This window comes from Impatiens glandulifera, chromosome 2 (assembly GCF_907164915.1).
Source record: "Impatiens glandulifera chromosome 2, dImpGla2.1, whole genome shotgun sequence".
NCBI classification, from domain to species: domain Eukaryota; kingdom Viridiplantae; phylum Streptophyta; class Magnoliopsida; order Ericales; family Balsaminaceae; genus Impatiens; species Impatiens glandulifera.
This window is the reverse complement of record NC_061863.1, coordinates 3,592,159-3,664,247: the sequence shown is the minus strand read 5'-3', so window position 1 is coordinate 3,664,247 and position 72,089 is coordinate 3,592,159. Positions and strand designations below refer to the sequence as shown.

Here is a 72,089-nt window from a genome sequence, read left to right as displayed (position 1 = left end):
AAAATAATAAAATATATTTTTTTTTTAAATATAAACAAATATTTTAATAATTTATTTTAAATAATTTATATTTATTTTTATACCATAAAAATTCTAAAAACAAGATTTTGGAGTACTGTCTCATTCAATTACTTTTTGTAGTGAAAGGGGATGACTTCTGATCTGACGCCTCCTAAGTTTGTTAGGTTAGGAATAATAACTCCTAAATAAAAAATAAATAAAGTTGCTTAGATCAGCTATATATGCCCCAAGAAGATATGAAATCTATATTGTAGTGTTGAACCTAGAAAATCTAATCCATTATGGAATAAAAAGGCTAGATTATATGCTTACTTTCACTCCTAAAAGATTAAATTAACATGCCTAAGTCTTCGGTTGATAACTTAATTTTATCACAAATACAGTCAAAAGTAAAACTTACCTCTTTTTCTGTGAGAAGTTGCTGCTACCTTCATCCTGATTAGTGGAGTTAGCTAGGTCCACAAAGATTTTTATGTGCTCCAATCATATGAATGGAGAACCATATATGATGATAATGATCCCAAGTGGTGAAGATAATTATCACATTCCCTGAGAATGAGATATGGAGTGGACCAGATATATAAAAATTAGAAGTGGACCAGTTAAAAAAACAAACTTGCATTTGGATCTATTTTAGTACTGGGGCAACTGCTACTTATTAGGGCACTAGGATATAATTGTAAATAAAAGTATAGATGACATACAAATTCATGATCCCTACTTCCATTTAAAGGTACCTTTTGAGAATCAAACCGTACCACTTGAGGGTTAAATTTTAAACTACATAAGTACACAATTGCATATGCATATAAGGGAAAATTAGTTCAAGGATTTCAAGGGGGAAAAGGAAAAAAGGCAAAGGCTGCTAGCCTAGTGAAAATGATACTTGAAAACCAAAAATGACAACACTACAGGAAAAGAGAATGTAGAGTTTTTAGATAGATATTGGCCAGAACCATTGAACAATTTGAATCTGATGTAAAGATAAAAAAAAAGGGGGGGACAAAAAAAAGGTCAAGTTCAAGGCATCCAATTGGATCAGGGATATGAAGACAGTATTTATAATTTATATGTCAAGTTGATGGAATAAGGAGGAAATTAACACACACACATACACACCTGCAAATATGGTAGAATATCATCTTCATATAATAATATTTTGTGAGTGTATATGAATTCATTTTGTTGGTCTTGGGGTTGGCGATTTAGGGATCTAATCCCCCACTAGCTGGGGGAGAATTCTTTAGAAAATCCACTTGCTGATGATATTATAAAAGACAACAAAGGGACTTTATGACAGATTAACCCAGATTCTTCTTTCAGATCTAGTAGCAAAATTTACTTCGAACAAAGTGAATCACATCTTAAGTAACTCTACTTAATGACCAACTTCCTCTACTCCAATTAGGTACATTTTTTATCATTTAAATAATTAAGTCCTTTGATAATTGTTATCTAAGATTACTTATTTAATTAAATATATCTCAATTTAAGGTATAAAATCTAAGCTTAATTCAGTAAACTATGATTACCTAACTCTATAATGAGAAAGAGCATACAAAAACAGCTTATAATTCCCCTTAAATTAATCAAATTAAGTTACTATAAAGGGTAAAATAATCTTTGTGAATAGTTTATAGACACTACATTTTAACTACATTCAATAGACTAAAGTTCAAAAAATGAAATTGGTTAGTTTATTCAACATTTTTTTCACACTTCAAATTCAATATTATCAAACAAATCCTTATCTATCATCTTAACTCAATAATCATGTAAAAACAACTATAATCCTTTAAATTATCTTCAATTTAGAAAATTATACTCTAACCATGAGCTACACTACACTAATTAAAGTTCGTAATTTTTTATTTAATTTATTCAACTGTAATTTTTAGCGAAAATTCAGGATTTTTCATTTGATTTATTCAACAATTATTTGTAAGACACATTTAAAATTGGGTATTATCAAACACATCCTTATATCCTTGTCTCTGATCTATAAAAGGCTTGCAAGGATAGCCAGATCACATACCAAGCCAGAACTCTTCCCTCTCTCTATACTACCCAACAACAGCTACTACATTCACTACAGAAAAAGAAGTCCATTTAATTGATTTTAATGGCATCAAGCTCTATCACATCTTCTTCCCGTTTTTCAAACTCTATTTGGACACAGAAACAAAACAAGCAATTTGAAGATGCTTTAGCTTTCTATGATGAAGATTCCCCTAACCGATGGAAAAACATAGCAAAGGCAGTAAGTGGGAAATCTGTGGAAGAAGTAAAGACACATTATGATATCCTTGTAAAGGATATCACACAAATAGAAGCTGACCAAGTTCCTCTACCCATCTACCGGCCATCTACATCTATGACTAACAATAAGCCTTATGCTAGAGAACAAAGGTACTTTTGATTCATATAATGTAATGCTAATTATTCTTATATAACTCCCATTCCATCCTAGTTAAACCAAGGTGAAAAGCAGTTACCTGTTCTGGATAAATATCAGAACAAATGCACATGAAATCTAATCTTGTATAGAGGATCAGAGTCACATGGTCATCTTCTTTAAGCTATTACTAACCTATAATAAATAAATAAATAAATTATCTTGTACTTATTGTCTTTAATCACATAGTTTAATGGGCTTAAGACTGTTCCTTGTCTCCTCATAATTGTGGCTATTGAACTTAGTTAATTTCTAAGCAGCATTACCATCATTTAATATATTAAATTGGGGAACACGAGAAACTTCTTATCCTCTGGTAAAGTTACAGTCATCCCTCAAGTAAAGCTGGTTTCTTATATACTGTATGAATGATGGGTTTAAAAAATTGGTCATTATCACATCTGCCTTTTAAAATCCACAGGCTTCTGAAGAATCTGAGACTCCATTGAAGAGAAAGATGTTTTATATATACATAACCAAATCATGTGTACACAACTACTGGAGGTCAAACAGGATCATTACCTAAGAAAAGTTTATTTCCACTTCTAATTGCAGCTCATTCTGTAATATTTTCTCAATATCCACTTATTGTGTAATAATTTCTATAGTTTATATCTATGCATCGAGATTTATGTGTTTCTGTTGCCAATTTACAGATAGCATTGTAGCAAATACAAAATAGACAATATATGCATATCAAAATCAATCTATACGTATCCCTTCACGTCAAAAATAGCTCATCTAGGTCTAGCTAGTCTGATTAGTAATTGTAGTTTTTAGCTCGTCCTAGTAATGTTTCAACTGCTACAGAAATCAGAAATCATAGTTGATGATCGTCTTCCAACTCCAAGTAATAGAAAATCATAAATATCAATATAATAGATTCAGGCTGTGAAAATTAACAAAATAGAGAGGCTCTTAAGAATCAGTAGTAATTTGCATGAGTAACCTGATAATTGGTGAGGAAATAAGGAGATGCATGTTACCTGAGGAAGAATACGTTGCTCGTACTTTAATTAGCTCGTTCTAGCGATGTTCAACTGCTATGGAAATCAGAAATCATAGTTGATAATCGTCCAAGTAATACAAAATCAAAAATCTCAATAAAATAGATTCAGGTGGTGAAAATTAACAATTTGCATGAGTAATTAACTTGATAATTGGCGAGGAAATAAGGATGCGATAGCGACGCCTGATACCTGATCTAGAATATGTTGCTCGTTCTATTGATATTCAACTGCTATGGAAATCAGAAATGATAGTTGATGATCTCAAAAGTGATAGAAAATCATAAATCTCAATATAATAGATTCAGGTGATGGAAATTAACAATGTTCTTAAGAATCCGTGGTAATTTGCATGAGTAACCTGATAATTGGTGAGGAAATTAGGATGCGATAGAGACGCCTGATACCTACTTTAGCTCGTTCTAGTGATGATCAACTGCTTTGGAAATCAGAGATGATAGTTGATGATCGTCAAAGTGATAGAAAATCATAAATCTGATCAATATAATAATAGATTCAGATGGTGAAAATTAACAAACTAAGGACGATCGAAGAGACGCCTGATACCTGATGATGAATACGTTGCTCGTTCTAGTGATGTTCAACTGCTGCGGCAATCAGAAATCATAAATCTCAATATATTAGATTCAGATCATTACTTTTTACTTATTACATTCGGATAAGGAAAAGGCGGGAAAATATTCATTTATTAATTGTTCTTTTAGAACACAATTTAAAAATATAAAAAGAAAACATTTGATGGAGATGCGGGGTATCGATCCCCGTACCTCTCGCATGCTAAGCGAGCGCTCTACCATCTGAGCTACATCCCCTTACTATTCTAATTTACTGATTTTGTTTTCACTTCTTTAGTTTTGATTAAATTATTTAAATTTATGTAAACAAAATATGTAAAAATAAACAAAACTTTGTATCAAAACAAAAATGTTACCTTTCTTTATTGTTTATCTGATTTGCACAAAAATGACATAATATGAAAATTTAACCCTTATTCAAACTCCATCAACAAAATAAACGTCATTCAAACCTTTGTTTTCAAATGCTATAAGAAAATCATGATTCATGATTTAAATGAAAATCAAACCGTATTATGCACCATTTGAGACCAAGTTACATTACCTATAGAAGAACAAGTTACATTACCCATAGAAGAAGAAGGTATAAAAGGTTGTTAATATATATATATATATATATATATGAGGAGTGATAGAGTAAGGGAATTTGGTGAGGGAATTTGGTGAGGGAATGACTTGGCATCACCTTCATTGGTTGGAAAATGTAGAAGTGGGAGGAAAGAGAAATTATTTGATTATGCCAAGTCATTCTCTCACCAAATTCCCTCACCAAATTCCCTCACCAAATTCTCTCACCTAATCATTTCTCTCTCTATATATATATATATATATACCTTTTTTTTCATACACACCAAATTATATATGTCAATCAATAGATATCTTGAACTTGTTCATCGGCTAATTATTATTGTCCCCAAGCACATGCCCTAAAATCAAAAACAGAAATTTCAGACTAATATCAGTTAAAGACAAAGAAAGGAATATAACATGTTAAGTTATTTGAATCTATTTTAAGTTTGGTTTCACGAAGGACAAAAAGATTTAAGTTTCATTAACCACTACATCAAATACTAAAATATATTTTAATCATTTAATCTAAATAATCCACATTTTCAAAATAATGATTTTTAACTAAAAGAAATACATCAAACAAACTATTGGTGTTCTAGGGACCCTTTTGTACTGATGTTGAAGACTTGTAGTCTAGAATTGGTTCGCGGCTATGTAACACAGATAAGGGGGAAAATTGGAATATTCGATACGGATACAATACACCAAAATACGTATCTTACGTATCGGATACGGATACGACAAAATATATATTTTGACTTTATGTAGGTTTGACCAGTCGAATACGGGAAATAGATATCAGATACAACAAATTAGGTATGTTGGTTTGACCAATAAGATATGGATTGGACACAACATGGATATGGCTTGGACACATTTGGGATACGTTTTAGAGCAATTGCAAAAAGAAAAAGTTTTAAAGGTCAAACTGAAAACAAATAGAATTTTGGGGATTAGTTAATAAATTGCTGAAAACTAAAAACTAAGGGCTTATTTGATATTTGATTATTGGGATACAACAATTCTCACACAAGCGAAGGCCGATTGAGGCAGTAGTTCATCAATACCATAAAGAAGTTGAACTCCTTTCCTGATTCCTAAATCATTAACATGCAAGGAGAAGATCATGAACATATGGACTGACCAAGACCCAATTCCATTAAATATTTTAATTATCAATATATATATATATATGGTTAAATATATTGATTTTTATTTTAAATATGTACATTTTTTATCATAAAATATCTTTATCATATTAAAAAATAATAATAATTAATATTTGTTAAATAAATAATTAAATTATTATTTGAAAATTATATATAATATAAAAAAATAATAATAATTTGACATTTTTTAAATAGTTTATAAATATTTATTATTTTATTTAATAATATTATTATGTAAAAAAGTTTATATTATTTTTTAAATATTGAAAAAAAAAATGTTCAATAAATATTTATTTAGAGCCATGAAAAATATTGAACAGACCAAAACAAATCCATAACTAAAATAACACTATTTAAAAAAATATATATTTATATATATTAAAAACTTAAAACTAAAATATAACACTATTTTCAAAAATATATGTAATTAATTAAACTGTGCTAATTTAAAATATATATAGCTGAAATTTTAGTCAAACTTAAGAAAAAGAATATATATCAATTATCTTATCTTTAAGAATAAATAAATCATAATAATATAGATTTTAATATAATAATTTATATATAAGATATCAAATATAATTTTATAATATAATATAAAGTGGTAATAGGTAAAAAAAATTCAAATATATATATTATTTTATTTTTTTTATAATTATTTTTGTTTGAAATTATTTTTTCTATATTTATTTTTATTTAAAATAGTTAAGTTATTTAAATATAAACCACTATTATTATATGTAGATTTAACTAAAATATCACGTTACGAATTTTATATTACCATATCATTTACATCTTTATTTTCTTCACTTTTAATATAAATTGAACGGAACAGTTGATAAAGATAAAGACGTCCCAGCAGTAAAACTTAAAAAAAAAAATACACTGCGTATACAAAGAATTTGTATTTATTTTCAACACAAATTAACAATTTTATAATATTTTATAAATTCTAATATAGATAAATGTACCATTAACAATTTCATGTACCCTAATGAGCGTTATAGTAGTAAAAAATATCTCTAATAAAACCTAACAATAAAGAAAAGTAAAAGTTATAAATAAATTTCCTGTCTCATTACCACCCCTATTATGGTTTCTCCTGATTGTATTTTTCCCTTTATATGTGAAACAATGAAATTTATGGAGCATAAGTTAACTCAATAGTAATATACAAAAGAAAAAATGTAAAAGCTTTTAAAACTAGTTCCAAAAAACATTCACAAGCTTACAAGTCCAAAGATATGCAGTAAGAAAAAAACAAAACACACAAAACATCTTAGAAGACTAGTTATTACTTATTAGTGGGCATTATTTTTATTTACTTTGTATGTAACTGTGACCAATATCCTTTTCACTTATCACAGACCGAGTATGTCGAATTCATGGGGCATAAAATCTTCACTTGGTCGATAGTACTTGTCAGGGGAGTATAAGCTCAGATTTGTCACCTGGCTTGTATAAAGACAAGCAAACCTCTCCACCTAAAACAATCAATTCTATTTTCATGATATGTATCATTCAATTTATTGAACTTTTGGGAAACCAAACATCGAATTCTCACCTGGTGTGCGAAACGAGAGTTCTGATATCCAGTCTTCATCAGTTGTCCCCAGACCTTATGAAACTGTGTAAGATAGACTTGGTCAAGATTCAACACAAAGCATAAAACAGAAACAATCGAGATCAAACAAGGTTGAAAACCGAAGCAAATATTACCTTCTGATGAAGTTCTCTTTGTCCTTGTTGATGACTGAGACGCACATCATCCTTTTGATACTGAAATATCAATAAATTATAAAAAAATATCTATTTGTGATTTAACTGGTTTAGTAAGCAAGTATTTTGTTCATTTTGAGATAATGGCGCTAACTGATAAAAATAAAAATAAAAACTTAAGAGGATTTGATTATACTAGGAAATTTCTTTTGTAACATCAAGATTTAAACAAGAAGATGGGGAGAAGTTGATACATATTACGGGGCTATTTGGCGAGTTCCTTAGAGATAAGAGGTTTAGGAACTATGTTATTTTGATTGCAGTTCCTCAAAATGGTGTTTTCAAATGAAGCAACTAGCATAATCATTAAATTAAAGAAAGTTAAGATTCAAGGTTATTTAGTAACAGGACAAACCTCCATTTCATCAAGATCTGACTCCTGCTGCTTATTTTCATCATGCCCAGCATTAAACCTGAACCAAGAAGCGAATTTTCATTTACATATCATTATATTTATTTCAACTATATAAGGTTGATTGATGGTCGAATTTACAACTGAAACACATACTTGAGAGACCATCTGCGATGATGTATTTCATCTTCAACAGTGTCACGCTCACTCCTCAATGACCGAAGTTGCTGCAAGATCAGTTCCGGTAGTTGAGTTAATTTTTAGCTAGAAAAAAATTCCATCTTTTTATCCTAATTGTTTTTTACCCAAACAAAAATAAATATGTTGGAGAAAACAGAATGAAAAATTCTTATTGGCATCGAGCTACAACTAAAGCAACAAACTATGCAACTTTTGTCTATTACCTTACGCAATTCTCTTGATTCCCAGAGGAGCTCAACCTCTCGTTCAAGTTCTGGAACAACTAGCATTGTTCTCCACCCTGTATAAAAGAGAATCTTTGCAAACAATGACAATAGATAACATGTTATCTCAAAGAACACCCAACACATTTTTGACCATTGGCGTCATGTTTTCATAACTCGACCTAAAAAGATTACATTTCCAACTCTACGGTTATGTGCATTGAAAAATCAGCCAAAGATGTGAAACCAATTAGAACAAGTATAATTTGTCTAAAAAATGATAAGAACAGAAACTGGATTTATACCTAAAACCTTTTTGCTTTGTAAAATATCTCCATATATGTGATCTCCAACATAAAGAACCTGTTATAGAAGAAAACACGCAGCACAAAAGAACCTATTTCTTTTTTACACAAGAAAAGAGAGAAGGGTTCAAGAATAACACAAAGTTATCATCAAAAATATCCAACATATTACAAACCTGTGGACTTGACTCTACAGAAAGTAGTTTATGCAGATGACCCACATTTCCTCCCTGCAAAGAATTCCTCATTATATAATAATTATCAAAACTAAATTTTTTTATTGAAATCAGAAGAAATATAATCCCCGTGGATCTCCCTGTATCCATTTTTTATTTTAAAGAGTTCCATTTTATTATATGAAGAAAAAAAAGCACCATGAAGGAGACAAAGAGACAGTACAAGCAAAGAAAAAGAAACAAAAAGAACAGAAACAACAGCACAACAAAACCATGCCCTGTATCCTACTCTCTTATATATCATAGTAACTGGGCGATTACAATCCGCCTCAAAAGGGAAACTCAGAGTAATTATCCTTATACCCGACATCCCTTACATATAGCCAAGAGGATTACTATTTGTATCCCACCCTCATTTATCTATGAAGTTGGCTGAGGCTACAAGGGTAAAGCATACCAATTGAATGATCAAACAAAGATTTCAATGTGGGATGGGATTGTGCCACATTATGAGATGAATATATGACTTGTGTATTACCTGGAAAACTCTACAACCACCATCTTCAGAGATTTCCACGGGAAAACTTTCCGAACTTCCAACCTAGTTACATTAAGTATATAATATGGGTTAAATACAAATTATAAAAATGCAAAAAAGCTAACAATGATTCTCTACATGCAAAGATCACAATGGAACAGAAACCTGAACCATAGGAGTTCCATTATCTGTATTACAAAGCATCCCAGATTCTGGTTTAACCTCAAAAAGGTTAGCACGGTTCTCATCATGGAAAAAACCTGGTTTTGAGCTGCAAAATTGAATAGATACATTTCCACAGATTATCAATTGTAACCATTTAACCTTAGTGACAATTCAAATAATTCCCACTTTTATGTTCAGATGTAACACACATACTAACGAGTCTGGAAATTTGTTAAATAATTCAGCAAGCCTTATTATGTTCAGTCTTGTTGATTGAAAAATTAAAAAAAAACAATAAAAGCTCCCGTAGGGATTATAACACCATTTAAAAGCAAAAAGGCGTAAACGTTCAATAGCAAAAGGGTGTAAACCTTCCCGTGATGACAACATCAAAGTATTTGAGCCAATCAAAATTCAGCTCTGAACTGCCAACTGATGTTTGAGTCCGGCAGAGAAAATTCATCACAACATTTGTGTAATCCCAAAGACTGAAACATGCATAACAAAATTGCAACTACATTAGTTTGAGAAAATTGCAACTAAAATATTTAAAGAATATGTGCCTTTAATCAAGATAATAACCATGTTCTATTCATGGATGAACATATGTTGATGAGCTTTGCATTTTAAATGCCACCTAGAAACATTTTTTGGATCTAGGTCGGAATGAGAAACTGTCAATAAATTAATTTTTTTAAATTCTTTTTGTGACAGATATCTCATCTGGATATGGATCCATACGAAATCACATTTGGAAATAGAACTTAGACAGACAAACTAAAATTGACGTTTTTTATATAGATCCGAATCCAGAAAAGTGTTTCCAGATTGACCCCTTGTGTCTAGAAAACCAGAATTACGATTAGAGGCTGAACTGAGAATGGATAAGAACTATGACATACCTGTTTGTCACTAAGAAAATAGCTCGGCCAGAATCCCTTAGCATTTTGAACATTGGTACAATAGAGGCATCATCATTAATATACCTGTAGTAGTTTAGGAAAAATGCTACTATTTTATGAAAAAATACAGAGTAAGAGAAAGAAGGAAATAAGATAAGATATAATAGAGTGAATATCATACCTTGCTGGATCCTTCGCAACCATCTGCTTCAGAGTTCCATCACGATGGCACAAATCTACTGCTGCTCGAACATGTTTGTACATATGAGCATAGCTGCAAGAGAGTTCATTTACAACATTAACAAGTTGAGTGAAAAAAATAAGAATAAAAACAAAAGAAAATAAAAGACTATGCAACCTTCACATTTTCTGAAGTTTTTATTGAATTTCCCTTTTCAAAACTGTTATGCAGACCTTTATTTTCACTTATATTATGGGGGGGGGGGGGGGGGGGGGGGAGGGAATTATGTATAGATGTGATATTTGTGAAAATATATATAAATAAAACACAATGGTTACTCTCTTACTCTGCACCTCCAGGAACTTGTCCAGGGTTATTGTCCTTGAAATCAACCAGTTGAGCAAACAAGTAAGCTTCAGCCAGTGAGAAAAGAGTATCAATGACTGCATATTCAGGTTCATCAAATGAATCTCGTATCAAAGTATATCCATAAGTTGACATTTTATCTTCCTTTGACAACTCCTTAAATCCATGATAGGCTACTTTGACATATTTATGTCGATCCATCTGGAAATCACAAAAGAAAAAATCTCTCAAAATCACAAGAATTAACAAGTGATAAAGACACGATAAAGAAGCGCAGAATGCACCTTTAATATGTTTCCCCTCTTCTTATCCAAAACTAAACCTCTGACCATGTACTTCCAGTCAAATGTCCAATTCAACAACTAGAAAATAACCAATGACAATAACAATAGTGAAATCAATATTTTAAGTCTGCACAAAAAAAAATATGGAAAGCCACATGATTCATTAATACTACTAACCTCCAAGGGGTATCCCAAATCATAGACCAGCTTTCTAACTGTGCCTTCATATGCAAGAGATTCGAAAGTTTCTGGTTTATATTGCGCTAACGTATAATCCATGTCAAACCCAACAGCAACTATGCTTTTCATATTTAAAGATCTATTGCAAAATATCTGTCTCCCTATGTTAATGTCTTTTCCTCCATCAGGAGATGACCAAATATGTGGAGAAGCTCCATAATTGTCATTCAAACTCTTAGCATTTTTCATTGTCTCATCTACTCCAGTCCCATTCATTATGTAGCGGTTTCCTGTAAAAGAAGATGACTGAAAAGCATTAAGAGAAGATGATATGTCAACAAAAGCCATGCATGAATAGTTAGAAAACTAAAGGAACCCATCAATATTTTATGCGTTATTTTATCTCGTGCGACCCTGTTTCATCCATGAGTACCAATTGTAACAATTCGTAGAAGAACCATACATTAAAAGCTAATAGTTGTTAACCATTTGGAAACACTCTTTTTTCTATCAGATATCATCTGGATGTAGAATCAATCCATAATAATGAATTAAAAAACGCAAAAGTTGAATTTTGGAGTTGAAGGAGTTTCTCATGCTTGTAGCTAACAGTAGTCTCTAATAACAATAATGACTATACATATGCACATCTATTTACATGCTGATTTTGTATTCATCAAAAGATGAACATCTATTTATTTTCCAGAACTCAACTCTGGGATGACCACTAGCTGCATCCAAAGTAAAGAAGTAGCATTCAAAAAAAAAGTATGTAATAATAAAGTTGTCATGAATGCAACATCTTTCAATACAAGCAAGGAAAGTAAAAGGCTTGATATCAGCCCTCACAATCCCCTAAGATAGAGTCTATTTTCAATAAGCAAAACAACTACAGAATTACAAAACATTCCCAAACCAAATTAATCAACCATCATCATCCGCGTAAACTAAGTCACCATCTGTCACAAACTTTGAAACAACTTGAGAATTCTCATCACACGGCACGTGTCTCCATGTCCTTCTCCTCCTACCAGACTTAGGTTTATCAATCATATCGAATTCAAATCTCTAGGTTTATTAGCCAATTATCAAATGATTTGTTTGTTTCTTGTAAACCCAACCTCCATAAAACACTTAACCCATGATTACAAAGAAAGAATATGAATGTTTTAATGAAAATTTTCAAAGTTTTGATTACAATTGATTTCTCAATAATCAGCAAACATGAACATTTCCAAGAAGACATACAAATGCACATTCAACCAATTAACAATATAATAAACAAGAAAGATGCTCACCTTGGCCAAATTGGACACAAACAAAAACTCAGAGGGTTTGAGCCTTAAGTACTACACAGTCCAAGGTTTGCTCCAAGGAACACCTAAAATACCAGTTATCGAAATGAACAAAAGTCTTGTGCTCACAAAGAGCCTACAAACTGAAGTTATACGCAGACCCATCTTATCAAAACCTAGTAATTGATTTCGACCGACTCATCAAATTGGGAAAGCGACCCACATATAAAGAACAGCACTTTTTAACAAAAATCATAATAAGAAAAGTTTGTAGCAGGAAACGAACCTAATTCGGGAATCCTTCTTCTTCGTTGGTCCGAATGAAAACAAGGGCACAGAAGTTTGTAGCGAGAATCAATAAGTCTAGGAGAGAAGAAATGAGTTGGATTGAACTTGGGCGCGGGAGAGATGATAAAGAGGCAAAAGGAGAATGTCGGTCTCTTTGGAATCCGCATTTTGTAGTTAAAAAAGGATTGGAGTGATGAGGGCATCAAATACTTAAGCAGAATTGGAATTTGGGAATAATTGAAGGAATTGTTGCTGCTGTTGCTATGCTGCTGGAAATAGATGCATTTAAAGTAAAGAAGCTTGGGCAATTGTCATTCTTCTTCCAATATATATTGGAAAAACAAACAATTAGTGGGAATCTGATTGTGGATTACCGATTTGGAGATCGAATCCAATTCTTAATACTTTTCTTTTTTTTTATATACATAATCGTGAGGAACTCGATCTGTTAATGGCGGGAGGTTAATTCTTTTGTGCGTTTTTTTGACAGTCTTGAAGAGAAAGAGGCGCATTTTAGCGATTTCGATAAAAGTGGATAAAGCGGGTAGGATAGTAGGGTATAGATTTCCATTATAAGAATTCTCTACCACGTATATAAGGAAAACAATGATAATGTTTGAAAAAATATATCATATTAATATTAAATGTTTTTTAAAATAAACAATTATCATATTATATTTTTTTTTTCATAATTAAGTTATTGTATTACTAGTTTATATTTTATAAACAAATAAATTTTAAATATAAAAATTTAATATATATTTAAAATTATATATTATAAAAAATAAATAACAATAACTCACAAACTAATATGAATGTTTTTTAAATGTAGAAAATTATTTAAGATATTAAATAATAATTATTAAAGAAATATAGAAATATTTTGATAAACAATGATAAATGAGAAATATTAAAAAAAAATTACATATTAAATATTAACTTCAATAACATTGTATTTAAAATAAAATAAGTTATAACAAAATTATTAATATTTATTTAAATATTATTTTTAAAATAATATTTTAAATTTTAGTTTTTATTAATATATCATTTTTCTAAACACAATATATATATATATATATAATTATTATTATAATTAAAATAACACTTAAAATTCAACAAAATTACAACTTTCAAAATGTTATTTAACTATTTTTTACTAAATAATAATAAATAATTATTTTTTATAAAATAATTAATATTTATGATAAACTAATAGTTAATATTAAGAATTGTAAAATATATTATTAAATAAATTATTGTTTATTTTATTTTAAAATTTAAATAAATAAATATATATAACTATTTATAAATACAATAAATTTTATATATTAATATTATATATATATATAATAAACATATTATAATTATAATAATTAAATATTTTTGTATCAATTTAAAATGTTATTATATTTGTTTATTAATATTATATATATATATATAATAAACATATTATAATTATAATAATTAAATATTTTTGTATCAATTTAAAATGTTATTATATTTGTTGTATTTATTTTATATTATAAAATATTATATTATAAACAAAAATATTAATTAATAATTATTAAATAAAATAAATGATTAGATTATTATTTTAAAATAAAATTTTATTTAATATAAAATTTTAAATAAATAATGAAGTAAGAATTTTAAATGATATAATAATTAAATAAAAAATACAAAAATATTTAAAATTTATATGATAATTTTAAACTGTTATATATTTTAAATTTTTTTATATATATTAAAATATTTATATGGAAATAAATAATTTAAAATATAAATTATTATACTTAAATTTATATAAATCATATATTTTATCATAAAATTTAAAATATTATAAATTTAAAAATATGTAATTATTATTTATCTTTCTTCCTCTCTTACAGTATACCACTAACAATTAATATTTAAAATAAAAATAAATTAATAATTAAACTAAAATAAAATAATATTTCAAAAAAAACTATATTTTAAATAAAACATTTAATTATTTAAAAATAAATTAATATAAAAACATTTTTTTTTTTAATATTAATATATTTTGAAATTAAAAAATATATATATATATATAATAAAGATATTATGTTTTATATATATTATAATTATAATAATTATTTAATATTTATTATATTAATTAAAATGATATTATATTTGGTATAATTATTTTATATCATAAAATATTATATTATAAACAAACTATTAATTAATAATGATTAAATAAAATAAATGAATAAATTTTAAAATAAATTTTAATTTAATATAAAATTTTAAATAAATAATGAAAAATAATTTTAAACTATATAAATAATTAAATAAAATACATAAATATTTAAAATTTATGTGATAACTTTTTAAAGTGTTATATATTTTGTTTTGTATATATACTAAATGAATTAAATACTATATATTTATTTGGAAATAAATAATTTAAAATTTAAAAAATAATTATTATACTTAAATTTCTATAAATCATAATATTAAAATGATATATCAGAATAAGAATAATAATAATAATAAAATATTATAAATTAAAAATATGTAATTATTAAAATATAATATTAAATAATAATAACAGTAATAAACTTAATTAATTATATATATATATATATTTTTAATTATTTAGTTAAGAATAATTGCTTAGCAAAAAATAATTTTTTATCTATATTATTTATTTTGATTTTATGAATGTTATTTTTTTACTATTTATTAACTTCCTTTTTAAATTAATAAATAATTATAAAAATAGATTGATTAAGTTAATATATATTATTTGTATCATTTTTAATATTATTAAATATTTATAATTTATATTTAATATATCAATTATTATCAACTTAATATTTAAATAAAATATAATAATGTAACTTAATTAATTATATACAAGTTTAATTATTATATTTTATTAATTATTTTATTATAGATAATATATATAATAACCAAATTTCTTAAATACAATTTTTTCATTATAAAGTTTATAAATAATATATATTTATATACTAGAATAAATTTTTAATTATTTGTAACAATAATAATTACATAAATATATTTTCTTTATCCATACATATTAATAATATATAATTGAAAATAATCATTTTATTTTATTTGTGAATATTGAAACTTCATAAATTGGAATATATATATATATATATATATATATATATATATATAAGTTTTTATTCATGTTTTTGTTTATAATATGACATAATCTTTAGATAGCTTGATATATTTTATTATATATTAAAAAAATTATAATATCTTTTTTAGTAGATATAATATGATATTTTTATAATGGAAACTGTGAAAATGAATAATAATTTAGATAAAATAAAAAATATATATTTTTTTTATGTTATAAAATTTAAGCTTTATCTCAAACTAAAATTAGTATATAATAAAAGAAATCTCCTTATCAAATTCTATATCTTATGTTATCTTATAAATACAAAATTTACACTGTCATATTTTTTTTTATTTCAACTAAAGTGTGCTACAAAATTATATTAAACAACCATGGATCTTTATTCTATTCAAAATAACTTATTTTAAACAAAATTTTAATATGAATTTGTATAACAGTGAAATTGATAAAAAGAAAAATATTTGATTTCAAATAAGCTTATATAGGAATGGCTAAACCTAGATTCCAATTGTAGAAGACCGATAACCTTCTTCAAGAAGATGATCGATTTGGTGAACCATAACGCGCTTCCACCAAGTACAAACGGCAACACGGCGTTCCATCGTCGGGATGATTCTGCAGCGATCTCGGCAGATTGAGTAGTTTGTTGAACAGATTCAATGGATCAGGCAATAAACCGAAATGCGCATCCTGATCACCGATTTGCGATAGATTCACATCTGAAAACCCTAGGGACGGAAGAAGTTCTTCCGGCCAATCACAGTAGAAATGGAAAACAGAGCTGGAGAGCATAGTTGATGGCTTGTTCATGAAATCAGCTAAGAGAACTGTCTCGCCTATGGCGGAATTATCTGCTATAATCTTCAATACTTCCATCGCTTTCGCATCTGTGAGGTAATACAGTATTCCTTCTAGAATCCATACAGTTTTCTTCTCCGGCGAGAATCCACGTAGAAGAAGCTCTTTTAACCAGTTATCATCACTGATATCAGCTTCGATTCTACTCAATGATTTGGATATAATCGCCGCGCGTTTACAACCGTTTGTCTGTTCTATCGCTTCATCTAGAATGCCGTTTTTCATTTGCAGAACGTCAGGGAAATCGATCTCAAAAACGTCAGTCTCTTTCAAGCAAGTTAACCGGTATGCTCTTGTATCCATCCCTGCATCAATCATCATCATCATAACGAATCGTAACAACATTCAAATCAAAGTATTGAATCAAGTCATCAACCAAGTCAAATCTAACGCACCTGCGCCGAGAAGAACAACCTGAGAAGCATCGCCATTGAAAGAACGGATGGCGATCTCGAGTTTCGAATCGATCCAGAGAGTTCGAACCGCGAGAATCACTCCGGAGATTTCCTTAGCATTGTTGAGTCGATCCTTCTTCATCTTCTCATAGAGATTTCTCAGGTAAGTCTCTCCGGCCAGTAACTCAGCTAGTGGATCGCGGATCACGTGCCTCCACATAGCTCGAACGGCGGCCATCTGACAAGCCGATCGGCGAATTGTATCCCATTCCTTCTCTATAACAGCATGTAGATCCCTGATTTTGCCAGTGAGTAACAATTCCGATAAGTTGAGCTCCGGCCAGGACGGATCCTCTAGGTTAGCCTCGTGCTCCGCCGACATTGTTCAATTTGGGCCGGGGAGATAATGGAATAGAAGATATATAAGAGAGAAAGGGAATTGAATGAAGAAGATAAGGGAAATAAGTGAACCACATATCATATGAAATGAAACCAACGTCTGGTAGAGCAGCTAAGATGAATCGTATCTTGCATTGAAAAGGAAGGTGATGAAGTGTCCACGAGTGCAGAAAAAGTTCTAAAGGTTAGTTTTTGCTCTCTCTCTCTCTCTCTCTCTCTCTTTCTTTCTTCGTCTTTTTTGAAATGGGGAAAAGGTAATAAAGGACGGATGATGGATCCCACCACTGGTGTGGGACTACTGGGATCATCTTCTTCTCTATCTCAAGTTTGTGTGGTTTCAAACTTCTTTTCTTCTTCTTCATCTTCTTCATTTTTCCTGCATCTGAAAGCAACCATTGATGGCCGGGGACGTGCCCACGTAGAGACCAGCTGCTCCGATCGTATTCAATTTCTGGCTAGACTGTGATTGATGAAGTTATAGTTTACGAATGTTTTTGATATTTTTTTTTATTCGAAAATAAACTACGATTATAAATTATTTTTAAAATTAATAGTTCAAAGTTAGAATAATTTTATTTATATCTAATTTAATTATTTTGTTTTGATAAATTCTTACATATAACTTTTAAAGAAACAAAAATAAATATTATGCTAAAAGTAATTTTAGTTAAAATATTTTATAATATAAATAATTTGAATAATCTTTTATATAATTATTTTAACATATAAAATTATAAATATTGGTTAAATAATATTTTATAATATAGATATCGACATTTACAATTCTAATTCAATGAAAACTAATTTGAACTAGACTAATTATTTTCTCTATCAAATTCTCTTCCAATTATTTGATTGAGTAATTCAGATAACAAAAATTAACTTACACTTGATTTGTTATTTGTAATTGAAAACTCGAATCAAACATGACTTAACCTTATATTATTAATATAACATCTTTATTTCATATTAAGATCAAACCAACACAAAATAACAATAAAAATAATTTACAATTTTTTCTACATAAAACTCTATAAAAGAAAATGAGTTAGTGAGTAAGAAAAAAATGGCAACACAAAACATTATAAAAGCAAATTTTAAACGGGTTGATGAGTCTACTTTAAGTCACGTCAGATTAACTCAATTCTAACAATATTATATATATATATATATAATGATACTTAATTTTCAAAATGTCTGGATTGCTGGGTCGAGAGTTGTGCTTAATTTTAGGAGTGAGAAAAAATACCGATATTAAAGGTATATCGAAAATACCGTACCGTAATATATCGAAAATATCGATTTTTAAGGTATACAGAAAAAAAGTAAGATATGATACCGATACCGAAATTATTATTACGGTAAAGGTATGAGATTTTTAAAATTTTGGTATATCGAGATATACCGAAATAGTATTTATAAGTTAATATATATATATATATAATATTTATAAGGAAATAATTAAATAAATTTGATATTAAATATAATTTTTGAATAATATCAAAATATAATTATACTGAAATATTAATTTACCGATGAAATTGATTTTTTTTAAGTTAATATGTTCTTTAGGTATCAAATGTATAATACCGATACCGTACCGAAATTAAGGTGTACCGAAATCAAGGTAAGGTAAATGTATGAATTTTTTGTATACCGAAATTAAGATATATCGAAATCAAGGTAATGTAAAAGTATGCATTTTTTGCATTCCGAAATTTTAGGTAAGGTACATGGTATGGATAAAACATGAAGGTATACCGTACCGACCCACCCTTAGTTAATTTAGATATATATATATATATGTGAGAGTCGGATTGTGGGTTGACCCGCCCATAAACTTAAAACGGTTAAATATAAAATTAAAAATGCTATCACATTTTTACCGTAATATTTTTTTTCACGGTTTTTTATATCATTACTCATTCAAATGCATGGACTACATGCTAGTTTATATAATAAAACTAATTAATAAAGAAAATATAATAAAATAAGTTTAACATAACAATTAAAGTATTTCGAACAAATTATTTCTCAAGACGGTTCTCTTTATTACCTCAACTCGAGTGTAATCAATTATCCATAAGAAGAAGACTAACTCTAGATCTAAATTGTCGTACTAATTTTTCACTAAATCGTTGTGATTTTCAAGCCAAGGGTTCTATCCCCGATTGGCAGTGATGAGCTGTGTTCGGACCTTTATATCATCCGTGTGGGAATTCTCCACATCTTCCCAATGCCCAATTTTCTTTAGCAACATTTAGTTTTGTGTATGATATAAATGTGAAAGTCATGCTGTGGCATTATAAATTAGGTCATCCCAACTTCACGTAACTTGGGATGCTTTTCAATTTAAAGTTTGTGAATATGTTAGACATTCTCGTACTCACTTTGCTCGATTGTCTTATAAAGTTTTCAAACTATGTGCATTGTTTCATAGTGATGTTTGGGGTCCCTCAAAGGTTAAGACATTAAATGAAAAACGTTGATTTGTTATTTTTGTTGATGATCATACATGGACACGACTAACTTGACTTTTTACTTAACCAAGATTCACTACTAACATATTTCAACAATAGATAACAAAATAAACCCATCAAGAGAAAATGAGTTTAAATTACTACATATCTATAAAATTTACCATGAAAATATCTAAAAATATTATAACATGTCAGAATCACTAAAGAAAATAAAAATTATTTCTATATTATCAAGAAGAGTTTCAAATCCTTTAACATGTCATCAGGATTATTGAGAAACAAAACACTACATATGAACAAGTTGAAAAAAAATAAAAGAAAGAAACAATACACTGTATAAGATCTTGTCTTCTTAACAATTATTCAAAAAAACATAATGTAACTCTTACAACTCTTGCCTATGATCAAGTTCGTCTTCCCTCCAGATCGATATACCATAAAGTAAAATTAGACACTCTTTTCATGCACCTGAGTAAGAATTACCAAACAAACCAAACAAAATTCAACAGAAACCATTAATAGATTTTAAATAAATCAATCAAAATAGACATCAAGCAATTTCTAAATTATAGAGTAAGAAGATGAGTAGACAATACTATCCAGAATCTAAATTGTAATAAAAAAAAATAGTAAGACCCACGTTCAAACAACTTTGTTATCTTAGTTGGCTCCTCGTAGCGCCGAAACCATGTAAAAACTTCATATGATATTTCCATGCCCATTTCTTTAGTTCAATGGCAACACAGAGTTGGCGAGAATTATTTTGCTGACAAAACATTTAAACTATTATAATTCAACCCACCAAATAATTTTACTTAAAAAACACAACACTCTGATAATAGACCTCTTGACAGTAAAAAGCATAGAGGAGGCTCTAAGATGATAATTTTTTCCAATTTTCATTAGTTTCGAAGAAGGGCGCCTTGATCACCTAAGGATGGTTTGAAGGGGTCACTAGAGGGTATTTCTATAGCACAAACACATGTTTCTCTATACATAAAACAATCATCTACACATGCTGATATTTTATGGTTAGTAGCCTCAACCATCTTCAAAATATAGGTCATGTCATGAATAATAGAATGATTGGTAATTGAGCCTTCTAAGTCATCCACAATATCATCTACACCTTAAAGATTGATATACCTTGGCAGTCGAACAATCTAGTAAATAATTTATAAACACCGTGAGAAACAAAACATTTTCTATAACAAATTTGTCATACAATTAAGAAAAAAAAAAGAGCAAAATGTAGTCCTTAGATCATCATCATCATTAATGAGATTCTTTCTAGACACATAGCTTGGAACAAATAGGGATTGTTGTGTCTCATCAACCACTAGTAAAAATGAGTCTTTTACCGAAAATATAATCTATTGATAAAAACTATATATTTATCAGTAATACCCATTTTCCGACAAGTTGTCAAACTATCGGCATTGCTTTTGTCGATAAAGATGTAGGGGTCTTAGCTGACAGATGTCAAAATTGTCGATAGAGCTTATACCGAAAGATATACGGCATATCCATTTTAGATAGATATGATTATATCTATTGACATTAATTATAAAAATTACATTTTAACATAGATTGTATTTTAATTAGGCTGACAACAGTTTGGATATATAAAACAAATTGTCTATTTAAACTTTATTTAGGTAAATAGCAAAAGATTTTGAAATCTTTCAAAAATGTCTTTATCAAAAGATTTGTTGAAAATCTTTCGGTAAAGTCTTTACCAAAATTTTCCAGTAAATCTTTCGGTAGATGTAATACCGAAAGATTTATATAAAACTATCGGAATAATGTAAATAAGCTTTACCGATATATTTGTTTAAATCTGTCGGTATAATGTAAATAGGCTTTACCGAAAGATTTCTTGAAATCTTTCGGTATTTCCTCTTTACAAATTTTTAATGTCTTGTTTGTTCTTATATAACTTTAACCTGTTATCAAACAAAAGAAATACATTAATAAAAAAATTCATTACATTTTCCAAAGTTTTAAATCAATACGTACTTATACCGAAAGATATATACATCTGTCGGGAAAATCTTTCGGTAAAACCCTTTTTTTACTAGTGAACTTTATTAAGACCAATATTTGTCACATAATAAATTATCAATTATTTACGTATAACATACAAAGTTTCACGCCCATATTCAAGAAGAAACTAGTTCAAAGATACCAGTATCAATTAGTCTCGTTGATAACGAGTCATGTTGGGGCAAACTAATTAGAATGAACATAAGCTGGTAATTGTAGAAATGAGCATTAACATTGTTAAGTCAACTGCACAATGCTGCTAAATAAAACATGAAACATTATTCAACTAAATGATGTAACCTTAACAAGAATAATCTATACGATTAAAAGAATTAAATTTTCTAGTAAATTTATGTCAAAGGCTCATACTCAGATTATAAATTGTTAAAAAAAAAATATCTCAGAGAGTAGAAGGCAGATACCCACATCATTCTAATTCTGGCAATGAATGGTTGAGGACGAGCCAGCTGTATCAACTTCATCAACAAAATTTCTCATGTCAGCTGATGAAAGTTTAGGTGGTGGAGTTGTTGCAAGTGTTTCATCAACTTGCTCCAGAACATAAGTTGACTTTTGAAATGTCATAATAATAGTATGAAGAGATTTGGTAAAATAAAAGAGAAAGCGGTCAGAATGCATGAAGATAACTCATCATATCAGCATATACAAGCACACCAGTATAATTGATGACACAAACCCCGTTGTTCTACCACTCTCTTGTTTCCGATTTGGCATTTTCTTGGGATCCTGTCAAAAGCAATGCAAAAATATTGAATAAACAAGAATGAAAATAACTTAATATAAATGCACGCATAAAATGAAGTAGGAGAAGGTTACCGTTTTGGTTGTTGGCTTAAGCCTTCTATTGAGAATGCTTTTGCCTTAGATTCTTTTTCATATATTTTATATGTTTCATTCGAATTTTAATGAACTTGCAAGCATCCAATAAATCCTCCAATCAAAGTCACTACTAACCTATTTCTACTATATCTAAAAAAAATGATGTCAATTTCTAAAGAGTATATTAAATGGGAAAGTATCATTGAAGGTCGCATGAATCCTATATTATGATGCAAAACCACTATATTACCAAACAAACCAAACAAACATTCAACATAAACCATTAATAGATTTTAAATAAACGAATCAAAATAGACATCAAACAATTTTTAAATTATAGAGTAAAAAGTTGAGTAGGCAATACCATCCAGAATCCAAATTGTAATCAAAGAAATAGTAAGACCCATGTTCAAACAACTTTGTTATCTTAGTTGGCTCCTCGTAGTGCCAAAACCATGTGAAAACTTCATATGATATCTTCATGCCCGTTTCTTTAGTTCACTGGCAACACGGAGTTGGCGAGAACTATTTTGCTGACAAAACATTTAAACTATTAGAATTCAACCAACCAAATATTTTAACTTAAAAACGCAACACTCTGATAATAGACCTCTTGATAGTAAAATGCATAGAGGAGACTATAAGACGATAATTTCCCCCAATTTTCATTAGTTTCAAAGATGGGCGACTTGATCACCTGAGGATGGCTTGAAGGGGTCATTAGAGGGTATTTCTACAACACAAGAACTTGTTCACATAAATATATCATTACAACTTCAAAACTTGTTTCTCTATACAGAAAACAATCATCTACACATATTGACATTTTATGGTTAGCAACTTCAACCATCTACAAAATATAGGTCATGTCATGAATAATAGAATGATTGGTAGTTGAGTCTTCTAAGTTATCCCTAATATCATCTACACCATGAGAAACAAAACATTTTCTAGAACAAATTTGCCATAAAATCAAGAAAAAATAGCAAAATGTAGCCCTTAGATCATCATCATCATCATCATTAATGAGATCTTTTCTAGATACAGAGCTTGAAACAGATAGAGGTTGTTGTGTCTCATCAACCACTAGTAAAAATGGGTTTTTTACCGAAAGTATAATATGCCGATAAAAACCCTATATTTGTCGTTAATACCCCTTTGCCGACAAATTGTCAAACTGTCGGCATCTGTCGGAATTGCTTTTGTTGGTAAGGGTGTAGAGGTCTTAGTCGACAGATGTCAAAACTGTCGGTAGAGCTTATACCGAAAGATATATACATATCATTTGACATATCCTTTTCAGATATATATGATTAGATCTATCAGCATTAATTATAAAAATGACATTTTAACATAGATCATATTTCTTCTAATTAGGCTAACAACATTTTGGATATATAAAAAACGAATAGTCTATTTAATCTTTACTTAGGTAAATAACGAAAGATTTTGAAATCTTTCGGAAATGCCTTTAACGAAAGATTTTAAAATCTTTCGGAAATGACTTTACCGAAAGATTTGTTGAAAAATCTTTCGATAAAGATTTTACCAAAATTTTCCAGTAAATCCTTTAGTAGAGGTAATATCGAAAGATTTATATAAACTATCGTAATAATATAAATAAACTTTACCGAAATATTTGTTTAAATCTGTCGGTATAATGTAAATAGACTTTACCGAAAGATTTCTTGAAATCTTTCGGTATTTCCTCTTTACAGATTTTTAATATTTTATTTGTTTTTTATATAATCTTAACATATTATCAGCCAAACAAAATAAATACATTAATCAAAAAATTCATTAAATTTTCCAAAATTCTAAATCAATACGTACTTATATTGAAAGATATATACATCTATCGGGAAAATCTTTCGGTAAAACCACTTTTATACTAGTAAAATTTATTAAGATCAACATCTTTCACATAACCAATTATCAATTATTTCCGTATAATATACGAAGTTTCATGCCCATATTCAAGAAGAAACTAATTCAAAGATATCGGTATCAATTAGTCCCACTAATAACGAGGCATGTTGGGCAGACTGATTAGAATGAACATAAGTTGGCAGTTGTAGAAAGTAACAGATAACATTCTTAAGACAACTTCACAATGCTGCTAAATAAAATATGCAACATTATTCAACTAAATGATGCAACCTCAACAAAAAGAATTTATACGGTTAAAAGAATTAAATTTTCTAGTAAATTTATGTCAAAAGCTTAGACCTAGATTATAAATTGTTAAAAAAGTTATCATAGAGAGTAGAAGGCAGATACCCACATCATTCTCATTTTGGCAATGGATACGAGTCAGCTGTATTAACTGTATTGCCAATGTCAGCTGTTTTATCAACTTGCTCCAGCACAGAAGTTGACTTTTAAAATGTCCTAATAATGAAGGAAGAAATTTGGTAATATAAAAGAGAAAGTAATCAGAAATGCATGAAGATAACCATAATGTCAGCATATACAAGCACTCCAACATAATTGATGACACTAACCCCGTTGTTCTACCATTCTCTTGTTTCCGATTTGGCATTTCTTTGGGATTCTGCCAAAAGAAATGCAAAAATATTAAATAAACAAACATGAAAATAACTTAATATAAATGCACGCATAAAATGAACTAAGAGAATGTTACCGTTTTTGGTTGTTGGCTTAAGCCTTCTATTGAGAATGTTTTTGTCTTAGATTCTTTTTCATATATTTTATAGGTTTCCTTTCGAAGTTCAATGAACTTGCAAACATCCAACAAATCCTGCAATCAAAGTCACTACTAACTTATGTCTATCATATTTAAAAAAAAATGATGTCAATGTCTAAAGAGTATATTAAATGGGAAAGTATCATTGAAGACCGCATAAATACCTATAATATGATGCAAAACAACTATATTACAATGATCTGTCTGAAATCTCCATTGTCCAACAAAGCAATTTTACTAGTGCTAATAAATAAATTAGGCATTGTCAGCAAATATGATTAATTGAATCTTGAATTGAACCACCACCTTTTTAACTCTAATCTCATTCAACTTAATCATATTATAACATTTTATTAAAGAGGTTAAATAAGTTGACCTGATTTCAACTCAATCAAAAATTACATGACCAATTATCAAATATAAACATAGTACTTACACCGAAAGATATATAGATCTGTGGGGAAATTTTTTCGGTAAAACCTTTTTTTACTAGTGAAATTTATTAAAACCAACATATGTCACATAACCAATTATCAATTATTTCCGTATAACATACGAAGTTTCATGCCCATATTCAAGAAGAAACTAGCTCAAAAATATTTGTATCAATTAGTCTCGCTGATAACGAGGAATGTTGGGCAGACTAATCATAATGAACATAAGTTGGAAGTTGTTGAAAGAAACATGTAACATTGTTAAGGTAACTACATAATGCTATTAAATAAAACATATATCATTATCCAACTAAATGATGCAACCTGAACAAAAATAATTTATACGGTTAAAAGAGTTAAATTTTCTAGTAAATTTATGTCAAAGGCTCAGACCCAAATTATAAATTGTTGAAAAAAATTATCACAGAGAGTAGAAGGCAGATAGATACCCACATCATTCTGATTCTGGCAATAAATGGTTGTGGACGAGCCAACTGTATCAACTCCATCAGCAGTATTGTCAATGTCAGCTGATGATCAGCATCATTGCCAATGTCAGCTGATGAAAGTTTAGGTGGTGGAGTTGTTACAAATGTTTCATCAACTTGCTCCAAAACAAAAGTGGACTTTTGAAATGTTATAATAATAGTAGGAAGAGATTTGGAAAAATAAAAGAGAAAGTAGACATAAATATATGAAGATAACTCATCATGTTAACATGTACAAGCATTTAGGTATAACTGATGACACTAACCCCATTTTTCAGCAACTCTCTTGTTTTCGATTTAACATTTTTCTTGGGATCTTACCAAAAGAAATCCAAAATATTGAATAAACAAACATGAAAATAACTTAATATAAATGTACACATAAAATGAAGTAGAAGAAGGTTACCGGTTTTTTTTTGTTGGCCTAAGCCTTCTATTGAGAATGTTTTGGTCTTAGATTATTTTTCATATATTTTATAGTTTTCCATTCGAATTTTAATGAACTTGCAAACATCCAACAAAACATGCAATAAAAGTCACTACTAACCTATGTCTACCATATTTAAAAGAAAATGATGTCAATGTCTAAAGAGTATATTAAATGGGCAAGTATCATTGAAGGTCACATTAATTCATATATTATGATGCAAAACCACTATGTAACATTGTTAAGGCAACTGCACAATACTGTTAAATAAAACATGCAACATTATCTAACTAAATGATGCAACCTCAACAAGAATATTTTATACGGTTAAAATAATTTAATTTTCCAATAAATTTATGTCAAAGGCTTAGACCTAGATTATAAATTGTTGAAAAAAATTATCACAGAGTATATGACAGATACCCACATCATTCTGATTCTGGCAATGAATGGCTGAGGATGAGCCAGCTATATCAGCTCTATCAGCAGCATTTTCAATGTCAACTGATGAAAGTTTAAGTGGTGGAGTTATTGCAAGTGTTTCATCAACTTGCTCTAGAACATAAGTGGACTTTTGAAATATCATAATAATAGTAGGAAGAGATTTGGAAAAATAAAAAAGAAAGCAGTTAGAAATGTATGAAGATAACTCATCATGTCAGCATCTTCAAGCACTCCAGTATAATTGATTACACTAACACAATTGTTCAGTCACTCTCTTGTTTCCAATTTGGCATTTTCCTTGTAATCCTACCAAAAGAAATACAAAAATATTGAATAAACAAGCATGAAAATAACTTAATATAAATACACGCATAAAATGAAGTAGAAGAAGGTTATCGTTTTTGGTTGTTGGCCTAAGCCTTCTATTGAGAATGCATTTGTCTTAGATTCATTTTCATATATTTTATAGGTTTCCATTCGAAGTTCAATGTACCTGCAAACATCCAGCAAATCCTGCAATCAAAGTCACTACTAACCTATGTCTACCATATCTAAAAGAAAATGATGTCAATTTCTAAAAGACTATATAAAATGGGCAAGTATCATTGAAGGTCGCATGAATCCCTATATTATGATACAAAACCACTATATTATAATGTTCTGTTTGAAATCTCCATTGTCCAATAGAGCAATCTTACTAGTCCTAATAAATGAACTAGGCATTGTCAGCAAATATGATTAATTAAATCTTGAAGTGAACCATCACCTTTTTTTTAACTCTAATCTCATTGAACTTAATCAAATTCTAACATTTTATTAATGAGGTTAAATAGGTTGACCTGATTTCAACTCGAACCAAAAATTACATGACCAATTATCAAATATAGACATAGTACTTATAACGAGAGATATATACAGATGTCAGGAAAATCTTTCGGTAAAACTCTTTTTTTACTAGTGAACTTTATTAAGGTCAACATCTGTCACATAACTAATTATCAATTATTTACGTATAACATAAGAAGTTTCACGCCCATATTCAAAAAGAAATTAGTTCAAAGATATCAGTATCAATTAGTCCCGCTGATAACGAGTCATGTTGGACAGGCTGATCATAATGACCATAAGTTGGCAGTTGTAGAAAGGAACATGTATCATTGTTAAGGCAATTGCACAATGTTGCTAAATAAAACATGCAACATTATCCAACTAAATGATACAACCTCAACAAATACAACCTCAACAAGAATAATCTATACAGATAAAAGAATTAAATTTTTCAGTAAATTTATGTCAAAGGCTCAAACCTAGATTATAAATTATTGAAAAAAATTATTATAGAGAGTAAAAAGCAAATACCTACATCATTCTGATTTTGGCAATGAATGGTTGTGGACGAGCCAACTGTATCAGCTCCATCAGCAACATTGTCAATGTTAGTTGATGAAAGTTTAGGTGGTTGAGTTGTTGCAAATGTTTCATCAACTTGCTTCAAAACAGAAGTGGACTTTTGAAATGTCATAATAATAGTAGGAAGAAATTTGGAAAAATAAAAGAGAAAGTAGTCAAAAATATATGAAGATAACTCATCATGTCAGCATCTACAAGCACTCTAGTATAATTGATGACACTAACCCCATTGTCCAACCACTCTCTTGTTTCTGATTTGGAATTTTCCTTGGGATTTTGACAAAAGAAATGCAAAAATATTGAATAAACAATCATGAAAATAACTTAATATAAATGCATGCATAAAATGAATTAGAAGATTACCGTTTTTGGTTGTTGGCCTAAGCCTTTTATTGAGAATGCTTTTTCTTAGATTCTTTTTCATATATTTTATAAGTTTCCATTCAAAATTCAAGAACTTGCAAGCATCCAACAAATCCTGCAATCAAAGTCACTACTAACCTATGTTTATCATATCTAAAAGAAAATGATGTCAATTTCTACAGAGTATATTAAATTGGCAAGTATCATTGAAGGTCGCATGAATCTCTATATTATGATGCAAAACCACTATATTACAATGCTCTGTCTGAAATCTTCTTGTCCAACAGAACAATCTTACTTATGCTAATAAATAACTAGGCATTGTCAACAAATATGATTAATTGAATTTTGAAGTGAACCACCACCTTTTTTATCTCTCATCTCATTGAACTTAATCAAATTCTAACATTTTATTAATTAGGTTGACCTGATTTCAATTCGAACCAAAAAATACATGACCAATTATCAAATATAGACATAATACTTATACCGAAAGATATATACATTTGTCGGGAAAATATTTCGGTAAAACCCTTTTTTTAATAGTTAAATTTATTAAGGCCAATATCTGTCACATAATCAATTATCAACTATTTCTATATAACATACAAAGTTTCACGCCCATATTCAAGAAGAAACTAGTTCAAAGATATCAGTATCAATTAGTCTCGCTAATAACGATACATGTTGGGCAGACTGATCAAAATAAATATAAGTTGGCAGTTGTAGAAAGGAACATATATCATTGTTAAGGCAACTGTACAATGCTGCTAAATAAAACATGCAGCATTATTCAACTAAATGATGCAACCTTAACAAAAATAAGCTATACAGTTAAAAGAATTAAACTTTCTAGTAAATTTATGTCAAAGGCTTAGACCCAGATTATAAAATTTTTTTAAAAATTATCACAGAGAGTAGAAGACATATATCCACATCATTCTGGTTCTGACAATGAATGGTCGTGGACGAGCCAACTATATCAGTTCCATCAACAACATTGTCAATGTCAACTGATAAAGTTTAGGTGGTTGAGTTATTGCAAGTGTTTCATCAAATTGCTCCAAAACAGAAGTGGACTTTTTAAATATCATAATAATAGTAGGAGGAGATTTTGAAAAATAAAAGAGAAAGTAGTCAAATATGTATGAAGATAACTCATCATGTTAGTATCTACAAGCACTCCAGTATAATTGATGACACTAACCCCATTGTTCAGCCACTCTCTTGTTTCCGATTTGGAATTTCCTTGTGATCTTGTCAAAAGAAATGCAAAAATATTGAATAAACAATCATGAAAATAACTTAATATAAATGCACGCATAAAATAAAGTAGAAAAAGGTTACCGTTTTTTGTTGTTGGCCTAAGCCTTCTATTAAATATGCTTTTTCTTATATTCCTTTTCATATATTTTATAAGTTTCCATTCGAAATTCAATGAACTTGCATGCATCCAGTAAATTATGCAATCAAAGTCACTACTAACCTATGTCTACCATATCTAAATGAAAATGATGTCAATTTCTAAAGAGTATATTAAATGGGCAAGTAACATTGAAGGCCGCATGAATCCCTATATTATGATGCAGAACCACTATATTATATTACGATGCTCTGTCTGAAATCTCCATTATCCAACATAGCAATCTTACTAGTGTTAATAAATGAATTAGGCATTGTCAACAAATATGATTAATTGAATTTTGAAGTGAACCATCACCTTTTTTATCTCTCATCTCATTTAACTTAATCAAATTCTAACATTTTATTAATGAGGTTAAATAGGTTGACCTGATTTCAACTCGAACCAAATAAGACATGACTAATTATCAAATATAGACATAGTACTTATACCGAAAGATATATACATCTGTCGGGAAAATCTTTCGGTAAAACCCTTTTTTTACTAGCGAAATTTATTAAGGCCAACATTTTTCACATAACCAATTATTAATTATTTCCGTATAACATACGAAGTTTCACGCCCATATTTAAGAAGAAACTAGTTCAAAGATATTTGTATCAATTAGTCTTGCTGATAACGATGCATGTTGGGCAAACTGATAAAAAAAAACATAAGTTGGCGATTGTCACAAAAGGAACATGTAACATTGTTAAGGCAAATGTACAATGCTACTAAATAAAACATGCAACATTATTCTAAATGATGCAACCTCAACAAGAATAATCTATACGGTTAAAAAAATTAAATTTTCCAGTAAATTTATGTCAAAAGCTCAGACCCAGTTTATAAATTGTTGAAAAAATTCATCACAGAGAGTAGAAGGCAGATACCCATATCATTCTGATTCTGACAATGAATGGTTGTGGACGAGCCAACTGTATCAGCTCCATCAACAACATTGCTAATGTCAACTGATGAAAGTTTAGGTGGTGGAGTTATTGCAAATGTTTCATCAACTTGCTTTAAAACAAAAGTGGACTTTTAAAATGTCATAATAATAGTAGGAAGATATTTGGAAAAATAAAAGAGAAAGCAGTCAGAAATGTATGAAGATAATTCATCATGTCAGCATCTACAAGCACTCTAGTATATTTGATGACACTAACCTCATTGTTCAGCCACTCTCTTGTTTTCAATTTGGCATTTTCCTTGGGATCCTGCCAAAAAATATGCAAAAATATTGAATAAATAATCTTGAAAATAAATTTATATAAATGCACGCATAAAATAAAGTAGAAGAAGGTTACCGTTTTTGGTTGTTGAATTAAGCCTTCTATTGAGAATAATTTTGTCTTAGATTCCTTTTCATATATTTTATAGGTTTTCATTCAAAATTCAATGAACTTGCAAGCATCCAGCAAATCCTGCAATCAAAGTCACTATTAACCTATGTCTATCATATCTAAAAGAAAATGATGTCAATTTCTAAAGAGTATATTAAATGGGCAAGTATCATTGAAGGCAACATTAATCCCTATATTATGATGCGAAACCACTATACTACGATGCTCTGTTTGAAATCTCCATTGTCCAACAGAGCAATCTTACTAGTTTTAATAAATGTAATAGGCATTGTCAACAAATTAATATGATTGATTGAATTTTGAATTGAACCACCACCTTTTTTTATCTCTCATCTCATTGAACTTAATCAAATTTTAACATTTATATATATAATGATGTTTAATTTTCAAAGTGTCTGAATTATCGAATCGAGAATTGTGGTTAATTTGGATATATATATGTTAAAATAAATGGATATTTGGGTCGGATTATGGGTGACCCGTCCATAAACTTAAAATAGTTAAAAATAAAATTAAAAATGATATAGGTATATTTCGAACTTGCAACATAACAAAACAAGTACAACTCTTTAACCAACTAGGCTAACGAGATTTTATATTCTAAATTCATCACCAAATTTGATGAACGCAGAACGTTTTAATAATATAAGTTGAAATTTTTAACTAATTAATCTATATATATAATGATGTTTAAATTTTAAAGTGTCCGGATTGTCGGGTCAAGAACTGTGGTTAATTTGAATATATATGTGAGAGTAAATGGCTATTTAGGTCGGATTGTGGATTGACCCGCCCATAAACTTAAAATGGTTAAAATTAAAATTAAAAATGTTATAGGTATGTTTCAAACTTGCAATCTAACAAAACAAATACAAGCATTTAACCAGCTAGGCTAATAAGATTTTAAATTTTGAATTCAACACCAAATTTGATGAACGTGGGACATTTTAACAATATAAGTTCAACTTTTTAACTTACTAATATATATATATATATATATAATAATGCTTAATTTTTTTAAGTTTCAGGATTGCCGGGTCGAGAGCTGTGGTTAATTTGGATATATATGTGAGAGTAAATGAATATTTGGATCGGATTGTGGGTTGACCCTCCCATAATCTTAAAACAGTTAAAAATAAAATTTAAAATGTATAGGTATGTTTCGAACTTACAATCTAACAAAACAAATACAACCCTTTAACTAACTAGGCTAACAATACTTTATATTTTTAAATTCAACATCAAATTTGATGAACATTGGACGTTTTAACAATATAAGTTTATATTTTTACCTAACTAATTTATATATAAATAATTATGTTTAATTTTCAAAGTGTCTGAATTAACGAATCGAAAGTTATGGTTAATTTGGATATATATGTAAGAGTAAATGAATATTTGGGTCGGATTATGGGTTGACCCGCCCATAAACTTAAAACAGGTAAAAATAAAATAAAAAATGATATAGGTATATTTCGAACTTGCAACCTAACAAAACAATTACAATTCTTTAACCAACTAGGCTAACGAGATTTTATATTTTAAATTCAACACCAAATTTGATGAACGCAAGACATTTTAACAATTTAAGTTTAAATTTTTAACTGACTAATATATATATATATATATATATATAATGATGCTTAATTTTCAAAGTGTCCAGATTACCGGGTCGAGAACTGTGGTTATTTTGGATATATATGTGTATGAGATTGTGGATTGACCCGCCCATAAACTTAAAATGGTTAAAATTAAAATTAAAAAGGTTATATGTATGTTTCGAACTTGCAACCTAACAAAAACAAATACAACAATTTAACCAACTAGGCTAATAAGACTTTATATTTTAAATTCAACACCAAATTTGATGAACACAGGACGTTTTAATAATATAAATTCAATTTTTTAACTTAGTAAAATATATATATATATATATATAATGATGCTTAATTTTTTTAAGTGTCCGGATTGCCGGGTCGAGAACTATGGTTAATTTGGATATATATGTGAGAATAAATGGATATTTGGATCGAATTGTGGGTTGACCCGCCCATAAACTTAAAATGGTTAAAAATAAAAATGCTATAAGTATGTTTCGAACTTGCAACCTGACAAAATAAATACAACCCTTTAACCAACTAGACTAATAAAACTTTATATTTTTAATTCAACACCAAATTTGATGAACGCGAGACGTTTTAACTATATAAGTTCAACATTTTAACTAACTAATCTATAAATAATCTTGCTTAATTTTCTAAGCTTCCGAATTTCAGGGTCGAGAGTTTTGGTTAATTTGGATATATATGTAAGAGTAAATAGATATTTGGGTCGAATTTTGTGGGTTGACCCGCCCATAAATTTAAAACGGTTAAAAATAAAATTAAAAATGATATAGGTATGTTTCGAATTTGCAACCTAATAAAAAAAGTACAACCCTTTAACCAACTTGGCTAATAAGACTTTATATTTTTAATTCAACACCAAATTTGATGAACGCGTGACTTTTTAACAATATAAGTTCAACTTTTTAACTAACTAATATATATATATATAATGATGCTTAAATTTAAAGTGTCCGAATCGTCGGGTCGAGAGTTGTGGTTAATTTGAATATATATATGAAATAAATTAATAATGTTATTACATTTTAACCGTAATTTTTTTTTCGATGCATGGGCTAAATGCTAGTTTTATTAACGAGGTTAAATAGGTTTATCTGATTTCAACTCGAACCAAAAAATACATGACCTAACTTACCATACTTGATTTTTGTGTTCAATTCGAATTGTATTTTTGTGTCGAGTCTTAAAGTGTCTGCCCTAAAAGACATAACTTCAAATTCTAGGTAAAAAAAATATTATGACAAAATTATTTCATTTAAATTTATAATATAAATAATTAAAATATTCATTAATTTTTCACTTTCTTATTTAAAAAAAATAGTTCAATTTTATTTGACTTGTTCAATTAAAGGTAAATTTTAATACAACACAAATATGAATTGCTAACCAGATTAACCGAAAAAACTGACTAAGATTCAATCGATTAAAAATGATTAATGACAGCATAACCCAATAAAACTAATAAAAATTATTGTTTTTATACATAACTTTTTTTTCAAAATACATTAGTTAACTCCAATTTTAAACAAAACTTAATGATTATATGAATTTGAGAATAGAGACCATATTATTACTTAATTTAGGTTTTGGGATTGGATAATTTGATACATTATTTATTATTGATTTTATAGTTTATACTTTGATCAATTTGTATCATTATTCTGATATAAAATTATAGATGTTATATTCCAAAAATTTATTATTATTCTTATTATGTAATTTATACCATTTTATTTTTTTAGTTTAAACATCATAATCGTTTTATTTTAAAAATTGTAAATATATATAAAAATATAAGAATCGTTAAAATATTCATTAATTTTTCACTTTCTTATTTAAAAAAAATAGTTCAATTTTATTTGACTTGTTCAATTAAAGGTAAATTTTAATACAACACAAATATGAATTGCTAACCAGATTAACCGAAAAAACTGACTAAGATTCAATCGATTAAAAATGATTAATGACAGCATAACCCAATAAAACTAATAAAAATTATTGTTTTTATACATAACTTTTTTTTCAAAATACATTAGTTAACTCCAATTTTAAACAAAACTTAATGATTATATGAATTTGAGAATAGAGACCATATTATTACTTAATTTAGGTTTTGGGATTGGATAATTTGATACATTATTTATTATTGATTTTATAGTTTATACTTTGATCAATTTGTATCATTATTCTGATATAAAATTATAGATGTTATATTCCAAAAATTTATTATTATTCTTATTATGTAATTTATACCATTTTATTTTTTTAGTTTAAACATCATAATCGTTTTATTTTAAAAATTGTAAATATATATAAAAATATAAGAATCGTTTAAGTATAACGATAAAGTGACATTAGAATAATAACAAGAAAAAAATACAACAATGTACTAAGTAGGTTATAACCTAATAGGTTATTGAGAAGAACCGTTAACTCCCCGACTAATTTCACTAACTTTCTAAAACGAATCTAAAAAAACGTCGTAATAATAACGTTATGAATGATACGCATTAGACGACTATGATCATTGAATGTTGAACGATTTTTCTCTAACTAGATAGTGTACCAAAAAATAATTGAGATGATAACTTAAATATGTAAGTCTCTCCTATAAGCTATGTAGGTCTCTCACATTAGCCGCATTAATCTAAACTTCTTAACAACTATCCAAAGATACGGGCATCACTCAGTGAATTAGAGTAATCTTTCACAAAAAAAACTCCAGATTTAGTCATTCATCGAAAATGCAAAAGTAAATGAATTGTCAATTCAACTTTCTCGTGACACATACGACTTACCATAATACAATATTTTTTCATGCAAATATCAATCGTAAAAATTTCACCGTAAATAACACTTCAAACTTCTCTAAAAAAAAATCATATAGAATCATCCTAGTAAACAAATTGTAACAATGTCCCTTTAAAACTATCGATATATTCTCAACGAAAAAGTAAACTCTACAAGAATATTCGGCATAATTTTATAATTATCATATTATCCAAATTTTATTGCTTTTTACAATTTAAGGTTAACAGACCAAACAGAGTATAATTTGAATATTTGAATAAGTAAGAGGGAAAATTTGAACAAATTTATAAAGTAAATCTGGAATTAAATTGAAGATTTTAACAAGTAAGAGGGGAAAATTGAACAAATGATATTCACCAACACAGTCTTCTTCTTCTTCTCCACCAATGGTGACTTAGTTTGATTAGAGAAGTCAAGAAAACGAACACACAGTCTTCAGATAATTGACTGAATTTCTACTCGAAGTTCGTTTTTCTGTTAATTCCATTGAAGATAGAACAATCGATTATGTAAATTTCTGAAGAATTAGAGGAATTCATGATTGAAAAGAGCTAGCAAAGAGAGTGTGAAATGGCATTCGACAAATTCGGTCGTCAAGTGAAGCGATCTTATTATTCATATGGATTCTGCGTAAAGGTGACGTTCGTAGCCATTTTTGGTCTCTGTTTCGTTTTCATTTGGTCTGTATTTTCCTCTTCTTCTTCTTCCGTAATCTCTCAGAGAAGCACTTTCGATGATATTGCTGAACCTGCAGCTTCGAATGGAAAATTTACTAATACGCGGATTCTTCCTCACAAAGACACGGGAAAGGATCGTCAGAACACTGGAATCAATGCTCATAAACCAGATCTGGAGGTTAAAGGCAAGATTAATGTCTCTACATCTATTCCAGCTGGTGAGAATCACTCCGGAAATGAAAAGAAGATCGAATTTCCAAAGGATGTTATGGAAATTAAGAACGGATCTGCTGGATCTGAGACAGTTGAAGTAGAAAAGAACGAGAATCAGCAAAAGGACGACAACAACAAAGAAGAAGAAGAAGAAGATGGAAGTGATAAGGACGTGAAAGCGGATGAGGAACTGGATGGAGATGGCGATGTCAATGGCGATGGTGAACCAGTAGCGATAGAAAGTGTTGATCAAGAAGAAGAAGAAGAAGAAGATGATGAATCAAAAACTAAATTGAATAAGAAGAAGAAGAAATTGGGTCCATTATTTGATCAAAGAGCTCATTACACATGGAAATTGTGCAATACAAGAAGTAAACACAATTACATTCCTTGCATTGATATAGAAAGTTCATCTGGGAAATTGCAGATTTATCGACATCATGAGAGGAGTTGCCCTAAATCATCTCCTCCAATGTGTCTTGTTCCTCTTCCCCGTCAAGGATATAACACTCCTGTAAGCTGGCCGGAGAGCAAATCCAAGGTAAAACCCTAAACCCTATATAAGAATGTAGAACATTCAAAGTTAGTAATCTTCCATTGTCAATTTCACAGATAGTATATAAGAATGTAGAACATCCAAAGTTAACAGACTTCATAAAGAAACATAAATGGATGATTCTATCATCTGGAGAAGAATATCTCACTTTTCCTCAGGATCAATTTGAATTAAAGGGTGGCATTCAACACTATCTTGAATCAATTGAAGAGGTAAAAAGAAATTTGTTTTGTGTTTCTATTAAGCATTACCATTCTTCCTTTTAAGCAAGTTTGTTTGTTTGTTTGTTTGTAGATGGTGCCAGATATTGAATGGGGGAAGAATATTCGTTTAGTGTTGGATATTGGATGTACAGATTCAAGTTTTACTTCTTCGTTGCTTGATAAAGATGTCTTCACACTTACTCTAGGATTAAAAGATGATCTTGTGGATCTAGCTCAGGTAGCTCTTGAACGTGGTTTTCCTGCAATTGTCAGCCCGTTTGGAAATAGGAAACTTCCTTTCCCTAGCGGTGTATTCGACGCCATTCACTGTGGTGAATGCGAAATACTCTGGCATTCTAATGGTTCGGTTTTCCTTTTTTTCCCCAAAATTTTTGCGCTCAGTTAGTTTGGCCACTTTATGATAGTGATGAATTTCAGGAGGGAAACTGCTTTTGGAGATGAACAGGATTTTGCGTCCTGCTGGCTACTTTATTTTGTCAACTCGACACGATGGTATTGAAGAAGATAAAGGTTTCAATCTTACTCTCCATATCTAGTTGAATGTTTTGAAATGGTGTTTTTTTAAATGGGACATGCTTAGGACTATAGAACACTGCATTTCATTTTTTTAAATGCCAATACATATGAAAATGAGTCGTTTAAGCACCACGATAAAACATAAATGATTGAACATGATAACAAAAGGTAAATATACCAACGAATTTAGGTGCAACATTTCTCATTTGGAATTACCCTAGATCAAACAAAGATTTAAATATATTAGAGAAAGTTATTTATTCCCTTTTCCTTTTTTCAGGTATGTCCTCATTGACAGCATCAATATCATGGAATATCCTGGCACATAAAGCTGATGAAGATAGTGAACTTGGTGTCAAAATCTATCAGAAACCAGTCTCTAATGATATATATGAGCTCAGACGAAAGAAAATTCCTCTTATGTGCAAGGAAAATGATAACCCAGATGTTGTTTGGTAAGCAACATTTCCATCAACTTTTTAAACAGACGAATCGAATCCATTGCTATGATGATGAATATCGTTCTTTTTGTGGATATGGGGCACAGGTATAAGCCTTTACAAAACTGTTTACATGTTCTTCCTTCTGCAATTGAAGAAAGGGGTACAGAGTGGCCAGAAGAATGGCCGAAAAGGCTGGAAACTTTCCCAGAATGGACAAACAACAAAGATAAACTGATTGCAGATAGCGAGCACTGGAAAGCTATAGTCAATAATTCCTATATAACCGGATTAGGCATAGACTGGTTAAAAGTTCGAAATGTAATGGACATGAAAGCCATTAATGGAGGGTAACTACTTAACAGACAGTTATTTGAATTCATGAAGACAACAAATCTTTATTTGGTGTTTTTTCATAACACAGATTCGCTGCTGCTTTGTCAAAACGGAATGTATGGGTTATGAACGTGGTCCCTGTTCATGCACCCGACACCCTTCCCATAATATTTGAACGCGGTCTTGTTGGTATATACCATGATTGGTGTGAGTCTTTTGGTTCTTATCCAAGGTCATATGATCTTTTGCACGCAGATCATCTCTTCTCCAGGCTCAAGAACAGGTTTGTGTTTTCTTTCTTTCTTTATCTTTTCTTGCTCTTGATTGTTTGTTTACTCTTCATTCATTAAAGAACATTTCATAACCAAGTTGTTATTGCCAAATATTCTTGTTTATGTTATGTGTTTTTTTAAAAAGAGGATAACTTTTTAACGATGATTTGAATGATGTGATTGATTAGTAGATAGTTAATTGGATACTGAGTTATCTGAATAACCCACATCAAACAAGGCCTTTTTTCATTTTTTCTTGCTCATAATTCTTTGTTTCATGTTCATCCATTAGAACTTCATAGAATTGATAACTTCATAAAATGGAATTTTGTAGATGTAAGCAGCCAGTAGCCATTGTTGTGGAAATGGATAGGATATTAAGGCCAGGTGGTTGGTTGATTTTACGCGACAAAGTTGAAATCCTCACTCCTTTGGAAGGGATCTTAAGAAGTTTGCATTGGGAAATCCACACAACTTACCATCAAGATAAAGAAGGCATTGTTTGCGCGCAAAAGACAGTATGGCGACCCTGAATCTGATAGGTCAGCCATTGCGAATGCAGTACATAGTCATACTAATTTCTTCGATTCTTTTTTGTTGGCGTTTATTCTGAGTTTTGACATTATATTTTCGAGATTGAATATATTACCACGACGAAATTTTAGTGGGAATTATGGACAAACAATGATGTTATAGTGAAAATTTGTAATAGGAATGAGTTTGATTGTGTTGTGACTCTTGAAACGTATATATACATTATTATGTTTATGATTTACATTTTAGTCATGTTTCAATAAGTTATAATAATTATATTGAAGTGTTACAAGATTATTGTAAATAATGAAATATAATTTATATTAAAAAGTTTCAACTAACTTATATTGTTATTATTATTTTCTTATCCTACTTGTGAAAATTTGATTAAATATATTGGTCATGTATGAAAACTCCCCTAGCTAATTGTGGACTTGTATTTTTAGTCCCACTTTGAGTTATAAGACTCTACAAAATAATAAATAAATACTTATGAACTTATTTCTGACCAAATTTAATATACAAAAGTTAATTTTTCAAAAGTATAAATTAAATACAAAAGTTTATGTATTGAGATTTTAACATGGAAATACTCACATATTTAGGAAAAAAAAATAGAAACTAAGGATATGCATCTTTATGAACAGGATGCACAATTATTATTTTTGCAAGATGTTAAAAAAGTTTTGAACATTTGATTTCAATTGTTTTTGTCTAATTGAAATTTTCTCTTAGTTATTATCTTATCCATTGACATATTTAATTAAAAAAATATTTTAAACAATTATTTTTTTATTAAAATGACTTATAAAATCGATTTCAACTTAGTTACAATAATATCCTGATAATTTAATCAATAAAGGTGGTTAAATGTAAAAAAAAAATACTAATTGAAAATTTCTCTTAGTTTGAATGTTATATAAGAAATTGAAGAAACACTCAATAAAATAAAGATAAATATAAAGAATCCTATTGAATAATCAAATAGTTAACAATATTATTTTTGTAATCTTTCAAAATTAATTATTTACTTCATATAAAAAGCAATAAAATAAAATAAATACCTTTATCATATTTATCTAATAATTATCTTTTAACAATTTATAAGTAAAATATATAATTTAATTTATGTTAAAAAAATTAGTGGTGAACATTAAAATCGATTAGCAAACTTTATACCAAATCCATTTAGAATCGAAAATTAGTTGATTGGTGGAATATAGAGTTTGATAGGATAAAAAAAGAATATATTATGGTCGGATGAACCGTCTTCAATATTTAGACCAATTAGTTAGCATTAGAAGTATATTAATTAAATTATATGTGTAAAAATATACTACAGTCGTACCTTAATCTCAACTATAGCTTAAACTTAAAATGATACTTGTTCTATTAAAATCGTTATTGTCACGGAAACATGAATTATTGGGGAACGAGAATAGAGATTATGGATAATAATGTGGTGAGATTTATTTGTGTCTCTTCGATTCCGTCTTAATCTCATACGGCCCGAACACTAATAAATACAATTAAATATATAACATCAAAATATATTTATTTTTTATTTTTTATAAGAGTTTTAAAATTTATTTATTTATAATAATATAATTTTTTAAAATATTACAATATATATATATATATATATATTAAAAAATTATTTTATTTTTTTATATCAAATATTTATTTTAAAGAATGAAATATAAGCCTCATCCTAGTAGGGTTTAATGTAAAGTCATATATAAAAAATTAAAATTATAAAATATAATAAAATAAAATAAAATGGAATAAATACAATCCAAAATCATCCCAAATAAAATATTAAAATATAAAAAAGACAAATAAAATTGTAATAAAATTATTTTTATAATGTTAAAAAATAAAATTAGAGTAGATTAGGAAACACAATTGAATTTAATTTTATTACATAATAATAATAAAAAATAATTAACCCAAAGTGGAACCCCTAACATTTATATTCCCCCCATTCTCGTCCGCATTTTCCTCCACGCCTCCTTCTTCAAGAACTCACTCCGAATACCAGTTGGGGTTTCTTCGCCTCCATATCTGAGCAAGCTCAATCTCCTTTTCAGCAACTCTCTCTGTCTCTCTCCTCTTCATCCTCGATCATCCATGGCGGAAAAGACTGATTTTCACTCCCTTAACCCCCAGATCTCCAAAGGTAAACCCAAAAAACCATTCGTCTTCCATGTTTACTCATCTCTTTACCTTATACTCTTCCAATTTCATTCACCGATTCATTTGGTATCTGGGTTTTCGATTTCTCGACCACAGATGAAGGTCTTTTGTATAAAGCCCTAGTTTTTTTTTTCTAGCTTTCTGTTTTTGTTTCTTCTTCTTCTTCTTTCAGATACGTGTCGGTTGAAAAATGAAAATGCTTGATGGGTTTTATGTTCTATATCTGTTCTTCCTTCTAGATGTGATTTATGGGGCCGTTTTTTGATGGGTAATGACGGACCACTACTAAAGCTTTAGCTTTGGTATTCAGTTTAGATAGTGACAGTGAAAGCAATGGTGTATATTCTTTACTCATTTTGTTTATTGTAAATTAGAGTTCTTTTTTTTTCTTATCCATTTTGTGGTTGTTTTTGCTTCTTGTGTATTGAACTCTCTGCTTGTAAGTTGGGTATTTCAGGCATTGTAGAACGATCGTTGTTCTCTTTTATGTGGATCTGGTGAAATATAACTTAGGGGTAGGACTTTTTATAATGAGAATAGGAGTTTTATGTCCTGAAATTGGGTTTAAGTGAGGTTATCTTGTAGCTGTTGATTGGGGAAGTTATGGAAAAGTAGCTTGTAGTTGAAATCTTGAACATGTTGAAGTATACAATGTTTTGAGGTCAATAATAGACATCCATTTCAAGTAAATGTTGTTTTTTTCTTCTCTTTTAACATATTCACAAATAGTTTGAAGGAAGATCTTTGACAACTGAGCTCATAAATTTGTGGGAATGGGATTTAGGCACTACTCGTAGCAGCTACTGATCATAAATTTGTGGGAACTGGATATAGGCATTACAATTGGTAGTTGGTCCTTTCTCTGAGGTGTGGATTTCATTAGTTTGGTGTTTGGTTTCATTTTTTTTGGTTGGAAAATGTGACTAGTTACTCTAGTTTTCAAAATCCTCTCTTTTCCCTTGATGAATTGTTTTTGGCACTTTCTTTTATGTACTGTTTAATTGGGTGCATTTCTAAAGTGAATATAAGACTATTACGACTGTGATTATGAATGATTTTTGGCTTACACATTGATATTTTTGTGTGTAGATGTGCATGGAAGTGACAATTCAATGCCACTTTCACCACAGTGGCTTCTTCCTAAGCCAGGGGAGAACAAGGCTGCAAATGCTACTGTGGTATGTTTTTATGTGCCTTTTCTTCTATTTTCTCTATATTCAACACAAACAAACGTTCTGGAATTATGATTTTTCTGAAGATGGTAAACCTTTTTATTGAAAATATTGAAACTTTTGAATGTGAGGAGCATTCATTTTTACAGTGCAAGAGAAATCAATATGAAAGTGAAAAACAATATATTAGATTTTTATTAAGTCGAGGTAGTCCCGTCAACTGCAAATCCCGTTTTTCTTGATTGAGGAAAAGTTTTGTAGGATGAATCCTTTGATCTTCTCCTTCCCGATCCCTTTTCTTTGGAAGTTTCTTCTGTTGTGTCTTTCAATGTTCTGGAATTATGTTTCATCATTTAGTTTTGGAAAATAAATCTAGGGGAGTAACATATCTTTCACCTAAAGCTTTATCATGCAAACCCACCAGGGTTGCTCAAGTAAAAAAGGGTCTTACCTGAGAGACCAACAGTTCTCAGGTTCGATTCCCATTAAGAATGCTCTGATTTAAATGAGAGGTCGTGCTAGCTTCCTCCTGGGATTCAACCCCGGTCACACAAAGTTAAAAGAAAAACTTATCTTGCGCTTAATATTTCTTGGTTAATTTCTTTTCAGGATAATCATGTAGGCCAGTATCAAGGGCATGTGGCTCATGCAGATGTCAAAAAGACATCTTTGAATGGTGACGAAGCACATGAGGCTCTCAAGAAAAAAAATGTTTTCAGGCCAACAGTGTTTGAGGTGGGATACGGTCGCGGTGATCGCTGGCGCGATGAGGAAAGAGACACAAACACGCCTGGTCGCAAGGATCGCTGGAGAGAGACAGATAAAGAACTTGTCGATCCTCGTAAGGTGGATAGATGGGGGGATAATAACAATCCTTCAGCAAAACAGCACTATGGGGAATCACGCCGAAATCCGCCAGAGCGATGGACTGACTCGACTAACAAAGAAACCAACTACGAGCATCGTCGTGAGAGCAAATGGAACACAAGCTGGGGCCCTGGCGATAAGGATACTGACAATTCAAATGAAAAGTCATCAGACTCTGGAATTGACAAAGGTTTGTCTCATCATATAGATGATAAGAAGGATTTGGACCATAATCAACCATGGAGGTCTAGTAGTGTTCATGGTCGAGGGACCATAACACCAAGCAAACAAGGCCCTAATTTTTCTTATGGAAGGGGTCGTGGAGATAATTCATTTTCTCATGGACGAGGAAGGGTTGGCTCTATTGGAACTACTGTGAATAGGGAAGAAGACCACCCTTCACTGGTTCGATATAGTAGAAACAGACTTCTCGATGTTTATCGAATGACAGACATGAATTCTCGCCCTAAATTATTAGATGGTGGTGTTCCAATTGCTTCTCTGACTCAGGAAGAGCCTATAGGCCCTCTTGCCCTATGCACACCTACTTCTGATGAATTGGTATGCTTAAAACTTTTTATCATTTTTTAAGGGTATAATTCTTTAGAGATTGTGTCCTCTTGATGTTTTGTTTAATAATGTGACAAGCATAATGTTGGTATTTTGCATGACCTTTTTGATAGGCTATTCTGAAGGGTATTGGCAATGGTGATATAGTAAGTAGTGGTGAACCACAGATATCTAAAGATGGGTCCACTGGGAGAAATTCAAATGATCCTGTGCAAGCAAGACAAGTGAAATTTGGTACTAATTGTAAATAAATTATTTGATCCCGTAGTTTTCCTGCTGGAATATTCTTAATGTTTTGTTTTGGCATCGTTTGCAGGTAGCAGAGAAGATTCGACCATTCCTAGTGATGATAACAAGGGTGACATGATTGATTCTTCAAATGGTACTTATTGAGTTTTCTGGTGACCTTTTGTTTTCCTATATGAAATGGCTACACTTTTTATGTACTAAAACTAAAATATAATTTATGAGGCATCAACAGATGTTGCATGAAAGGAAATAGCTAGGGGATCTTAATTCTCTTTAAGTTGTAGCAATGTGTGAATTTGGTTTGTTTTTGACCCAACTGAAATTTCTAAACCAATAAGATAACATTATACTTTTCATCTCTGTACTACATTAATTATTTCTAGATTTGAATGGTATGTTCTTACACTGATTTCAGATTTTTCATGGAATTAATTGTTCTTTTAGTTTTCTAGCATCTTTTAGATGTATCTTCTAATTAAACTTAATACCATTGCTAGCGTCAAGAGAGGTCAGTGGAGATTCCTATGGGCGGGGAGTTTCTAATAATCGTCCTATGGCAATGTGGCGATCTCCATCAATCGGGGAGCGTTCTAATCCAGTTTTGAATGATAGGGTGGAGAAGCCTACTGATATTAGGCCGCAGACACTGAGAGACCCGAGCAATGAGTGGACAAGGGGTTCAGCTGATTCATCACATTCCAGAGAGCAGCCAAAATGGCAGGTCAATGACGGCTCAAATATGAGAAGGCAGACATCTTTTGTGCTTGATATGGAGCATGAAGCTCGAAGACAACCACAAATTTCTCCAGAAGACCTTAAATTCTATTACAAAGATCCTCAAGGTGCAATTCAAGGCCCTTTTGCTGGAAGTGACATAATTGGATGGTTTGAGGCTGGATACTTTGGTATTGATTTGCTTGTCCGAGTTGCAAATGCACCACCCGACTCACCATTTCTGTTGCTTGGGGATGCTATGCCACATTTAAGAGCTAAAGCTCGACCTCCTCCTGGATTTGCTTCACCGAAACCGAATGAGGCTACTGACACACAAGGTAGTTTGAACTTGAGCGGTTATGAGAAGCTTCATGCAAGTTCAAATGCTATGGATATAATGAAGAATGAGCAGAGATACAGGCCAGGAGAAGCTGAAAATAGGTTTCTGGAGTCCCTAATGTCTGGTAACCCAAATGCATCACCTCATGAAAAATTTGCTTTCCATGAAGGTAAGTTTATCCTAGGAGTTTGTTTAACGTGTTTTTTAGTTATTTGAAGGTTATGAAATCAAAATCTTGTTTGATGAATAAGGGTTTTTTGGATTAAATTACTAAATTGTCCTTTTGTATTTAATATTTAAATTTTATAAAAAAGTAAAGGGTTTAGTTTGAATTAAGTGATTTGATGGTTGAAAGGATATGGGATGTGACGGAGGTTTTTTATTGAAAAAGATCCCAAATAGCCTATGAATAAACAAGCTCTAGAGTCTATACCAGTTTCAAAGGAATGGACTGTTGCCTATACCTTTTGAGATTTTGTTTGTATTTACCAAAAAAGTGCTTATTTTATTTGTTCTGACTCAGTTGATATTCAATCATGGCAGGTATTCAGGGAATGAATTTTGAAAGACAAAAGTCGCTGCCTAATTCTTACCCATATAGGCCGCCCGGGAGAGATGCATCTTTACTGCCTCATAATTCCGATCTTAACCCAGACACCATAAATCCACACACAATGCCCTTGTCTTCAATAACTGATACCTCTCGTTCACAGCCTCTCTCACAAAACATGTTATCAACTTTGCAAGGCTTGCAAGATCGTGCTCCCCCTAGCTTTAATAATACCGGAGTCAGTGGGTGGCCAAATCTCCCAGTCCAGTCTGGGCTGGATCATGCTCAGAATTTCCCCTCCCAGGCTCCGTTTGGTTTTCAGCAACAGAGGATGCTGCCTCAGAATCAGCCGTCTTTAACAAGCTTACTTCCTCCTAATATCGATATTCCATCTGCTCTAGTGAATGCTGAAAATTTACTCTCGTCTGGCCTTACGCAAGATCAACAAATGCTGAATCTTTTGCTGCTGCAGCAGTTACATTCTCAGTCTCCAGTTGCTCCTCAGCAAATATCACTGTTGGATAAGCTCATGTTGCTTAAGCAACAGCAAAAGCAGGAGGAGCAGCAGCAACTCTTAAGACAGCAGCAGCAACTTCTATCACAGATACTATCAGACCGTCGCGTTAACCAACAACATTATAACGAGCAACAGCCTTATGGAGAGTTGCAATCGAACCTTCAAATTGGTTCACATATACCAGTTACAAACATGGAAGTACAACCACCTCCTAACAATGTTGCTATTGGTTCCAGTTTATCCCAGAATATCAATCATAGTGTTGGATCTGGATCTTCTACACATTTGCCTCATCAGATATTTGAACAGACTGTACCAGAGAAAAACTGGGATTCTGCCTTACCCACTCCCAGTGTGGCTGATGTGGTCAACGTGTCATATGAGCTTCCACCAGAAAACTTCTATAATATTCACGAACCTGCCATCGCTGCAATCTCCGATGAAAAATCTGTTGGTGGACTAAAGTCCGTGTCTGATAATAAAGATGAAGCAGTAAAGGAATTGGTTGAGGAAACACAGGTCACGAAAGTACAGCAGAATTACGCTGATGATTCCTCTGTTAATGAACTGAAAACTGCCGAAGCACGAAAAACTTCTGAGAAGAAATCCAGAAAACAGAAGTCTTCCAAGGTACAACAATCCTCCAGTGACCAAACTAAAGGCATTTCAAAAGCAACTTTACAGCAATCAAAGTCATTGGACAATGGTGCTGTTTCCAGTATTAGTGCAGACAATAATGCACAAGAAACTACTGTCAAAGCTATGGATCCAAAATATGTCAAAGATCCACTGTCTGAAAATTTGGAGGCTAAGGGTGAGCCCAGTTTGTTTGAATCTGATGTACCGACTATTGTTCAACAACAATCTGTAACAAGGGCTTGGAGGCCTGCACCAGGTTTCAGGCCAAAATCATTATTGGAAATTCAAGAAGAAGAGCAAAGGAATGCACAAATGGCTATTGAAACTATGGATTCTTCTGCATCTGCTACTGCCGCCACCTCTCATGGTTTCTCCACTCCTTGGGCTGGACTACTTGCCAATTCAGATATCAAAACAGATGGAGTTAGTACCGATTTTCCAGACTTAGGAATTTCTGAGAATAAAAAAGGCCGGAAGAGTCAACTGCATGATCTTCTTTCAGGAGGAGAAGCTCCACACAACAACAACACCCGGCCGACAACGGTTATTCAGTCTGATTTGGTTGATGATGGTGAATTTATTGAAGCTAAAGATACTAAGAAGGGTAGAAAGAAATCTGCAAAAGCCAAGAATGGAGCCAAGGCTTCTGTGCCTATTGCATCTGCAGATGTTTCTATCGGTGACAGAACCAAGACCACTCGTCAAACAGAACTAGAGAAGGAAGTCTTACCTGCAGTTCCTTCTGGACCTTCTTTAGGAGACTTTGTTCTCTGGAAAGGAGGAGAGTCTGCCAGCACAACTGTAGCCCCAGCTTGGTCCACTGATACTGGAAAAGCTTCTAAACCCACATCTTTAAGGGACATCCTAAGGGAACAGGAGAAAAAAGGATCTTCTGCTCATCACCAGATTCCAATTCCGACTCCACAAAAAGCCTTGCCAACTCAAGTTAACCTAGGAAGTAACCCTTCATGGTCTGCATCTGCAACTTCTTCAGCAAAAGCTGCATCTCCTATCCCAATGGTGGCCCGTTCTCCTGCTAAATCAAAGCTTAAAGGAGATGATGATTTATTCTGGGGTCCTCTAGATCAACCCAAGCAAGAAACAAAGAAGTATGACATCTCTTCTCTTTCTCGCACTTAATGCTATTAGCATTTTAATTCTCGCATATTCTTCTGATATCTCTTTATCTAGTTTATATTTTTCTGTTTAGAAGGTTATGGCATGCATAATATCTTTTAATATTTCTTTATCCTTGATGAAGATATGGACCATCTAGTTTTTGTAAACTTTCAAACCTTACATTACAATTGTGAACACTTTTTATTTGTGTTTTTGTCCAAATAAAAAAAATGTTTGGAAACTAAAGTTAGTCTGGGACATATCATAATTAATTTTCACAAATTTAAGAAGTGTTTCCAAATGGGATGTTTATGCTAGAGCTTAGTGTTTTCTTTTAGTTATTTTTGATAGCATCCTATCATCTTTGTCAATTCTAGTGAGATTTTATTTTCAAATAAATTGCAACTCCCATCTGCCTTGACTCAATTTTGCGTGGGTAAAGATATATTTTGTGTCACCATGTTCAAGCACTTTTTGTTTATGGATCTGAATCTCGATCCGCATCCGCCTATACTTCTTTTTTGTCTCTCTTTGTTCTGTTTCCAAACGTGATCTCATCTGGATCAACATCCAGGTGAGATGCCTGATAGAAGAAAGTGCCCAAAATTGCCAATTGAACTAATTTCTTCTGAAAGAAAATTGAAGTGAAACTAACATCTTCTTTCCACCCACCAGTATGGATTTCCCTATGCTTGCAAGTCAGGATAGTTTTGGAACGAAAAATGTTCCTGGAAAAGGAGGAGTGTCAGCAGTTGGGTCTTTGAGCCGACAGAAAAGTGCAAGCAAACGACCCTCTGATAGTCGTCTTTCATCGCCACCTTCTTTTAGTCCTTCTCTAAAAGGAAAAACAGATGCCATGAGTAAACATTCGGGTAAGATATCTTTTGATTGGCTTCATACTAATAATAATATAAAGATATATTGTGCTTGTTCATTTGAAAATGAAGAATGTGATTTACAATTCATTCATCTTATTATTTGCAGAAGCCATGGGCTTTAAGGATTGGTGTGAAAGGGAATCTACAAGGCTGCTTGGCTCAAAAGGTATTAATCAATCTTTCAATGTCTTATTTTCATGCTTAGGCCTGCTACTCTATTTGCAAACAAACTTTATTTTTTAATTCAAATCCGGATCTGGATGACAACCGAACCGTATTTCTGAATCTGTGAGACCAAGACTTGTTTGATAAAGGATGATTTTCATTTCATCCAAATAACCCATTATCTCATCATTATAACTTTATGAATCAAATCATCAACCAAAATGCCAACATACACTTTAAATATCAATAACCTACACAGAGAAAAAATATATTTGGAAATAATCAAGGCCTTACTTTATATATTTTTAACAAGTTTTTTTTATATTGATTTTGTTTCCAAATGAAGCTATATCAATGTTTTATTTTGTTTTTTATTTATTTTAACCTTTTATTTTTTTTTACCCCATGTCATCAGATACAAGTTTTCTGGAATTCTGCTCGAAGCAATCAAAATCAGAGGCCAAGGTGTTTCTGGTAGAGAATCTCGGGGCAATCGATCGCAATCACGAGTTCATTGACAGGTTCATCAACTACATGGAGTTGCTACCATCTGATGTCCTAGAAATGGCCTTCCAAAGTCAGAACAATAGCAAGAAGGCTGCTGGCGGCGGTTTTAGTGGTGTGGAAATGAAGTCTGGTAATGCTACCATTGTGGATTCTGACAATGGAGGCACCACCACCGCTGGTGGCGGCGGAGGGAAGAAGAAAGGGAAGAAGGGAAAGAAAGTGAGCGCGTCGGTTTTGGGATTCAATGTGGTGAGCAACAGGATCATGATGGGAGAGATTCAGAATGTTGAGGATTAGAGGTATTGTTGTATATACTTTTTATTGACATTTTTCTTTTCTTTTTTGTAAATGGGTCTAACTCTTTAGGCTTATTTTTGGAGGTTTTGGTTCTCCTTTTATAGAGAGAAGAGAGAAAAGGATAGTGTTAGATTATGGAAGCTCTTTTTCTTTTTTTGGTTCTGTTTAACTCAGGCTAATATTTTGTGTTATTTGGTACTATTTTATTTTGGTGCTTTTGGGATTATTAAGAAACATCCTCAAAATTTTGAATTTTATCTCTTTTATTTTATTTAGTTATTATTCCCATCCCCTACCCTAATTGTAGACTATTAAGAACATGTTTGTTTGGGATTATTAATAGTAATGTGAATTTGAGGATCATGGGAAACTTTTGCTATTTTATGGACATCAAATTGTGTTTTATCATAGTAAAAATTGTAGTATTAATCAATTATGAAATATTATTTGTCGGAGTTGAAAGGATTTTTTGGAAAAGAAACATCCTAGTTTTGGTTAAAGCTTAAAAAAGATCTGTTATTCTATTTTTTTTATTTGTGACTTGTTTTTATTTATGTTAAATCAATTTATGTGCATTTTTTTTTATTAGAATTGCTACAATTTTTTATCATGGAAATTTATATGCAATTTATACGTTAAAAGGGGAATTATTAATTTTTTAAATTAAAAAAATTAGAATGATTATTCAATTTAAGACATTTTAAATTAAGTTCAACTCTTAGAGGGTGATTAGAACAAACTCCTCCCACTCAACTAAAAAACCCTAAAGTTTCTTCCTCTTACGCCTGGTACACCAACAAGGGGAAGATTTGCAAAGTGAGAAAAGGCCAATGTCGGGGGACAAAGTGCCATTCTGTCTCGCTTCGTCTTTCAGTCGGGCGAGTTTCTTTCCTTGTTTTTCAACATCTTCATTTTGTTTTGAATTGTTTCTTTCATAATACACTGTCTTTGTCAATTTTAATACCTGAAAAACATTTAAATAGAAAAGTTTTGCTACAATTTAGAAAAATAAATTTCAAGTATATTGGTGTTCGGAAATGGTCGAAGTAGAATAGGAGAATTATTGACAATAACCCTCGGTAAATTTACCAAATATGAAAATGATTTAATGTAAATAATAAGAATCATTTAAACAACAACAAAATATGGCAATAAAAAAACAAAGTAAAAAACATGAAGAAAAAAATACAAACATGTTATTGGTATATTTGTATTATTTATTTTTTGGGTAAATGAATATAACAGACTAAACTGACCAATAATTTATTTGTCCATTTATGTATAAAAATCGACTAAACCACATCATTTAAAACACAATTGATTTTATTGCAAAAAATGTCTAATAGTGAGTGAAGTTTTATTAGTATTTTTATAAGCTTATTTTTTAGTTAAATTGATTAATATATCTTTTCCTTTTTTAAGCACGATTCTCTTAGGAGTACCTTACAAACATATCTGAATAGAAATATTTTTATTATAAAAAAAAAATCTTCTCTATAACCAATAATATATAAAAAAAAAATGAATGTTACAATTTACATAAAAAAATTTGAGATGAAAAATTACTATAATAAACTACTTACTTTAAAAGAAATAACCAAATATATTTGTTTATATTATTATTGCAGGCTCATCATCTTCCACCAATATCTCACTTTTGAAAAGATCCGCCGGCGGCAAAAAACAATCTAAAGACAATCCAGTTATATTAAAATCAACCTCTTCAATCCGCCATGTTTCATCAATCTTCGCTCGATGATTTAACGACCGCCCATATCGATAAATCGTCGCACTTGTTCTTCCTCCATGTGCAATGTTAATTCCATCAATACATCTGTTCATTTTCAAAAAAACCCTTATTTATAAATCCGTTTGTCATCAAACTTTTCCGTCTAGGACAGCCCATTTAATAAAATTAAAAATTTTAATTAAATTTACTAGATATTTTTACTATTTAAGTCTTTAGTATAGTATTTCAATTTTTTTTAACTGAAATTTGAACAATCAAATGTTTTTTCACGTTTTTCCTACATGGATAGTCCAATTCTGGAGGTTGACACTGAATACTCTTACCTGTAATCCTCTAAGGTTGATTCAATGTTGGTTTCCCAATAGATGTTTTCGTCATTTGTCGCGGCGGCAGAGGAGGAGGAGGAAGTGTTTTTCATGCGAACTAGTTTTGTATCTTCAAATTGAATTAGAAGACCGGTTCGTTGGCTGAAACAACCCCAGATCCTATGATGGACGATTTCGGTGTTTGGAGTGCTCTGAATGCTTAGAATGTCGGGCGAGATTTCCAGTTTGAGGATGAAACACTCTTCATTGTTTATGCTTTTTTCTCCTATGCATACTGCGCTCAAGAACAGGCTTGCTGTTGATCTTGGATCTAAACCCTGTTTAGTATTTAACAACTTATTTCAATTCGATGGATGTTTCGGTTTAAATTAAGTTCGAATTGATTTGAAATTGAATCGAATTATCCAAATTATCTAATAAATTTCGGATAGTAAAATTGGATTGGAAAGGAATTTAAATGGTCAAATTGTATATAGTAAAATTTGGATTATTTTGTTACGAACATAGATTTTAGATATTTTTTTAATTTTTCAAATTTGAAACTATTTATCGTTAAAAATTATATAAAATAAGAATTTGTTGGTTAGATTGTTAACTCATTATCTACATAATATTTATAAATAAAATATCAATATTACTAATTTTATCGATCTGATAATTTTCACTAATGAATTTTAAAGAAATAATATATAGTTAAAAGTTAAAACGCTTCATTCGCTAAAATTCGGTAGTTAAATTAGTGATATAATCTTTTATTTATTTATAAATATCATGTAACTAATAAGTTAACGATGTTTAAATAGTTTTTAAAAAAAATATTTTGTATAACTTTTAACCACATAAATTTTAAAATTTTGAGTTTAAAATATCAATTGGCTTCAATAAGTACCCTCAATTTAAAAATTCAGTAAAATTTAAATTAAAAATATTCTTTTTTTGGCAAAACTAAATACAATAAATTTATATATTCACTGATTACCATTATTATTTATGTTTTAAAAATACTCAGCTTATATTAAATTTTCATAAGAATCTCTTAAGTACGATGATAAATCATGATAGACAAGAGAAAATCATTCTTATAATATATTATTATAAAATGAAAAGATTATTTAAATAAAATATAACAATATTATTTTTAATCAACTAGCTTAAATATTAAGATAGTCAAGTGATTCGTAAAGGAACCAAGAACACCAGTTAGATAATTCTTTCTTAAGTTCAAATAAATGTAATTGGAATAGGCATGGCATGAAAATGTTATTGTTTTTTATTTAGTTGAAAATATTAATAAATTTTTATAATAAAGTTAAAATCTTGGTAGGGTAATTTGAAAAAGAAAATATTTATAGGTCCGAAGGTTGGGACGCTGTACTAATTATTATAATGTTTTGAATTACGTTAGATAAATATGATTCGAATGTCTAACCTGAAAGAGACGTCGAAGGGGTTTTGGAGGGCCTTTAGAGGCTTGAGAAGGGTGCGTAGAAGATTGACTCCAAGCGACTTTACCGTCGCATCCAGCACTTATTTTGCAACCGGAGACGACAAGTTCTAAGAACCAAAAGTCGGGGTTCTTTTGCCAAAGTACAAAACCGCCGAGTTCAACGTTTGTTCCTCGTTTGGTGTCTAGGGTATCGTCCCCGTTAGCTTGTTGAATGTCCGATGAAACCATTTTTAGTTGTCCGATTGCATACATGCTGTTGACCGAGTTTAGGGCGGTTAATCCACCCATTGCGGCTAAGTATTGTTGTACTATGTATTTGGCTGTTGATGCTTCCTACATATTCACTGTAAATTATTAGTCCTAAATGTATTCATTATCATATTTCATTCAAAATAATTAATGACAAATTGATATATATTGGGCTCCAAATTGGATAGTTAGAATTTTGATTCTTGGTATATCTCATAACTTTAATCATTCATTTGTTTTACCAAATGTACAAAATGACTTTTACTCATTCTAATGTATAATTTTCGTTATTCTATCTAGTTTGACACGTTTGTAAATAAAATGATATTTACAAATATTATATATATATTTTTATAAATTAAGTTTTTTTTTCTAAGGGCGATGCCTTACTTTATTAATGATATCTAACGAGGAAACGCCACATATTCAAAGAGGTAAGCAAAAGTAGGAAATTATGGTGGACCATCTTCCATTTATTTACATGTGACGCTGTCTCACTAGATATCATTAAATCGAGGGTAAGAGTTTGAAAATAATTTGGATGATTAAACAACTGTGTGATCTAATGATAGATTTGTAAAAATCCGAAAAGAGATATATTTAGTATTTTGTTTTCAATAAACTTTAAAACTTGAAATACAAGTTTTAAACTATTGAATGTGCCTTAAATGTCTTAAAAACGAGAAAAAATAAAGATAAAAGAGAATTTTTTGTTTTTTTTTATGAATATAATAAATAAATTAATAAATATTAGATATTATTATATTAAAACAAAAAGATAATGTTAATTTGTTTGGGAGAAAATTTTGTATGATTAAACAAATTAATAATTTGAATATTTATAATATAATTCAAAGTTCCAACCTTGTTTTATGAAAACTATTAAGTTTGAATCTTTAATAGTAATGCATCAAATATTTAAATAAGATGATATTTTTAAATATAAATTAATTATATATATTAACAAATTTAATAAAAAAAATTGATTAATAATTTAATTTTAACCCTAGAGGAAAAGGGGATAATGTTTATGATTTTGCAGGGTGATTTTGTCAAAGATTTTAATACTTACAATGCAACCATTGTTAATTGGCGTTGTCAATGTATTACAAGTCTGGACATGCAAAGGTATGAGAGGGGAACCGACGAGTTTCAAGAGAAGCATGAAATGATCGTTACTGTTAGAACCGGTGTTTTCGCCTCCGTTTGATGTTTGAGGCTTCTTCATCCATGCCCGCATATTCTTCCATCGCATGGCGGCATTGCATCCAATGTCGCTAAACATTTCATCCGGGACGGGCACCTCCAATACCGTCTCGAGACCATCTTCATTGTTGAAATTCGGACACAATGTCCTCATTGATTCAATCTCATACAACTTGGTAATTGTAGCTACAAGGAATTAGTTAACTAGGGTTATGAAGACAAGAAAAAAGATATGGATGAATTAAGAAATGTGTATAATCTAATCTAATTCCCTCTTTTCTCTATTCAAATTTATTGGATTTTTTTTCCTTCCTTTTTCTTTTCAAAAGAAAACACAATGAAAATTTTGGATTTTCTGTTGCAAAAGAGATTGGATAATTTTCTCCCTTTGTTTGTTAATGGTGGCAATTCAAAGTTGATTGTTATTTGACACCATTAGGTGTTTGAGAAGAGACCGTTATTGAAACTGTATTTATGCATTATCCTAACATCTTCCATTAGTTTTTTTCTTTCTCATTTGACTTTTTTTCTTCACCTTTATAAAAAAATGAAATTTGTTTTTGTTAAATATGAACTAACTTCTTTTTATTTTAATTTTTTATAAATGAGTTTTTTTTTATATAGAATTTTTTATTAGTAAATAATAACAAAATAACATTTATAATTAAAATAAGTTCTACATGAAAAATTATATGAACAATTTAAAAAAAATAATAATGTTTTAAAAGAATCATGTAATTTATTGTTGAATGTTAAAGTAGAGCAAACCCAACAAATCAATGAAACAATGTTGGAAAAATATTTATCAAATATTATGACGGACATATAAAATTATTCATAACTAATGTTTGGTAAACAACGTCGAAAAAGTCATGTTAAATAATAATAAATCATTTACATATATGATCAAAATAGTGAAAAACTCATACAAATCCTGAGAGTCGACTTAAATCAAAGATGTGAAAGAGCTCTTCCATAAAATTAATAAAGTCAATGATTGATTGACCATAGAGAGAGTGTTACAGATAGGTGTAAAATGAAAAATAACTCTAAATTCGATTATTTCATCTATTTTGTTGTTAAAATTAGATGGACACAAACTCGAACAAAAGATCATCAATACAATCATGGAACATGAGTAACAAACTACCCATAATAATATTCAGATTACAAAAATAAATAAAAAAATTAAATTTGACTAAACAGGATATCGAACTGAAAAGGATATAACATCAATTCAAATCTAAGTTATAAAAGGACAAAAATAAGACACCTTCCAATATTAAATAAAAAATAATTTATTTGACTAAACAGGATATCGAACCGAAAAGGATATAACATCAATTCAAATCTAAGTTATAAAAGGACAAAAATAAAAGACCTTTCAATGCTAAATAAAAAATAATTTATTATAATTTATTAAAGAGCACGAAATGAGGAAAAAATGACTAAATGAGGTTTTTTTTAGTCATGATTCTAAAGAAAACTAGATTCAAAATATAAAAATGTTTAATAAAACAATGTATAAATTCAAGTTAGAGTGAAAAATTGGATTGAGAAAGAAAGTGTAAGGATATTAAGATTTAAAGTTATCATTGAATCCCGGGGACTTTCTAATAAAAGTACAATTACAGTTTATCAACGTGTCATTATCGTAGAAGACACATTAACAATTTGGTATGCAGCGGATTACCGCTCCTTCCTTCCCCACAGTAAAGAAACTGCTTCATCTCTCTCTCCAAAACCAAGGCAGTTTCCTCTCTAAGAACCAGACAATTTCACTCACCTTATTAACATCTCCATCATCAAATCTCACTGAAGATCCATTCCAATCAGTCCATTTCATGGCGATTCAAGCTTTCTGAACTTCCAGCTTTCTCCTTACGCTACTCGAAATGGCAGTTTCCCTAACAGGCATGTTATTCTCTTACTTCTTCTTCTACGCACTTACTTTTTCTACCGTTTTAGCTGTTTTAGGATCGGATCCAGTAATAATTCCTCCATTGAATACGAACACAACCGAACTTAATTCCACCGAGGTTTTGAATCGGCAACAAGTTCAATTGGATAAGTTAGAATCGATAGTGAGAAATCTTAGTCAGTTAGTGTCTAGGTTAGAGTCGAACTCTGGAGAAACTCCTACGAAGATTGTTCCTCCTGGAGTTTCGGATGGATATCCGTATCCAGAAATAGTTAGATCGTATAACAATGATCAATCTACTCAATCGACTCAATCGGTTGAGAAAATTAGAGTTGTAGATGGAAATCCACCCGGTGCTGTATCGGTTACTAGACATAATCCGTTTTGGTCTGAGAGATTTCAATTTGTATCTGCTGTTAAGTTGAATTCAAATGCTACATGTATTAACATATTGCCGTTTAAGGATTTTGATGGATTGAGTAAGTATATTGCTGTTGGGAATGAATTAGGGAAAGTTTATGTGATTCTTAGAAACGGTGAAGTTTTGATAGATTTCAATACAACTTCTGATTCGCCTGTTACTTCTATGTTATCTTACATATCTGTTGGTAAGAACGAAACTGTTTTGATCACTGGCCATAAGAATGGCTTGATTCATGTTCATAGAGTGTTTGAGGCTTCGACGGTGGAGGAATGGAGTTCGTTGTCGATGAATAATGTCGCGAAATTCGATTCTCCTCCTGAAATTGTGGATGGTGGGATGGAGATTAACATGTTGGAATTGCATTATGTTGGGAGAACTAAGTATATTTTGTCTACTGATGTTAGTGGGACGATTAGAGTGTTTAGGGAAAATGGAACGGTTTATGGATTAGCTGTTCCTACTAGTAAACCTCTAGCATTCTTGAAACAAAGGCTTTTGTTCTTGACTGAAACCGGGGCTGGCTCGATCGATTTAAGATCCATGAAGATTAAGGAGAACGAATGCGAAGGATTGAACTATTCTTCTCCCGCGGTATCCTACACATTCGATTCAACCGATCGGTCGAAAGCTTACGGATTAACCACCGACGGAGATTTGATCCACATTATGTTATTAGGCGACGTTTTGAACTTCAAATGTCGAGCTAGGGTTTCAAAGAGGAAAATTGATACGATAAAGCCGATCGCGTTACAAGCAATCCGAGGCTATTTGCTCGTGGTGAATCCCGATAAGGTGTTCGTTTACAACATTTCGTCTCAACATTACGTTAGGTCGGGTGGGCTGCGCTTACTTTTCGCGGCGGGGATCGATGAGGTACGATACTCGTTTCCTCATTTCGATATTAACGATACTAGGAATTCAATCCCTTTAATCGCTAGCGATCGCGAAAAGATGATCGTTTTGAGTCTAGGTGGCGGTTATGTTGGGACGTTTAGGTCGAACCTTCCGGTGGCTAAACCGGAGTCGAATACTATTCTTTGGACGAGCCCAATTTTATTCTTCGTTCTTTTCTTGTTCGCGGCTTGGTATTGTTTCGCGAAGAAGAAAGAAGCGCTTACTTCGTGGGGACCGGACGATCCTTTTACGACAACACCATTAAGTTTCCCGGATTCGACTTCTTCTACAAGAGGTGAAGGAGGAGGAGGAATAAGAGGTGGTTCGTCGAGAAGGTTTGCATCTCCTACTAGGTTTTCGAGTGGGACAGTTAGTCCTTTTAGGTCTGGCTCGGGTGAGAATGGTTCAAGGCCTGGTCCGGTTACCGCAAATGAACCTAACTTGGGGCCGAGGGCGGGTGAATTGAAATTTCGTGGGGCGAATATGGAGACTTCGGGTTTGCAGAAAAGAAGGGAGAGTTTGTATGGGCATAATCCGGTTGCAGAGAACAAAGATTGAATGCGCGAGATCGATTTCGATTGTCGGGTTTTAGTTTTCAGTTAATTTGTTGTAACTTTTGTTTTTTTGTATGGAAGTTGATAGTTTAAGGGAGTTTTAATTGATGTTATGAGAATAATAATGATAGAAATATATTATGGGATGAACTTATAATTGATTTTTGTTTGTATTAGTTGAAATTATTGATGTTAATTTTTATTGAATTTGGTCCATTTGGTTTGTTAATATCCATTGTCAATCAAGTGAATTAAAACTAAGTGATAAAAAAGTTTTCAAATCTTAAATAAGAAATTTCTCACTAAAAATAGGATTAAGAAAAACATTGGCATTTTGTCATATTATTCTTAAGAAAATTTTAAAATAAAGGAGTAGACAATAGTAAAATAAACAACATAACTAAAATCAATATGAATTTGGATTTAAAGGTAAACACCAAACAAATTTCATTTGAAAATTAACTGTTATGTCAGACAATTTGATTTATTTGAAAACAATTTTTTTGCATTGATGAGAAAACATTCATAAATTTTATTATAAACATTTTTTTAAAATATCTTATTAATGTTAATTTATATGTCCTTTTCTTTCTTTTTGTTGCTGGAAATTTCAATTTTTTTTCATAATATTTTTAGCTATATTTTCCCTTTTTTTTGTTGGGAAAATGAGGATTTTTCAAATTTATATTTATTTTTTAATTTCTTATCAAGTTAACTCATTAAATTGATTTTTTTTTTTTTGCAGATATACAATTTTATCAAATATATCCAATTTTCCTTTAAAATCTTGGTATTAATTAGTATCAATAAAAATAGTATGAAACCAGAATTCTCTTTTAAACTTTTTAACAAATAAAAACATTTTTTTGATTTTTCCAAGGTATTAGTTACTTATGTTATATATTTTTAACATTTTTTTTTGTTCAAATTTAGATCCATCCTACCTAAAATATTTTCAAATGAGTATTAGTTTAATATTCAACATGATTTGGATTTGTCGGCATATTTGACATCCTAATGGGGGAGAAAATAAATTAGAAATTGACCAAAGTTTAAATGAAGTCCCACAAACTTCTTTTCAAATCCAAAATTTCAAAACAATACTTTCCTCATAAAAGGATGATCAAAAGAAAAACATAGTGATGTAAAAGGATATTCTCCTCTTGGATGATTCAATCACATCCATCCAATGGATCATCCTTTTTTTTTATGAAACCAATACCATTGATTATAAACTTTATCAGCTTTATGTATAGTTTTATGTAAAAAGAAATGAAATAGTACAACAATGAGTAGAAAGGTTGAAAACAATGTAAAACACAACTTATCAAATCGACCATGATTGCTTCTCTTGGAAGGTCATTTGGATCATATTTCTTGCTTTTTGACATTTTAATTTCTCTTTCATTGAGGGACCATTTCAATTTCCATCATCTCTAATTCCTCACAGCTGTTATTTCCATCTCACTATTTACACTTTAAATTATATCCTTTTAGGGGTTGTTTGTATTATTTAAAAAATAATAATCATGTAATATAATATAAGAGTCATTTAGACCTACCTAACGACAAAAACTAACGACAAAAACATGAGTGTCCAAAGTGTTACTAAACACACAAAAACACAACAAGATTAACCATTAAAAGAGTGTCGAAAAAAAAAACTACAATCAATTCTTAATATTAGAAAGAATTTACCCGGGAGAGATTGAGTCTAGTTCGAAATTGAGTTATTTAAATAAGTTATTATTATTTGGATTGAAATTATGAAAAATTGAGTTATTAAATTATAAATTTAAAAGGTATTAATATTTAATAATAAGTTAATTGATTTAATTGATAGAGAGCCCTCTGAAATGATAGTGAATTATTTAAATAACCATACTGAATAAGACCTTGTATATCTCTATAAAGATTTAATTATGTCAATAAATATCTCGAATTTGGATCTATTGTGCCCTATTCGTGGTTGAAAAGTTAATATGATTTATCAAGAATTGAAAAGGGTTGGGCAAACCAAGATATCAATGACATGTTATATCACACTATTTGTTTTCAAAAATGTCTCTATAGAAGTCTTTTTATGTCACTTAAATGTAAACATAATGGATCAAATAAGTCTTTCTTTCTAAAAAAAACATGTAATATAATATATGAGTCATTTAGACCTAACGACAAAAACATGAGTGTTCAAAGTGTTACCAAAAACAAAAAAACACAACGAGATTAATTAACCATTAAAAGAATGTCGAAAAAAAACTACAATCAATTCTTAATATTAGGAAGAATTTATCCGGGAGAGATTGTGTCTAGTTCGAAATTGAGTTATTTAAATAAATTATTATTATTTGGATTGAAATTATGAAAATTTGAGTTATTAAATTATAAATTTAAAAGGTATTAATATTTAATAATAAGTTAATTGATTTGATTGATATAGTGCCCTTTGAAATCATAGTGAATTATTTAAATATCCGTACTGAATAAGACCTTGTATATATCTATAAAGACTTAAATTGTGTCAATAAATATCTCGAATTTGGATCAATTGTGTCGCACCAAAGAAGGAGGGCATTTGTGGATGAAAAGTTACAACAATTTATCAAGAATTGAAAAGTGTTAGGCGAACCAAGATAACAATGACATGTTATATCACACTATTTGTTTTCAAAAATGTCTCTATAGAAGTCTTTTTATGTCACTTAAATGTAAACATAATGGATCAAATAAGTCTTTCTTTCTTAAAAAAAACCATTTATAAGTGATTGTGTGGTAGGCAGTTTTTGTGCATCTCAAATAATTTGAAAAAGATATTAATAATACAATATGTCAATGACTTCACTCTACTTCAATAGATAATTGTATGGCATATTTATATAAATTTAAAATAATATGAATGTGAATAAAGAAATTGAAGCATAATGTCACAACTTTCTAAATAGGCCCCATATGTGGTTGTAAAATAAAATAAAATAAAAAGACTATGATATTTAACACCATGGTAAATAAGTTGAATAAGTTTTCTTAAAGAAATATTTAATTTATCAAACGTGTTAAATTTGACTTTTATTAAGGGAGAACCTTCTGATCTATATATATATATATAATGATGCTTAATTTTTAAAGTGTCCGGATTGCCGGGTCGAGAGCTGTGGTTAATTTGGATATATGTGAGAGTAATAGATACTTGAGTCGGATTGTGAGTTGACCTGCCCATAAAAATTTTATCGTAATATTTTTTCACGGTTTTTTATATTATTACTCGTGCAAATGCACGGGATACATGCTAGATTAAATAAAGATCAATGTAACAGAGGACCATGCTAACCGCTTAAAATAAACTTGATTAAATAAAAGAAAAAACAAAAAAACAAAATGAACTCTCTCAATGTTAAAACACTTCAACAAATAATGAAGTAAGTCTATATTACACTTTTTTTTTTTTTTTTTATCAATAATTATTAATTAAACTTTCTTAATAAAGGCATAATGTTGAGATTGAACTTATCATGACAATCAAACTTATCATGACAATCAAACTTATCCATTCACACAATCTCTAAGAAATCTCATAAGAATTTTGCAAGAAATTACTAGAATGTGAATAGAGATTATTACAATCCACTTTAGTTGGTAAAATGATAAGATCATTGTCTTCTTGTCAATGGTGGCATCTTCTCATTAAATAAAAGTTTTTTTTTAGGTAAAGAATTCAATTATTACATTGACCAAGTTTGATTTAAAAACAAATATTTACACAACAATAAACAATTCATTTAATTGTAACAGCAATAAACATAAATAATAACTAGTAAAAAATGAATCATCAAATATTTTGTGTATAAAATAATATAAAAAAATATCTAAATTTGAAATTGGTCCTCTAATAGTAAAACTTTTGAAGTTAGGGAGAGGAGACTTTTTTTTTTCACTTACATAATTATTATTGTCTGAACTGACATTCATGGAGGGCCATATTATGCTTATATGATTAAAAAAAAAATACTTTATAGTTATCTTCTTTTTTTCTTTTTCTTTTTACACAAATACTACAATTATTGGACTTTGATTAGATGATTAACCACATAAATGGAAAGAAGTGTAATTATAAGGTTTTTCTTAATGGGGGCCATTCAATTCTTCATGATTTTGTTTGTTGGTCCTAGAGAAGCATGATATTAATTGTTATAATTATAATTGTTTTGGGTAGTTAAATTTGAATCCATTGTTGATTAATTAATTTAATTAAAACTGATTTTATCTTAGATTCTTAGAAAAATTTATGATTATTTGAAAAAAAATCATGTTTGCTTTCAAATAATTAGATTGTTTGAGTTTATGTATTATTTTATCTATATTTTTAACTTAATAATAAAATAAATCATTACCATCTTATTTATTTATTTTAATTAATTACCTCATTTAATTTATAGATTAAAATATATTTTAAATATTTTTATCAAACAAAAATTTAATTTATTCAAATAAAATTCCAAAGCCTAAAAAAATGAGTTATATTTATATACTTCAATTTTGATAAATTTATTTTAAAAAAATGATGAGGAAGAGAAAATTTGATATTGAGTTACATGGTTTAATTTGATTCTAAATAGTTAAAAATTAACAAAAAAAAAAATTTTCAATTCTTTTTATTTAATTGATAGAAAATAGAATTTACTTTTAAAACAAAATTACAAGATAACTATTATCTACATCATCAAAGTTATTAGTGGGATCATCTAAATCTAACTTTATTTAGTTAGAGAAACATTTATGATATCACAGAAGTAAATATTTCATTTTTTTAATAGTTTTTTTTTCTCACGTCATATTAAAATATTATTATAAAAATAAAATATAATTAATATAGATAGAATTTTAGTAAATGAAAAAGTTATATAAAAATAAAATATTATCATCACTTTGACCAAATTGTACTAAAAATAACCGTTTAAGTTTTTTATTAATTAAATTTATAAAGTAATAAAAAAAATAAAATAATAATATTTTTAGTACAAAGATAAGTCTCTGTATACTGTTGACAATCACGAGAAAGCCACAGAGCACTAGACGACAAACACCATTTTTGTCGTCTTTCCTTTATCGTCCTTATCTACCACATTTTCATTTTTTTTTTATTTTAATAAAAATAATTTTAAAATATAATAAAAATTTCAAATTAATGTATTCGGTGATATTTTTTCGGTTAGTTGAATTTTTAATTTAAATAATTCACAAAAAGACAAATCACCGCTTAGTCAGAAGCCGACTAAGAACAGACTCATTTGACACGTGGATGATGATGCATTTACTCGTGCTTATATTAAGTCTTGTTTGTTTTCATTATAATTAATCAAATTAAAATATTAATTTATTTATTTTTTTTCTGAAAAAATTAAACTGCCGCCATATAAGACCTTCTTCATGAGCCGACTGAACCATTTCTTCAAATCCCGAAACCCTACTGTATCATCTCTCTTTCCTTCTTCCTTTCAAATTGCAGGTTTCCGGCGAAGATTTTGAACGTGGAATTAGTTTTTCCGGCGACGACGGATTTCGATTTCCATGGCGGCTCGTGAAAATGAAGAAGGAAGTACATCGATGGTGAAGAAGAAGCGAAATCTACCTGGAATGCCTGGTAGAGAATGAGAGATGAGAGATGAGAGATGAGATTATAGGTGATGGATTAGTTACTGTTTTCTGCATTCTGATTTTGTGAATTGATTTTGTAGATCCGGAGGCAGAGGTGATTGCGTTATCGCCGAAGACTTTGTTAGCGACGAACAGATTCGTATGTGAGATCTGTAACAAAGGATTTCAGCGTGATCAGAACTTACAACTTCATCGACGAGGACATAACTTACCTTGGAAGCTCCGGCAACGTACGAACAATGAAATCAGGAAGAAAGTGTACGTGTGTCCTGAATCGAGTTGTATTCATCACGATCCGAAACGAGCACTTGGAGATCTGACTGGAATTAAGAAACACTTCTGCCGTAAACACGGCGAGAAGAAATGGACCTGTGAGAGATGCTCGAAGAAATACGCTGTTCAATCTGATTGGAAAGCACATATGAAAATCTGCGGCACTAAGGAGTATCGATGCGACTGCGGAACTCTATTTTCTAGGTTTAGATCAAATCAATTCGTTAAATCCTCCTTTTCGTTCTTCTTCTTCTAATTAGGTTTCCGAGTTTTTGATTGTTGCAGGAGAGACAGTTTCATCACTCACAGAGCTTTCTGCGATGCTTTGGCTCATGAGAATTCACAAACCGTTCCTCCGCCTCCGGTTCCGTCTCCGGCGCCGGCGCCGGCAACGGCAACTGCACCGGCAACTGCACCGGCGGCTTCTTCATCATCCAGTCCTCCACCGCCGCCTCTTACTCCTCCTTCTACCAATGTTCTATCTCCAGTACTGTCAATTCAAAGCTCAGGTACGTAGTTGAATCAATTTTCACGTGTTTCTGTAAATCTTTTGTCAATTTGTGATTACTTAATTGAAAAGGAATATGGTGGTCCTTCTCCATTGATGAAACGAAAGTTCATCTTCTCTTTTGTCTTCTATCTCTATCTGTATAATAAATTACTATTACTCATTGAAGATTGAATCAGTCGTCTTTCATGGAATGTTAATTTAATAAACCTGAAAAAGTACGACCTAATTGTTTCCCCCTTTCTGTAAAACTGTCATAGAAAAGGTCTATCAATTCTCTCTCTTATAATATTTTCTTAATCTGTGCCTTACAGATGCGCCAGACCAAACTCAAATCCCTCTTGTTCCGGAGCCGGAGCCGGCGCCGGCGCTGGCCTTGACCTCATCTTCACATCAAGATGTGAATGCCTCTGCTATCTATGCTCAATTTAATCCGGCGGTGGCACCACCGCCTCTCCCGTCGCCGTCATCATTCGAGGAGATGTTTTGTGATGTGGTTGTGAACACTACTAATCGAAGCAATACCCAGATAGAATTACCTGTATCTCTGTCTCTATCACCAACCTTTCAATTCATTAGTAATGGTGCAAGTTCGTCTCTATTCAGAAACATACCCGATCAGAACCGTCACTCCGGGAGGTGTTACATTCAAGCTCCGGCGACTCACCAACCTGCAGCAATGTCAGCCACTGCTTTACTACAAAAAGCAGCTCAAATGGGATCAACCGTATCAAGTTCCTCCTTTCTTTGTGGGCTTGGGTTTGGCAATCGATCAACCCCATCTGAGAATCAGATCGAACTCATCGATTCACAAAGACCCAATAATCATAATAACATTATTTATGCCATCCCGAAAACAGAAACCGATCTGATTCTTCCCTCCTCCGCCGCCGGCGGAGGAACCTTCTCATTCAATGGAAATGGGCCGACAACTCTTGATCTTCTCGGACTCGGAATTGGCGTCGGTGTTGGTGTTGGTGTTGGTGTTGGTGGTGGTGGTGGTGGTGGTGGGGAAGCGAGTCGTGGGTTTTCTGCGTTGATGACATCGATGAATGGGGGTTTAAGCAGTAGTGGTATTGGTCTTGACGTCGCCGGCGGTAATGGTTCTGGTTTCCGGGGAGTGGAGTCCGGCGATCATCATGAAGGTTGGAAAGGTAATGGTGCATCTGAAATGAAGTCTTATTTTGAATAAGGTAATTAGTTTCTTTTTGCATGACTTTAGAGATGCTTTCTATTTTTTTTGTTGGGATTTGGTACTTATGCATAGCTTTGCTATTTTAATTTATTCATTACATTAGAATATTTATAATAATGATTATTGACTTCAGTCCATTTTTTTTAAATTTTCTACCTTGTTTGTTTGAAATGTAGGATAGATTTTGTCAAATGTTTTTCCAAGCTCTAGGAATATGAGGTTTTTTGAAGTGACAAAAAATAAAGGAATTTGTTTGTATTTGAAATGAAATATTTTATTGAATTTTGTTGTGTAATATGTATGGAAAGTTAGATTGTGTTATATATTTTAAATTTCAAATAATTTTTTTTGTCCATGTGATACAAATCTCTTTAAAAAATGTTTTATTTAAGGAGCTATAATTTATAAAAAGTAAGCACTTGTGAAAATAGCTAGTTTATAAATAAAAACAAAGAACATTAAAAAATCTAATACACTATCTAGTTCTAAATTTTTATTTATTTATTTAGGAATTACCATGATCTTCTATACAGAGATGTCAATAAAACAAATTAGTCTAAGAATCCTCTCGTTCTTGTACGGGATCGATTTGAGGAATTCTCGTTTTTGTTCGGATCAATTTGAGGAATTTTGAAATGAACTTATCATCCTCCTCTTGGGGAATAGTAGCCAAGCTTATACAAGAGAGAGCAATAACAATGGAAAATACGTCATTATTATTTGTTCCGTGTTTTCAGTATTCCTGGTAAATGTAGGGAGGGGCATATAAATATCATCTTTGTTCATTCCGACCTCGACATTAATTCAGAATGTATATCATTAAGGAAGATTAAATTGTCGTATGCCCAACAATTCAGAATGTATATCATCAAGGCGGATTAAATTGTCGTGTGCCCGACAATTCAGAATGTATATCATTAAGGCGGATTAAATTGTCGTGTGCCCGACAATTCAGAATGTATATCATTAAGGCGGATTAAATTGTCGTGTGCCCGACAATTCAGAATGTATATCATTAAGGCGGATTAAATTGTCGTGTGCCCGACAATTCAGAATGTATATCATTAAGGCGGATTAAATTGTCGTGTGCCCGACAATTCAGAATGTATATCATTAAGGCGGATTAAATTGTCGTATGCCCGACAATTCATACTGTATATCATTAAGGCAGATTAAATTGTCGTATGCCCGACAATGCAGAATGTATATAATTAAGGCGGATTCAATTGTCGTATGCCCGACAATTCAGAATGTATATCATTAAGGCAGATTAAATTGTCGTATACTGTGTCCCCACATTTATGACCGCAAACTTTAGTTGAAAATGTTTTCAATGATAATTAAATTTATGATATTCGATCTACTATTTATATATTTTTTTGTCACTTTAGTTACGATATTATGATTATTTCGTTATAAGCTTTTGTGTGGTTATCTCTTTCTAAGTTTTTATGTGGATAAAAATAAATAAGAGACTATCACGTTCTAAACTTTTGCATGCATGAGAACCACTATTTATTTAGTTTTTTTTTTTTTGTACATCATCCAAGTGTTAGTTACTTGTAATTTGTTGAAGTCATGTATTTAGTTTTGTAAATTATTTTTTTAATCAAACAATCTATCACATGATGGCCCATAAGGTAGCCATATTTCCTCAATGGAGATGCCCATACAAAGGTCGACCCATGATTCCCCAAAGGTCATTTCTTTACATAGCCCGTTGCTCCACCTCCACAATAGACTTAGTGTCGGCCTCGAAGTTTGGGTCATAGTCGGAAAAAAATTATTATTATTTTTTGTTTAACTTATGCGTTACATCAAAACATAAATAGTATAAAATAATTTGTATTTAAATTAACAAAAAGTATGATATTAAGGTTGCGAATTTAACTCTCTTGTAAAATAGCTGTTTTTTTTCAGTTCTAGCCTTCTAGGGCCCCGGATAAGTTGGGAAGTAGGAACCCTAAGGAGCTGCATAACTCACTTCACCCTAGGACCACCGAGAATACACTCCATGTTGATCTCACACATTCGTCCAAAGTAAGAAGTTGTCATACTATTTAGATAATGACTTTTGGGCCAAATCTAGCATTTGTTAAGAGTAGAACACACAATTTTAACAACGACATATTTAATTATGTCCTAATGCTCCAACCCATTTCTCCCCTTCCTCAAAGTATATATAAAAAGTGATTTATACCCAAAAAGTAGATAAATAATATAATTGTTTTCTTTGAAAAAAACAAACATTTATTTTAACATATTCAAAATTTTCAAATAAAATTAAACAACTCGAATGATTTTGGTGATGTTGACATTCATATGATTTGAAGTTATGTTGGATAGATTGAAACACTTCTCCAGTACGAGTGGATTTATTACATACAAAAACAGAGTTAAGATTTGAAATCTACCCGGGTTATTTTTCACAAAATCTACCCGAGCTAGAATGAGAATAATATCAAGCAAATAAAGAAAATAAACAAGTTAAATGTCGTTATTTTCCTTTAGTGACGAAAAATCTATCAAAATATACAAAATATATGGTATTTTTTATACAAAATATATATCCACCAAATATTTGGCATATATATAAAATATTTGGGGCTACCTGGGTAGATCCACCCTTGTATGCACATTAGTTCAAATATCCACCAAATTTATTAATTTGTCCATCAAATCCTTAAAATAATTGGAAGAGACTGGTATTGTCGATTTGAGAGATTTTTTTTTTGCTGAATATATACTGAGTGTCGAAGAAGACTAATGTGTTGTTGAAGATGAAATTATTGAGAACGTGTCCATATCAACAAATCAACAAACATCGGTTATATAATTGAAAAAATCTTAAAGAAATCGAAAACCAGTCGAGAGGTGATCCCCATCTCTAAACTATATCTTGTTAACAGATGGAGGCAAACCTGAATGTTACGAGGAAGCAATACAATCCGATGAATCAATTAAGTAGAAGTCTGCAATGAAAGATGACATGGACTATTTGAACTCAAATTAGACTTAGGAGCTCACTATGCTAACAAAGGGAAATAAATCACTTCACAACAAATGGATCTTCAGTATTAAAGAAGAACATGATAAAACCGTGATGTATAAGGTAAGGTTGGTTGTGAAAGGATTTCAACAAAAAGAAGGTATTGACTACAATGAGATATTCTCTCAATTGGTCAAATTAATAACAATCATAACTATTTTGAGTTTGGTTATGAAAGAAGATATTCATATTCAACAAATGGATGTCATATTTTTTTCTTCATGGTGATTTGGATGTAGAGATTTGAAGGCGACAACCACAAGGCTTTAAAATCAAAGGAAAAGATGAGTTTGTGTGTAAACTTTAGAAGAGTTTGTATGGTTTGAAACAGACTCTAAGGAAATGGTATAAAAAGTTCGATAGCTCCATGAAAAATAACATTTTTTTGAGGTGTGAAGTTGATCATTGCTGCTATATTAAGAGGTTTGATAAATCGTACATTATTCTGCTTCTCTACGTTGATAACATGTTGATTGCTGAAACAATCTTACATAAGATTAACAAGCTAAAAAAGAGTTGTCTGAAAAATTTGCAATGAAGGATTGGTGCTGTAAAACAAATCCTTGTGATGAGAATTTTCAGAGATAAAGAAGTTTTCAAGCTTTTATAAGAAGAATATGTGAAGAAAGTTTTTAACAGATTCAACTTGTACGATGCAAAATCAGTTACTACCCCTTTAGCTAGTCACTTCAGACTATCTAAAGATCAATCGCCTTCAACAAAGGATGAAAAAAAAATTATATGGTCACCGTTCCATATTTTTTCTGTCATTGGTTGTATTATGTATGCGATGGTTTGCACACAATCATACATATCACATATAGTGAGAGTTGTTAGCAGATTCATGAGCAATCCGGGTAGACAACATTGAGAAGCACTAAAGTAGATACTACGATACTTAAGAGTAAGTATGTGTCTCGCTTTGTATTTTCAAAAATCTAATATGAGTTTTGAAGGATATGTTGATGCCGACAATGGTGGTGATGTTGATAGCATGAAAAGCATAATATGGTACATCTATACTCTGGGAGATATTATAATCAGTTATGTTTCAAAACTGTAGAAGATTGTTGTTTTTTCTAGTTGAGAGGAAGAGTATGTTGCGAGACATAGTATGTTGCTGTGACAGAGGTTACTAAGGAGATGATGTGATTGCAACCCTTTTTGCGAGAATTGGGTCAAGACTACGATGAAAGTGTGTTGTAATACAATAGTTAGAGTGTTGATTTAGTAAAGAATCATGTTTATCATGGCAGGACGAAGCATATACAAGTTCGTTATCATTTTATCCGATCAACGATGGAGTGTTAGCTTTTGAAAAGATTCTCGGGAGTGAGAATCCAACTAATATGCTAATGAAAGTTGTGACAAACGAGAAACTGAAGTTGTGTGCAACTTAAATTGGTCTTCTTCGTTAAA

At 30.5% G+C, this 72,089-nt stretch overlaps 8 protein-coding genes and 1 non-coding gene across 10 annotated transcripts; 5 read left to right on the top strand and 4 right to left on the bottom strand.

Moving 5' to 3' along the window:
• Positions 1-2,077: 2,077 nt before the first annotated feature.
• LOC124927695 (protein RADIALIS-like 4) lies at positions 2,078-3,116 on the top strand. The gene is made up of 2 exons (XM_047468150.1): positions 2,078-2,430; positions 2,898-3,116. The coding sequence occupies exons 1-2, from the start codon at positions 2,144-2,146 to the stop codon at positions 2,923-2,925; spliced, it is 315 nt and encodes a 104-aa protein (XP_047324106.1). The 5' UTR covers positions 2,078-2,143; the 3' UTR covers positions 2,926-3,116.
• Positions 3,117-4,243: 1,127 nt separating this feature from the next.
• TRNAA-AGC lies at positions 4,244-4,316 on the bottom strand. Its single transcript has one exon. It is a non-coding gene; the product is annotated as a tRNA-Ala (tRNA).
• Positions 4,317-6,990: 2,674 nt separating this feature from the next.
• LOC124925934 (5'-nucleotidase domain-containing protein 4) lies at positions 6,991-13,503 on the bottom strand. Of its 2 annotated transcripts, XM_047466076.1 has the most exons (18): positions 13,032-13,502; positions 12,749-12,831; positions 11,448-11,740; positions 11,271-11,348; positions 10,967-11,187; positions 10,621-10,713; positions 10,440-10,523; positions 9,909-10,025; positions 9,538-9,643; positions 9,373-9,435; positions 8,835-8,888; positions 8,659-8,716; positions 8,354-8,430; positions 8,106-8,176; positions 7,953-8,010; positions 7,538-7,597; positions 7,383-7,445; positions 6,991-7,302 (listed from the first exon to the last, which is right to left on the bottom strand). In XM_047466076.1, exons 3-18 carry the CDS (start codon positions 11,724-11,726, stop codon positions 7,180-7,182), a joined length of 1,605 nt encoding a protein of 534 aa, XP_047322032.1. In that variant the 5' UTR covers positions 11,727-11,740; positions 12,749-12,831; positions 13,032-13,502; the 3' UTR covers positions 6,991-7,179. The 2 variants fall into 2 exon arrangements, with proteins under 2 accessions (XP_047322032.1, XP_047322031.1); XM_047466075.1 differs by lacking the exon at positions 12,749-12,831 and having other exon boundaries at positions 13,032-13,503.
• Positions 13,504-16,620: 3,117 nt separating this feature from the next.
• Positions 16,621-18,007, bottom strand: LOC124926144 (putative S-adenosyl-L-methionine-dependent methyltransferase Mvan_0910). The gene is made up of 2 exons (XM_047466320.1): positions 17,432-18,007; positions 16,621-17,341 (listed from the first exon to the last, which is right to left on the bottom strand). The coding sequence occupies exons 1-2, from the start codon at positions 17,811-17,813 to the stop codon at positions 16,710-16,712; spliced, it is 1,014 nt and encodes a 337-aa protein (XP_047322276.1). The 5' UTR covers positions 17,814-18,007; the 3' UTR covers positions 16,621-16,709.
• A 19,066-nt stretch (positions 18,008-37,073) lies between these two features.
• On the top strand, positions 37,074-40,683 carry LOC124926285 (probable methyltransferase PMT28). Its single transcript, XM_047466479.1, has 8 exons — positions 37,074-38,105; positions 38,177-38,332; positions 38,415-38,685; positions 38,762-38,854; positions 39,141-39,315; positions 39,408-39,650; positions 39,725-39,919; positions 40,243-40,683. Exons 1-8 carry the CDS (start codon positions 37,245-37,247, stop codon positions 40,439-40,441), a joined length of 2,193 nt encoding a protein of 730 aa, XP_047322435.1. The 5' UTR covers positions 37,074-37,244; the 3' UTR covers positions 40,442-40,683.
• A 1,746-nt stretch (positions 40,684-42,429) lies between these two features.
• Positions 42,430-51,479, top strand: LOC124926283 (protein ESSENTIAL FOR POTEXVIRUS ACCUMULATION 1-like). The gene is made up of 10 exons (XM_047466477.1): positions 42,430-42,621; positions 43,728-43,816; positions 44,420-45,238; positions 45,361-45,481; positions 45,564-45,629; positions 45,994-46,719; positions 47,094-49,365; positions 50,051-50,247; positions 50,360-50,419; positions 50,834-51,479. The coding sequence occupies exons 1-10, from the start codon at positions 42,573-42,575 to the stop codon at positions 51,220-51,222; spliced, it is 4,788 nt and encodes a 1,595-aa protein (XP_047322433.1). The 5' UTR covers positions 42,430-42,572; the 3' UTR covers positions 51,223-51,479.
• Positions 51,480-52,829: 1,350 nt separating this feature from the next.
• LOC124925340 lies at positions 52,830-56,354 on the bottom strand. The gene is made up of 4 exons (XM_047465310.1): positions 56,067-56,354; positions 54,728-55,078; positions 53,296-53,615; positions 52,830-53,056 (listed from the first exon to the last, which is right to left on the bottom strand). The coding sequence occupies exons 1-4, from the start codon at positions 56,352-56,354 to the stop codon at positions 52,834-52,836; spliced, it is 1,182 nt and encodes a 393-aa protein (XP_047321266.1). The 3' UTR covers positions 52,830-52,833.
• A 1,566-nt stretch (positions 56,355-57,920) lies between these two features.
• Positions 57,921-60,169, top strand: LOC124925337 (uncharacterized membrane protein At1g75140-like). The gene has a single exon (XM_047465308.1). It carries the CDS (start codon positions 58,096-58,098, stop codon positions 59,995-59,997), a length of 1,902 nt encoding a protein of 633 aa, XP_047321264.1. The 5' UTR covers positions 57,921-58,095; the 3' UTR covers positions 59,998-60,169.
• A 5,274-nt stretch (positions 60,170-65,443) lies between these two features.
• Positions 65,444-67,753, top strand: LOC124925339 (zinc finger protein GAI-ASSOCIATED FACTOR 1-like). The gene is made up of 4 exons (XM_047465309.1): positions 65,444-65,631; positions 65,726-66,122; positions 66,204-66,427; positions 66,741-67,753. The coding sequence occupies exons 1-4, from the start codon at positions 65,559-65,561 to the stop codon at positions 67,616-67,618; spliced, it is 1,572 nt and encodes a 523-aa protein (XP_047321265.1). The 5' UTR covers positions 65,444-65,558; the 3' UTR covers positions 67,619-67,753.
• The last annotated feature ends 4,336 nt before the right edge of the window (positions 67,754-72,089 follow it).

Coding starts and splice junctions, on each gene's coding strand:
- LOC124925934 (XM_047466075.1), bottom strand. CDS start 13,236: ATGCCCTCATCACTCCAATCCTTTTTTAACTACAAAATGCGGATTCCA. Junction 11,349..11,447: donor ATTTGGGATACCCCTTGGAG/GTTAGTAGTATT, acceptor GTTATTTTCTAG/TTGTTGAATTGGACATTTGA. Junction 7,446..7,537: donor AAAGAGAACTTCATCAGAAG/GTAATATTTGCT, acceptor TATCTTACACAG/TTTCATAAGGTCTGGGGACA.
- LOC124926285 (XM_047466479.1), top strand. CDS start 37,245: ATGGCATTCGACAAATTCGGTCGTCAAGTGAAGCGATCTTATTATTCA. Junction 39,316..39,407: donor GATAACCCAGATGTTGTTTG/GTAAGCAACATT, acceptor TATGGGGCACAG/GTATAAGCCTTTACAAAACT. Junction 39,651..39,724: donor ATGAAAGCCATTAATGGAGG/GTAACTACTTAA, acceptor TTCATAACACAG/ATTCGCTGCTGCTTTGTCAA.
- LOC124926144 (XM_047466320.1), bottom strand. CDS start 17,813: ATGTCGGCGGAGCACGAGGCTAACCTAGAGGATCCGTCCTGGCCGGAG. Junction 17,342..17,431: donor GGTTGTTCTTCTCGGCGCAG/GTGCGTTAGATT, acceptor TGATTGATGCAG/GGATGGATACAAGAGCATAC.
- LOC124925339 (XM_047465309.1), top strand. CDS start 65,559: ATGGCGGCTCGTGAAAATGAAGAAGGAAGTACATCGATGGTGAAGAAG. Junction 65,632..65,725: donor AAATCTACCTGGAATGCCTG/GTAGAGAATGAG, acceptor TTGATTTTGTAG/ATCCGGAGGCAGAGGTGATT. Junction 66,123..66,203: donor TGCGGAACTCTATTTTCTAG/GTTTAGATCAAA, acceptor TGATTGTTGCAG/GAGAGACAGTTTCATCACTC.
- LOC124925340 (XM_047465310.1), bottom strand. CDS start 56,354: ATGAGGACATTGTGTCCGAATTTCAACAATGAAGATGGTCTCGAGACG. Junction 55,079..56,066: donor CAATTAACAATGGTTGCATT/GTAAGTATTAAA, acceptor GTGAATATGTAG/GAAGCATCAACAGCCAAATA. Junction 53,057..53,295: donor TCAACCTTAGAGGATTACAG/GTAAGAGTATTC, acceptor GAAAATGAACAG/ATGTATTGATGGAATTAACA.
- LOC124925337 (XM_047465308.1), top strand. CDS start 58,096: ATGGCAGTTTCCCTAACAGGCATGTTATTCTCTTACTTCTTCTTCTAC.
- LOC124927695 (XM_047468150.1), top strand. CDS start 2,144: ATGGCATCAAGCTCTATCACATCTTCTTCCCGTTTTTCAAACTCTATT. Junction 2,431..2,897: donor CCTTATGCTAGAGAACAAAG/GTACTTTTGATT, acceptor TAAAATCCACAG/GCTTCTGAAGAATCTGAGAC.
- LOC124926283 (XM_047466477.1), top strand. CDS start 42,573: ATGGCGGAAAAGACTGATTTTCACTCCCTTAACCCCCAGATCTCCAAA. Junction 45,482..45,563: donor AGCAAGACAAGTGAAATTTG/GTACTAATTGTA, acceptor CATCGTTTGCAG/GTAGCAGAGAAGATTCGACC. Junction 45,630..45,993: donor CATGATTGATTCTTCAAATG/GTACTTATTGAG, acceptor TACCATTGCTAG/CGTCAAGAGAGGTCAGTGGA.